The sequence below is a fragment of the Triticum aestivum genome, chromosome 4B (genome assembly GCF_018294505.1).
Source record: "Triticum aestivum cultivar Chinese Spring chromosome 4B, IWGSC CS RefSeq v2.1, whole genome shotgun sequence".
NCBI classification, from domain to species: domain Eukaryota; kingdom Viridiplantae; phylum Streptophyta; class Magnoliopsida; order Poales; family Poaceae; genus Triticum; species Triticum aestivum.
The window spans coordinates 90,890,219-90,962,307 of record NC_057804.1 but is presented as its reverse complement, the minus strand read 5'-3'; the positions used below and the strand labels follow the sequence as shown (position 1 = coordinate 90,962,307).

General features: G+C 44.0%; 2 long non-coding RNA genes across 2 annotated transcripts; one reads left to right on the top strand and one right to left on the bottom strand.

Moving 5' to 3' along the window:
* Window positions 1–48,867: 48,867 nt before the first annotated feature.
* On the bottom strand, window positions 48,868–51,762 carry LOC123091210 (uncharacterized). The gene is made up of 2 exons (XR_006442966.1): window positions 51,232–51,762; window positions 48,868–49,209 (listed from the first exon to the last, which is right to left on the bottom strand). It is a non-coding gene; the product is annotated as an uncharacterized lncRNA (long non-coding RNA).
* A 117-nt stretch (window positions 51,763–51,879) lies between these two features.
* Window positions 51,880–53,135, top strand: LOC123091209 (uncharacterized). The gene is made up of 2 exons (XR_006442965.1): window positions 51,880–52,744; window positions 52,893–53,135. It is a non-coding gene; the product is annotated as an uncharacterized lncRNA (long non-coding RNA).
* Window positions 53,136–72,089: the final 18,954 nt, after the last annotated feature.

Here is a 72,089-nt window from a genome sequence, read left to right as displayed (position 1 = left end):
TAAACTTGGTTCTTTGTAATGGTTTTGAGATATGACGATTTGATATGTGAGTCATGTTGATGAGTAATTATGCTTTAGTAAGAACATTAGTGTTAAGGTTTGTGATTCCCTATGCAAGCACGAAAGTCAATAGTTATGTAATGAAAATTACATCCTACTTATGGTTCATTATTCGGTGTTAGTTATGCTTAAGCTCGCTTATGAGATTTTTCGTTTCTTGGTTGGACACTTCTCAATCTTTTTGCTAGCCTTCATTTGCACTAAGTATGATCACTACTTGTGCATCCAAAACCCTTTAAACCATTTTTGCCATATGAGTCCACTATACCTACCTATATGCGGTATTTCCATGCCGTTCAAAGCAAATTTTTATGTGCCATCTCTAATTTTCAAAATAAATTTCTCTTTTGTGTGCTCGTAACGCTCGTGAGGCGGTGAGGGGTGGCCGATATTTTCCATGCAAGATGTTTTATTCTCCCGATGAGTGTTTATTCACTTGTCATTGCACGAGAGTACGACAAAGGTATTAAGGATTCCTAGTCCCTAAATGAAAAATGAATTTACTTTATGTTGTCAAATAATAAATTCCTTGGGAAGTGTTGGTTTGGAGGGCACCCATGGATACAGTTAGCCATGGAAAGTGAAAGTATGGTGGAAAAAGGAATAAACTTTATTTTCTATTTGGGAACCGCCTATGATATATCTAGCATGGAAAGTGTTGGTAACTCTAAGTTGTTTTCATTAGTGGGAAAAGTATGCCTGCCAAACTGTTTTTATCTCTCAATTTTCGCTTTGAGCTCTGGCACCTCTACAAATCCCTACTTCCCTCCGCGAAGGGCCTTTCTTTTACTTTATGCAATTTTTATTTTTTTACTTGAGTCTCCATCTTCTCTTATAAAGCACCAACTAAGGGGCACTATGATCGTACTTGAGCATTGGGTATAGCTACTATTCGAGTGTGTTCCATGAACGGATCAATGATTGAGCATAATGGGCTAGGGATAACTTGCTTTAGCGTTGATATTTTGAAAGACATAGTTACTTGTTGATATGCTTGAGTATTATAGTCTTCATGTCAAAACTAGACTATTGCTTTGAACCATATAAAAGTCCAAATGTACATGCTACAAAGAAAAGAATATGTGATGAACATGTTAGGCAGCATTCCACATCAAAATTCTGTTTTTATCATTTACCTACTCGAGGACGAGCTTGAATTAAGCGTGGGGATGCTGATACGTCTCCAACGTATCTATAACTTTTGATTGTTCCATGCTGTTATATTATCATTCTTGGATGTTTTACAATCATTTTATAACATTTTTTGGTACTAACCTATTGACATAGTGCCCAGTGCCAGTTGCTGTTTTCTGCTTATTTTTTGCATTGCATGAAATAAATACCAAACGGAGTCCAAACGCAGTGAAACTTTTTGTGGATTTTTTCTGGAGCAGAAGACACCTGTTGAGCCAAAGAAGTACTAGAGGGGTGCTCCGAGGGGAGCACAACCCACCAGGGCGCACTTGGGGGCCCAGGCGCGCCCAAGTGGGTTGTGCCCACCTTGGTGGCCTCCCGCATCGCCTCTTTGCTCTATAAATACCCCAATATTCCAGAAACCCTAGGGGAGTCAACGACAATCAATTCCAGACGTCGCAAGTTCCATAACCACCAGATCCAATCTAAACACCATCACAGAGGGGTTCATCATCCTCATTGGTGCCTCTCCGATGATGCGTGAGTAGTTCATTGTAGACCCACGGGTCCGTAGTTAGTAGCTAGATGGCTTCCTCTCTCTCTCTCTCTTGATTCTCAATACAATGGTCTCTTGGAGATCCATATGATGTAACTATTTTTACGGTGTGTTTGTTGGGATCCGATGAACTTTGAGTTTATGATCAGATCTATATTTTTATCCATGAACGTTATTTGAGTCTTCTTTGATTTCTTATATGCATGATTGCTTATAGCCTCGTATTTCTTATCCGATATTTGGGTTTTGTTTGGCCAACTTGATCTATTTATCTTGCAATGGGAAGAGGTGCTTTGTGATGGGGTCGATCTTACGGTGCTTGATCCTAGTGACAGAAGGGGAACCGACACGTATGTGTCGTTCCTATTAAGGAAAACAAGATGGGGTCCATTTATACATAAATCGATCTTGTCTACATCATGTCATCGTTCTTATTGCATTACTCTGTTTTTCCATGAACTTAATACACTAGATGCATGCTGGATAGCGGTCGATGTGCGGAGTAATAGTAGTAGATGCAGGCAAGAGTCGGTCTACTAATCTTGGACGTGATGCCTATATAATGATCATTGCCTAGATATCATCATGATTATTTGAAGTTCTATCAATTGCAAGTATTTGTTATTTGTGTGCAGGAGTTGTTTATGTTGTGTTGCCTGGTTCTTCTACTGGTTCGATAACCTTGGTCTCATCACTGAGGGAAATACCTACCGCCGATGTGCCGCATCATCCCTTCCTCTTTGGGGAAATACCGACGTAGTTCTAGCAGACATCAAGCACAATAGGGTAATTAAGTATTTCCCTCAGTTGTAAAAACAAGGTTGTCAATCCAGTAGGAGAACCAAGCAACACTATGTAAACAGCAGCTGCACACAAACAACAAATACTTGCAATCCAACGAGTAAAGGGGTTGTCAATCCCTCAACGGTATTGAGATAGATTAAATTGTATGAGATTTGATAAATAGATCTAACTAAAACACAAAATAAAATAAATAAATAAAAAGTGCAGCAAGGTAATTTTAGATTTAATATGATAGGAAATAGACCCAGGGGACGTAGTTTTCACTAGATGCTTCTCTCAAGAAGATATAATATGGTAGGTAAACAAATTACTGTTGGGAAATGGATAGAAAAACAAAAAATTATGATGATATCCAAGGCAATGATCATGTATATAGGCATCACGTCCAAGATTATTAGACCGACTCCTGCCTGCATCTACTACTATTACTCCACACATTGACCGCTATCCAGGATGCATCTAGTGTATTACGTTAATGGATGGAGTAATGCAATAAGAACAATGACATGATGTAGACAAGATAAACTCACGTATGAATAAACCCCATCTTGTTACCCTTAATAGCAATGATACATGCGTGTCAAGTCTCCTTCTGTCTCTGAGACTGAGCACCACAAGATCGAACCCATCACAAAGCACCTCTTCCCATGGCAAGAAAAATCAATCTAGTTGGCCAAACCAAACCAATAATTCGGAGAAGAAATATGAGGCTATAGTAATCATGCATAAAATAGTTCAGAGAAAACTCAAATAATATTCATGGATAGATCTGATCATAAACTCAGAATCCATCGGATCCCAACAAACACACCGCAAAAAGTCATTACATCAAATAGATCTCCAAGAACATCAAGGAGAACATTGTATTGTAGATCAAAAAGAGAGAAGAAGCCATCTAGCTGCTAGCTACGGACCCGTAGGTATGTGGTAAACTAGTCACGCATCACCGGAGGGGCAGCGAGGATGATGAAGAACCCCTCCGTGATCGTTGCCCCCTCTGACAAAGTGTCAGAAAAGGCCTCTAGATTGGATCTCATAGTTCTGGAACTTGCGGTGGCTGGAAAAGTACCCGTCGGGTTTTTGGGATTTTAGAGTATTTATAGAGGAGGAGGTAGGTCAAGAAGGTTCCCGTGGACCCCACAGACCTCCTCTCATTTGCTCTAGAAGCTTCCAAGGTCTCTTATCACTAGAAAAAAATCTCCAAAAAGTTTGATGGCAATTGGACTCTGTTTGGTATTGATATTCTGCAAAGTAAAAAACAAGCAAAAAACAACAACTGACACTAGGCACTATGTCAATAGGTTAGTCCCTAAAAATGATATAAAGTTGTTAGTAAATGTATATAAAACATCTAAGATTGATGATATAACAACATGGAACGATAAAAAAAATTATAGATACGTTGGAGACGTATCAATCGTCACACGAAATGCCAAACTATGGTACCAATAGAATACAACTCATAACTACGATAGAACTCAATTGATATCAACTAACATGAATATCATGCATAGAATTAGCATACAACACTACCATGCTAATTGTGACTTAGAAACAAAAGGGAAAATCATACTAAGCAAGTAAACATCTAGGTCATCACATTAATCTCTTCAGGCGATGTACTATACTAGCATGAATAACACGATTACCTGCATTTCCTATCTAGTACGTCATACACTTGCAAGCACATAGATAAACAACTTAGGCATCTTACTAGACACAAATTGGTAGACCTGCACTACGCATTCTATACAATCACAACAACATGACCTAGTACTGATAAAGCACGAATTACACAATAAAAGAATGTACGAGATCAACAAACTACTATCATGTAAAATTACAAGTGAAGGCTAACCATATGTATCATCATATAGTGCAAACTAGCGACGATATAACACATGGTAGGCATACAACCAAATCGTGCATTATGCTTTGAGTAAGTACTAACATGACAATCAATTAATCAACATATATGATAATTGCCAAGAGGTAATAAACTGAGTTATATGCCACAAGAGTAAATTATATAAGCAATACAAATATGACCATGACATAAAAACATCCAACCATGTAATCTTGGACAATAAAGATCTTTAACTATGATTAATAACTACACAAAAGGTGCAACTAAAATATCACACGAAACATGTCATGTCACACAACTTAGGGAAGTACAAAAATGATCTTGGACCATGATCTAACAAATAATCTACTACTAATAGTAGGCCTAAAACAAGCAACTCACCACAAGCATGACTATTTTCTAAGTTAACGTACCGATTCAGGACCACTAGTAGTAAAACTAGGTAACACGATTAATGTAAATAAACAACACCTAGAGCACAACATGACTTAAAATCTATGCAATGCACATGTAACAAAGCTAATAATAGTTATATAAAACATATCTAAGATATCGCCATGCTATTTTTAAAAAAATAATCAAAACATGGAATATTCCATAATCACAGAGAGCTTAGAATAATCCTACATAAACCTACACATGGTAATAATTGGCAAAAACTTGTACAGAGGAATTTCATACGCGTACGTACCGCACTATAGAAAAATATCAACATGAAACAACGTGTTAAATAATTTTTAAATAATCATAATGGGTAAAACAATAAATCTAACAAGTTACATGTCACAACAAAAAACTATCAGACGAATCACATGCACTCCTAGGCATATCATGACATAATAAAAATAGCATATACTAACCCAAAGTTCATTGATCTGCAACCTCCCTTGAATTCTATCTAAACGACTATGATAAAATCTATACTGAAATTGGATTGACCAAACTAACAATCTAACTCCATCATGGGGTTACCATGGACATAAAAACGTTTCACCTATTGATCTCGGGAAATATTTGATGAACCAAACCAATAGAAGCATGAACATGCCAATGAAAATATTTGATATATGTCCATGGTGGCATTGGCCTGGCTAACTATAGAGATAGGCCAAAACATATTGTCTACGAGATGCTACGAGTGATGTTTAGAAGACGTGATGGGGAATGTCGGTGTCAAAACCGGCGGATCTCGGGTAGGGGGTCCCGAACTGTGCGTCTAGGCGGATGGTAACAGGAGACAAGGGACACGATGTTTTTACCCAGGTTCGAGCCCTCTCGATGGAGGTAAAACCCTACTCCTGCTTGATTAATATTGATGATATGGGTAGTACAAGAGTGGATCTACCACGAGATCAGAGAGGCTAAACACTAGAAGCTAGCCTATGGTATGATTGTTCTTCGTCCTACGGACTAAAACTCTCCGGTTTATATAGACACCAGAGAGGGCTAGGGTTACACAGAGTCGGTTACAATGGGAGGAGATCTTCATATCATATCGCCAAGCTTGCCTTCCATGCCAAGGAAAGTCCCATCCGGACATGGGATGGAGTCTTCAATCTTGTATCTTCATAGTCCGGGAGTCCGGCCATCCGGACACCCCCTAATCCAGGACTCCCTCAGTAGCCCCTGAACCAGGCTTCAATGATGAGGAGTCCGGCGTGCAAGTTGCCTTCGGCATTGCAAGGCGGGTTCCTCCCCCGAATACTTCATAGAAGATGTTGAACACCAGGATAGTGTCCGGCTCTGCAAAATAAGTTCCACATGCCACCATAGAGAGAATAACATTTGCACCAATCTAATCTGCTGACGTATTCCGCAGCATGACATCACGCCACGGCCAAGCTTTTATTCATTTTACCGTTCCACCTCAGCGTGTTTAGCGAGGTGGTTTCCTTGGCATGTCTTGTCAAAGCAGAGATCGTGTCCCCTTATTCCGGGATTTTCATCAATACGGGCGTGGGTAACCCAACCGCGCCATTAACCGCGGCGCTTGGGAGATAAGCGAGTTTTATTAGGCCGGTGGGGGTTCGTAGTTTTGGCCGCCCATATAAGGGGATAAGAATCCGCCCTTTCCATTCACGCCTTCTTCCTCCTTCCCTTATTCATCCCTGAGCGCTCGAGCTCCAACGCCCAAGCCTGCACTTCCCACCTCAACCTTCTCCGATCATGTCCGGAGCGGGAGGTAGATGGATGGCCTCCTCCGTCACGGAGGGGCAAATCAAAAAGCTGAGGAAGGCCGGATACCTGTCTGACGACATCGCGCACCGGCTTCCAGATGAGGGGCAACTCATCCCCACCCCCAGGCCTCATGAGAGGGTTGTTTTCCTTCCCCATTTCCTCCGCGGACTAGGTTTTCCTCTTCACCCGTTTGTCCGGGGGCTCATGTTCTACTACGGCCTGGACTTCCACGATCTGGCCCCGAACTTCATCCTCAATATCTCGGCATTCATCGTCGTGTGCGAGGCCTTCCTCCGCATCCAGCCTCACTTTGGCCTATGGCTAAAGATCTTCAGCGTCAAGCCGAAGGTCGTGGGTGGCCGCCAAGCGGAGTGCGGAGGCGCCATGGTGGGCAAGATACCCAACATTACATGGCTCGAGGGTGCCTTCGTAGAGACCATCAAAGGGTGGCAATCGGGGTGGTTCTACATCACCGAGCCGCGTGACCCTGAATGGGCAGCGGCCCCCGAATTCCAATCTGGCATTCCCACACGGCTCACGTCTTGGAAAGAGACGGGCCTGTTGTGGGGTAACTCGGCAGAAGTGACCAGGCTTCAAACCTGCATCAAAGACCTGATCAGCAGGAAGGTTAAACTTGTCATCGTAGTCCAAGTCATGCTCTTCCGCCGGATCTCCTGTGTCAACGACGGGCTTTCAACTTGTGGGAGTTCGACCCGGCCCAGCACCAGACTCTGTCCCGGCTCTTTGACACAAAGCACGAGGATGTATGGAAGGTGCTATTCAAGAGCTCCGAGGTCTCCCCTCCCGTCACCGAGGATCGCGGATTCTGCGCCAAGTGCCAAGCCAGCGCGGTGAGCTAATTTTCCCATTATGGGGTATGTTTTCCATAGATTTGATTCTATGCGGGATCTAAACCCCCATCCCTTTAACAGGACTGGCAGAAGAAGGCCGGACAGATCAACTGTCCGGCCCCTTTGCCCGAAGACCCAGCGGACGCTCGTTTAACGAAGCTGCTGGTTCCGGCACCTCACGTGGTGCCAGAGAAGAATGCCAAGAAGAAGGCCACGGGGACTCGAAAGAGCTCCCGGCACCTGGTGGTGTCGGATTCATCGCCCGACAACCCCGACGCACCCTCCGCCTCGGAAGACGAGGAGGAGGAAGAAGAAGAAGAAGCCTCTCCCCCTCCAACGGGGGGAGGAAAGAAAAGGAAGGCCGCCCCTACTGGGGAGGCCGGAGGGTCCAAGAAGGGGAAGACCCTTCTTCCGGACTACTCCTCCGATGTCGAAGATGGCGGGGAGGAATGGCCATCCAGGGTCAAGCCCCTGGCAAAATCGTAAGTGTCTGGTTACCCGAATGACTCATGGCGCTCCTCTATTATTCGATAGCTTCTGACGCCGAATTTTAATTATGCAGTCCACCCAGAGCTCAGCTCGGCGATTCGTCGAGCGGCTCCCTGAATTCGTCGGATGTGAATAGCGCTTCACTTCCAACGGCCTCCTCCCCGCTCCCTGCGGACGACGCCGAGGTGGAGTCCCAAAAGGGACCGAACCAGGAGGAGGTGGTCCTGGAGGCGCCCCAAGGCGACCTCCCGGACTCCAGGCCCAAAGGGGGTAAAGCCCCGGAGGGGTCTAAGTCCGGCCCCGGGACGGACACTGCTCTAGAACCACCAGCGGTTCCAGAGTCCGACAGGCGGCGCCTTCATAAGAAGGGCAAGCCTACGCCGCCGGCGACCTCCGTCCATCCGGAGGCGCCGGACAATTTGCTGGAGGCGCTAAACGGCGCCTCCATCGACGAGGAACACCGCACTGTTATGAGTGTGGTGATTCAAAAGGTTCAGTCCACCAAGAGCGGGCTGACAGAAGCCTGTACAAGTCTGTTAACAGGCTTTGAGGTATGTGTTCAAAACATATAAAAATGTTACCGCATAGACAGTAGCCCCTGATGCTCGGTTGGGCATTCAGAAAGAAAAGCCGAGCTGACGATCTAAAAAGATATACGCAGGAGTCTAATAAAAATATGTCGATATGGGAATGCAGGCTGCGCTGCTGACCTCTGCCGCACTGACTGCAGAGGTTAATGCATTGAAGGGAAGCCTTGAGCGGTCCGAGAACGAGCTCGACCATGCCAGGAAGCAGCTCGAGGACAAGGAGGGTATGTAATACCGCATGTAAATTTATATAGAAATACTTGGTTGCAAATAATGACAGGACCAACTTAAATGTTGCAGGGGCCACGGCTGAGGTGGCGACCCTGAAGGAGGCGGTCTCCAAGGCCGAAAACAAGGCGGCCCTGGAGCGCGCCGAGCGAGAGAAGCAGGAGGTCGGGTAGCGGAGGTGTGGCAAGAGCTCCAGGCTCTCGTGGAAAAACACGAGAGTTTGGAGCGTGACTCAAAGACTCGAGAGTCCGAGCTCGCCTTGGCTCTTGAGAGTGCCAAAAACGCTAAGGCCGAAGCCCGGAAAGCCCTCCAGGAGATCGAGGCGATGAAGAAAATAGCGGCGGGTAAGGCATTCTTTATGCAAAGCAAGAATATAAAAGTTAATTATCTGCTACTTACCCGGATCCGGAGCTCTCCAGGAGCGTTCGCCGATCTACCCCGTAGTGTGTCTGATGCCGCCGCATACTACCGAGTCGAAGAGGGGAGCTCGACGGAAAAAGTGTTCTGGTCTCAGTATGCTGAGGCCGAACATCCGGTGCCCCTGAGCGACCAGCTGAAGCAGCTGGTCGAGCTCCACAAGGTGGCCGAACAGGCCATGAAGGGTCTCATAGCTCGGCTGTGGCCTGGAGAAGCCATGCCTGGGAGCTACTTCGGTCTGGTGCGGCGGCTGGTGGACGCATGTCCATGGATTGAGGTCGTCAAGCGCTCCGTCTGTATCGAAGGTGCCCGCCGGGCCCTTGCCCATGCTAAAGTGCACTGGGGCAAGCTGGACGCTGAGAAGCTTCTGACGGACGCGCCACCGCCGGGCAAGGAGTATCGCACGCCCAAGATGTATTATAAGGGCGTCCTGAAGGGTGCTCGCCGTATAGCGGACGAATGCTCCAAATATGTAATTTTTTAGTAGGCTCGCATCTGTTATCATGTACGCTGAAAACTTTGTTTATATGCGTTAAGCAACGCTTGTTAATTTAAAATATTACCTTCTGTGCGGCCGTTTATCAAATCTGAGAGATGCAAGTCGTCGGCTTCGAGCCCCATGCCACGAGTGCTGGGGTGTTCGGGATAAACCTGAGCGCTCTTGTTCCCATTCTTGGGTCCATCTAGGGAGGCGCTCAGCACAACGAACCAGGCCGTCGAACTTATAATGCTTTATCACTCTCACTTAGCCATAGAATTCTATAATTTTAAATTTCGGCGAAGCCCCTAGTATTCGGAAGACCGAGTTCGGGGCGCTATCCACGCCTAGGCCGGATAAGTCCGGTTCCTCGCTCTAAGCGGCATAAGTCTTTAAGGACTCAAAAAACCTCGCGAACAGCGACCGGTCTCTCGCGCTAGCATGACGGTCAGCTTTAGCTTTCTCTACTGAGGTGTTAACCCAGCTCAACTGGGGCACAATCGTAGTAGTTCTCCTAGCGCTACCTTAGCCAACATTGCGGAACGTAAGGTACCAAAACATGGGAGCCGGGCAAACCCAACTATTGACCAAAGACATGATTCGGAGCCGATGCATATAGTGCTATAAGTTCGGGGTGCCGCACTCATGAGAGTGTTCGGTCTTCTCACACCATGTTATGGGGTGCTTAAGCCCCTGGTGTATTGGCCGTACCAAAGTGTATGGCTGCATAATGTCATGACTGAACATATATATAAAAAGGGAATATAATAATAGATAGAAGCTGTGTATTGTTTATTATTAAGGGGCTACTATGAAAGCAGAACGATACAAATAGTGCGATAAGCAAGAGATTGGATTATTTGACATGCCCCCCCCCCCCAGGGGCAAGCTGCGGGTTTTGTAAGTAAAAACAGGTATTTAACTCGTTATAGAAGCCACCTGGACATCCGACGCAGCTTGTCCTCACCCTGGCTGTTGCATCGTGTGTTCGGCGAGTGTATTGCCGGACAGGCCTTCTGAGTAGTTGGGTCCTGAAAGTATATAAAAAAAGGAAAATGGCCGAATAGGGAGCCCCTAAGTGCGTTTGAGCCGCATTCTGGGAGTGCCATAGTTGTGCCCCTCCCCTTATGCCCATGGTATTTTCAAAGCATAATTATGTACGCGTGGTACCGATAGCATCATCTGACGAGGGCTGGGGTTGGGGCCGCACTGCTATGCTTGCTCGGATCGTGCCAGCCGGCTCTGTTGTAGGTTGCTTCGGGCGCGCTTGATGTTGTCCGGACGTTTAATACCCGGATTGGAGAGCTGCCTTGAAAGGCTGCTCTGTACTTCCGCCGCCAGGGCCACTGTGTGCTCCTCCGTTTGGAGAGAGCGTTCGGTGTTTCCATTTATCGTGATGACTCCGCGAGGGCCTGGCATCTTGAGCTTGAGATATGCGTAGTGCGGCACCGCATTGAACTTTGCAAATGCGGTTCGTCCGAGTAGGGCGTGATAGCCACTGCGGAATGGGACTATGTCGAAGATTAACTCTTCGCTTTGGAAATTATCCAGGGATCCGAAGACCACTTCGAGTGTAACTGAGCCTGTACAGCTGGCTTCTACACCCGGTATGACACCTTTAAAGGTTTGTCTTTGTGGGTTTGATCCTTGAGGGATCTATACCCATTTTTCACACTGTATCCTGATAAAGCAGGTTCAGGCTGCTGCCGCCATCCATGAGGACTCTGGTGAGGTGAAATCCATCAATGATTGGGTCTAGGACCAATGCGGCGAATCCGCCGTGACGGATGCTAGTGGGGTGGTCCCTTCGATCAAATGTGATCGGGCAGGAGGACCATGGGTTGAACTTTGGGGCGACTGGCTCCAACGCATAGATGCCCTTGAGAGCACGCTTCCGCTCCCTTTTGGGGATGTGGGTTGCATATATCATGTTCACCGTCCGCACTTGCGGGGGGGAATCCCTTCTGTCCTCTGTTGTTCGGCGGTCGGGGCTCCTCCTCGTCATCGCTACGCAGCCCCTTGTCTCTGGTTTCGGCACTTAACTTCCCTGCCTGCTTGAACACCCAACAATCCCTGTTGGTGTGGTTGGCTGGTTGTTCGGGGGTGCCATGTATCTGGCACGAGCGGTCGAGTATCCGGTCTAAGTTGGATGGGCCTAGAGGGTTTCTTTTGAATGGCTTCTTCCGCTGACCAGGTTTAGAGCCTCTGAATCTGGCGTTGACTGCCGTATCCTCAGTATTGTTGCCGTTAATGTGGCGCTTGTGTTTGTTGCGACGTGACCGGCCATTGTTGTCCTTGGTATCCGAATTACCAGGGCTCTTGGTTATGTTATTGCTACGAGCCAGCCAGCTGTCTTCGCCCGCGCAGAAGCGGGTCATGAGTGTCATGAGGGCTGCCATAGATTTCGGCTTTTCCTGTCCTAGGTGCCGGGCAAGCCATTCGTCTCAGATGTTGTGCCTGAAGGCAGCAAGGGCCTCGGCGTCCGGACAGTCGACTATTTGATTTTTCTTTGTTAGGAACCGTGTCCAGAATTGCCTGGCCGATTCCTATGGCTGCTGGATTATGTGGCTTAGGTCATCGGCGTCTGGTGGTTGCACATAAGTGCCCTGGAAGTTGTCCAGGAATGCGGGTTCCATGTCCTCCCAGCAACTAATTGACTCTGCTGGCAGGCTGTTAAGCCAATGTCGAGCTAGTCCTTTAAGCTTGAGCGGGAGGTATTTGATGGCATGTAGATCATCACCACGGGCCATGTGGATATGAAGGAGATAATCCTCGATCCAAACCGCCGGATCTGTTGTGCCATCGTATGATTCTATGTACACGGGTTTAAAACCCTCAGGGATTTGATGATCCATTACTTCGTCTGTGAAGCATAGTGGGTGTGCGGCGCCCCTGTATTGGGCTATATCACGACGTAGCTCTGATGAGCTTGGTCTGTTGTATTCGGCCTGGCCGTACTTATCTTGTCCGGCGTGACGGCTAGCGTCACGTGAAGCGGGGCGCCCATGCGATCCGTAGATCGATCTTGCTTGCCTTGCCTTGTCCTCCAATATGTCTAGCAGGTCGGTTGCGTCTCCCCGTACTGTGGTATGTTTTGAGCGGTGCCGGGGTGCGTCTTGGGTCGAGGGCCTGAAGGCCTCTCTGTCGCGGCCACGGGGTGGCTGATCGGGCGCATCATACGCTAGTGATGTAGGTTTAGTTGCTTCCTCCTCAAGTTGGGGTAGCAGCCTGCGCTTTGGGTAGCTCTTGGAGGGGCGCTCGAGTTTATACTCTTCGGCCGCCAGGACTTCGGTCCATCTGTCGGCTAGCAAGTCTTGGTCAGCTCTAAGCTGCTGTTGTTTTTTCTTGAGGCTGCTTGCCATGGCCATAAGCCTGCGTTTGAAACGCTCTTGTTCGACGGGATCCTCTGGCACGACGAATTCGTCGTCGTCGAGGCTTGCCTCGTCCTCGGAGGGAGGCATATAGTTGTCGTCCTCAACCTCTCTGTCGGCCGCTCTCTCATGAGGGTTGGCTCCTTCGTCCTCCTGCACTGAGTTCTGCTGGAGGGGGTTATCTTCGGCACTATCCGGCGTGTTGTTATCTCCGGTGCCGGAATCGCCGTTTTTGCTTTGGCGGGACTTAGAGCGGTGCCGCTGATGTCGGCGCTTGGGTTGCTTCTTGGAGGGGTCATCCTCCGTTTTTTCCTCGCCATCCCCTGCTTTGGGGGTGTCCACCATGTATATGTCGTATGACGAGGTGGCTTTCCAGCTCCCTATAGGTGTTGGTTCCTGGTCGTCCCCTTCATCGGCATTCATACCGTCGATGTCTTCGGAGTCAAAGTCGAGCATGTCGGTTAAATCGTCGACAGTTGCTACGAAGTGGGTGGTGGGTGGGCCTCGAATTTCTTCGTCGTTCGTATCCCAACCATGCTAACCGTAGTTCGGCCAGGGCTCTCCTGACAAAGAGAGAGACTTTAGTGAATTCAGGATATCGCCAAAGGGCGAGTGCTGAAAGACGTCCGCTGCGGTGAACTCCATGTTCAGAGCCCAATTGGGTTCGATCGGACGGGGTGCGGAAGATTCGGAGTCCGGAATGGGGTCCGGCATCTTGGAGTCATGGGCCTTGCAAAGGACTAGGTTGGTATTCGGCTCTATCACCGTAGTGATTGCGGCTCCTGGGGTGGCGTCCAACCGTCCATCCTTGACTAGCGCAGTCAGCTCCGAGCTAATGGTCAGAGCGGGCACCTGAGCGACGCTTTGGGCGCTGTCCGGCGGCAGAGCTATATCATGCCCATCGTAACAGTGCGGCGTGCTCGGCCGTGGCTCAAATCCGTCGAAGACCAAGTCCCTGCGGATGTCGGCCGTGTAGTTTAAACTTCCGAACCTAACCTGATGGCCAGGGGCGTAGCTTTCGATCTGCTCCATATGGCCAAGCGAGTTGGCCCGCAGTGCGAAGCCGCCGAATATGAAGATCTGTCCGGGGAGAAAAGTCTCACCCTGGACCGCGTCGTGATTGATGATCGAAGAAGCCATCGGGCCTAAAGGCGACGACACAGAGGAACTCTTAATGAAAGCACCAATGTCGGTGTCAAAACTGGCGGATCTCGGGTATGGGGTCCCGAACTGTGCGTCTAGGCGGATGGTAACAGGAGACAAGGGACACGATGTTTTTACCCAGGTTCGGGCCCTCTCGATGGAGGTAAAACCCTACTCCTGCTTGATTAATATTGATGATATGGGTAGTACAAGAGTGGATCTACCACGAGATCAGAGAGGCTAAACCCTAGAAGCTAGCCTATGGTATGATTGTTGTTCTTCCTACGGACTAAAACTCTCCGGTTTATATAGACACCGGAGAGGGCTAGGGTTACACAGAGTCGGTTACAATGGGAGGAGATCTTCATATCGTATCGCCAAGCTTGCCTTCCACGCCAAGTAAAGTCCCATCCGGACACGGGACGGAGTCTTCAATCTTGTATCTTCATAGTCCAGGAGTCCGGCCAAAGGTCATAGTCCGGCCATCCGGACACCCCCTAATCCAGGACTCCCTCAGGGAATGAAGCACGAAAATCAAAAAAATTCCTACGAACACCCAAGATCTAATCTAGGAGATGTATAAAAATGAGAGGGGAGTGGTGTCTACATACCCTTGTAGACCAAAATAGTTAACGATCTAAAGATCGTGGTTGGCGTAGTCGTACTCGCGTCGCGATCCAATCCGATCTAGTGCCGAATGGACGACACCTCCGAGTTTAGCACATGTACGGCTCGGTGAAGTCCTCTCCTTCTTGATCCAGCAAGGGAGGGAGAGGAGGTAGATGAGATCTGAACCAACACGATAGCGTGGTGGTGGTGGTGGCAGCAGAACTCTGGCAGGGCTTCGCTAAGCACCGACAGAACGTGGAGGAGGAGTAACGGGAGGGAGACGGGGCAAGCATGAAAGGGATAGCTGCTCCCTGCACCTCCCCACTATATATAGGGGTGAGGGAGGGGCATGGCAGTCCTAGCCCCCTCCCAAGGCAGGGGAGGCGGCCAAGGGGGGAGGAGTGCCCTCCAAGCCAAGTGGAGGCCCTCCCCCTTATGGTTTCCCCTCCCCCATGCGCATGGGCCTTGTAGGGGATGGTACCCCTGGTACATTAAGGCCAGAGAACCCCCTACATCCCGTGCTACTGTATGGGACGTGGTGAAACCCTCCGAGGACTTCCGGACCCCTCTGGAACCTTCCGGCGGCTTCCCGATACAATAGCAAAAAAATGGACTTTTTCCCAGAACCCCGACAACAATTTTCCATATATAAATCTTTACCTCTGGACCATTCTGGAGATCCTCATGATAGATCCCATCCTGGACTCTAAACAACCTTTGGATTTTCCACTATTAATATCTCAATACTATCCTAGCGCTAACGAACGTTAAGTGTGCGACCCTACGGGTTCGAGAATCATGTAGACATGACCGAGACTCCTCTTCGGTCAATAACCAATAGCAGAACTTGGATGCCCATATTGGTTACATATTCAACAAAGAGCTTCAGCGGTTGAACCACGATGTCAAGGATTCAGACAATCCCGTATGCAACTCCCTTTGTCCGGCAATATGTTACTTGCCGAGTTTGATCGTCAATATCTCTATACCTAAATCAATCTCGGTACCGACAAGTCTCTTTACTCATTCCATAATACAAGAAGCTTCTTATGAAGTTGTATTACCGAAAGGGCCCAGAGATATCTCTCCATCACACGGAGCGACAAATCCCAGTCTCGATCCATGCAACCCAACAGACACCTTCAGAGATACCCCTAGAGATCCTTTATGATCACCCAGTTATGAAGTGATGTTTGATAGCACACAAGGCATTCCTCCGGTATCCGGGAGTGGCATGATCTAATGGTCGAAGGAACATATACTTGACATGAAGAAAGCTATATTAGATAACTAAAGGATCTGATGCTAAGCTTACTATTGGGTATGTCCATCACATCATTCTCCTAATGATGTGATCACGTTATCAAATGACAACTCATGTCCATGGTTAGGAAACCTTAACCATCTTTGATCAACGAGCTAGTCTAGTATAGAGACTTACTAGGGACACGGTGTAGTTTATGTATTCACACATGCATTTAAGTTTCCAGTCAATACAATTCTAGCATGAATAATAAACATTTACCATGAACGAGAAATATGATAATAACCATTTTATTGTTACCTCTAGGGAATATTTCCAGTAGTCTCCCACTTGCACCAGAGTCAGTAATCTAGTTCACATAGCCATGTGATTAACACCCAATGAGTTCTGGGGTTTGATCATGTTTTGCTTGTGAGAGAATTTTTAGTCAATGGGTCTGCAACATTCATATATGTATGTACTTTGCAAATATCTATATCTACAATGCTCTATATGGAGATACTCTAGCTAACTGCTCCCACATTCAATACATATCCTGATTGAAACTAAGAGTCATCTGGATCGGTGTCAAAGCTTGCATTTACGTAACCCTTTACGATGAACTCTTTATCACCTCCATAACCAAGAAGTATTTCCGCAGTCCTCTTTAGGTACCTAAAGATATTCTTGACCATTGTCTAGTGATCTACTCCTAGATCACTTTGGTACCTCCCTGCTAGACTTATGGCAAGGCACACATTAGGTCTGGTACACAGTATGACATATATTATAGAGCCTATCGCCAAGGCATAGGGAATGACCTTCATCCTTTCTCTTTCTTCCGCCGTGGTCAAGCTTTGAGTCTTACTCAACTTCACACCCTATAATATAGGCAAGAACTCCTTATTTGACTGATCCATTTTGAAATCCTTCAAAATCCTGACAAGGTATGTGCTCTATGAAAGTCTTATTAGGCGTCTTCATCTATCTCTATAGATCTTAATGCCCAATATGTAAGCAGTTTTACCCAGGTCTTCCTATGAATAACTCCTTTCAAACAACCCTTTATGCTTTCCAGAAATTCTACATCATTTCCAATCAACAATATGTCATACACATATACTTATCAGAAATGCTATAGAGCTCCCACTCACTTTCTTGTAAATACAAGCTTGTCCATAAGTTTGTATAAAACCATAAGCTTTGATCACCTCATCAAAGCGTATATTCCAACTCTGAGATGTTTGCACCAGTTCATAGATGGACCTCTGGAGCTTGCATACTTTGTTAGCATCCTTAGGATCGACAAAACCTTCTGGTTGCATCATATACAACTCTTCCTTAAGTAAACCGTTAAGGAATACTGCTTGATGTCCATCTGCCAGATTTCATAATCACAGTATGCAGCAATTGCTAACATAATTCTAACAGACTTAAGCATCTCTACGGGTGAGAAAGTCTCATCGTAGCGAACTCCTTGAATTTTTCAAAAACCTTTTGTGACAAGTCGAGCTTTATAGACATTGACATTACCATCAGCGTCTATCTTCTTCCTAAATATCCATTTATTCTTAATGGCTTGCTGGTCAACAGGAAAGTCCACCAAAGTCCATACTTTGATCTCATACATGGATCCTATCTCGGATTTCATGGAATCCAGGCTCATCATTGCTTCTTCAGAGTTTGTAGGTTCGCTGTTGTCTAACAAAATGACTTCCAGGACAGGATTACCATACCACTCTGGTGCGGAACGTGTCCTGGTCGACGTACAAAGTTTGGCAACAATTTGATCTAAAGTTTCATGATCATCATCATTAGCTTCCTCTCTGGTTGGTGTAGGCATCATGGGAACTTCTTTCTATGATGTGCTACTCTCCCGTTCGAGAGAAGGTGCAATTACCTCATCAAGTTCTACTTTTCTCCCTGTCGGTATGAAAACCGACGGATCCCGGGTAGGGGGTCCCGAACTATGGATCTTGGATCAATGGGGAACAAGGGACGTGGGACACGATATTTACCCAGGTTCGGGCCCTCTCTAAGAGGTAATACCCTACGTCTTGCTTGATTATATTGCTTGTGTATATGGGGATTACAGGTTGATCTACCACGAGATCAGATGAGCTAAACCCTAAACTAGTAGGATGGTGATTGTTGTCTACCCACTACAAACTAAGTCCCATGGTTTATATAGACACCAGGGGTATTAGGGTTATACATGGTCAGTTACAACAGGGGAACAAGCATGCCGAATCTTCTATCTTGACTTGGAGTACACACCAAGGCACAAAATGTCTCTCGTCCGGACAGAATTCCGCCCCATAGTTTGGTCCACCAGTAGCCATAGTGCGGCCCAGCTGTCCGGCCCATGTGAGATAGACTGGCATCTCGAGGACCCCCTAGTCCAGGACTCCCTCAGTAGCCCCGAACTAGCCTCCAACACCGGGTTCTTGTAACTTCCACATCTGCAGTCTCCGGCTTGTAGGCGAGTTCCTCCTACGTAGTTGAAATAATCTTTTCCAGACGATCCTTTTAGAGGGTATCTGGCTCACACACACAGTCGCACCATATCTGGCGTTCGGACTATAGATTTTACTTAACCTTGAAGGCCAACCGTTCAAACATACGTAGTACCTTCAACTGACAGCTTTCGACGAAGGGCCACGGCCGGCCATAAACATGAGAACTCGATGCGCAGCTCGAGGGAGCTCCTTCAATGTCACGTCCCATCGAGGTGGAGACCATGTCCCACTTTTTAAGGGATTTGATCAATGATTCCCAGTATCCCACTCACGCATAATGTCACGAGTATATTGTGAGGTGGCAAGGCCAGCGGTGCGTTTAAAGGACTTTTGGTATTTGGCGGCTTGTGTTCGCGTTAGTATTTCCCCGAAGAGGAAGGGATGATGCAGCACAACTATGGTAGGTGTTTCCCTCAATTATGAAACCAAGGTTATTGGACCAGTAGGAGAACCAAGCAACACTATGTAAGTGGTACCTGCACACAAAGAACAAATACTTGTAACCCGACGCGTGTTGCGGGAAACCACGGCCACCTATGGGACCAAGGGTCCCTTGCTAGTTCAGTAGGGGGGATGTCATGTTGCACAAAGAGCAAGAGAGTGTGGGGAAGCATGGCAGAAATCACACTAGCAATTTTACCCAGGTTCGGGCCGCCGCGAGGCATAAAATCCTACTCCTGCTTTGGTGGATTGATGGTGGAAGAATTGTGGTGGAGCGCAGTACACTTGCCCGATAGGGGCGACAGCGGCTACACGCATACGAGTGTGTGGGCATCCAACCTCCTAACCCCTTTCTAGGGTTGCCATGGGCCTCCTTTTATAGATTAAGGGGTCACCACAATGGCAAATTAGTCTTTATGCACTGATAAGATAGCAAATAGTGGTATCATACCTAACTCTGCAGGTTGACAAAGCGCATTAAATGCGCTGCTCAACGTCACATTGTTGTTTGCACGGCAAGCGTTGCCGGGCTATTTTGCCAGCTTCATGCCTACTTGCTTGACACGTCGCAGGACGGGTGTCATCTATAGGTATTTCCTGTAGAAAGAGGCTGCAATGTGGCGAATGGCTGCCACTTAATCACTTTGCGGCTTGACACCGCACTGATTGACGACGTGGGTCGTGGCGGAGTGGTTGGTGAGGTGGTTTTTGCCTCCGTGAGTCCTGGAAGGCCCTGCCGGGACGTCTTGGATGTTCTCTTCCGGGGGCGACCCCGCCCTCGCTGAGCTCGTCTGCCCGACAAGGGAGGTTTTTCTCCTGGTGGTATCTTGCTTCTCTGGCTTGACCTTGGTCCTCTTGATCTGCACATTGGTCCTTCGAAGATCTTGATCTCCAGTACTATGGCATGGTATGGTGCCATAATCTAGTTCCCGTGCATGTGCACAGTCTGGGCAACAGAGCCAGGGTTTGTTGCACCGATAGAAGCCCCCGGGACTGCCCTGCTTGCACTACCGAGCATCGTTGGGGTAGGGCCCAACAAGTGCACAAGCAGGGGTGCCGAAGAGGCTAGTCTCTTGAGGTCTTCTTTGCTTATTCATTAATCTTGAGCCTAGGCCAGTTTCCGGTTTTCTCGCGCGTCGTGCGCAACGTTACGGGGAAACTCATATCGTGGCCCACAGGACGCCCACGCCCCACAATCATGGGACAGAAACTGCCATCCCACTTGCCCCCTGCTTCGAGCGCTCCCGCCACGTGTACTCCATGCATTAGGAGGGGTAGGTGGTGGATGCGGAGAGCACGGGTGCGAGTGCCATGGTAGAAAATCAGGCACCACTGGTTGGAGCAGTGGGTCGGTCCTGATTCCCTGAGCCACTCGATGGGCAGGGAGGCCGTATTGGCGGAGCGGGGCGGCCACCCCCTGAGCGAGAGGCCAGACCCCTGCCTCATCCTTCTATAAGAGGGGGTAGGAGTGGTGCATCTTCATATGCACCTTCTTCTTCTTCTCCCTCTATGATCTTTCTTCACTCACCATGGCGAGAGGACGAGCGTGCGGTGGTATTCCAGCGGCGGTGATGAGGGCTTCTGCTCGACAGCGTATCCCCTCCCCTCTGGACCCCGTGGTTTCGGAAACCGCTGTGAGAGGCACAGGAAGGGGGTGAGGTCGTGGTCGCCGCGGCATTCGAGGAAGAGGAGGAACGGGCGGCGCTTTGGTCGTGCCCCCACCGGTGGCTCCTCCCCCGATGGAAGGCCACGTCGGAGATCAGCCTCGAGAGTTCATCATCGGGCTATACAAACCTCCATGCGGCCACCTCCGGCTCCCTACTCCATTCGCACGGGAAATGGAGCTTGAGCTTCCATGCGCTCTGAGGCTGCACATGAGGGGTTGTGGGAATGGTGGCATGTGGGTTGATGTCGACTTCCCCGCTCCTCATGTCATGTATCTCTCTCGCGGATGGAAGACCTTTTCCCGAGCCCATAGCTTGTCGGAGGGGCATGTTCTCCAATTTAAATTAATGGAGAGCGGCCTGCTCTTCACCAAGATCTTCGGGTGCTCGGTAATTCGCTTAGGGTGCTGTGCGGAGAGCTCAACCGATGACAAAAGCTCCTCCTCGAGCGACAATGACAAGGAGGACCATGACAGCGATGACGACACCGGCGACGACAACTCCGACTCCAGCTGAATACCGCCTGCACCATCTCCATCACATGGCAGCACCATCATCTGCCCCTACGTTTTCTTACCGGCAAGGTGATTGCCGTAAAGTTGGATGCAGAGGTGGTGATGTTGCTCCTTGGCTTCTTCCAGCTGGACCCTGGCAGGCTTCCTCTCGGGAAGCAACTCTGTTAGCCCTGTCGCATTCCGCTGGCCCTGTTGGCGGTGGTGGGGAGGTTGTCTCCGCCATGCTCTCCATTGTCGCCTTCGTTGGTGCCCTCCCTTCCCTGCCTGGCTACCCTTCCTGGAGCCCGATGGGGGCTGGCTGGGCTCCCACCCAGGCGCTCCTTTTGCCCTCCTTGCCTTCATCTGCCGAGCCTGGCGGGAGAGGGACAAGAAAGGCATCACGGGGCACTTATCTTTTTCCAATCTTAAACTTGTAGGCACTTGCCAAATTTTAATTCGAATAATGTAATCTCTCGAGTCCATGTTTGTGTTCTATAAGGCTTGTACTTGTATGATCAGCATATTAATGAAAAAGATGAGCCTTGCTGGGAACTCATGCATGTGTATGTCCATGCAAAGGTTGGATGATGCCTCTTTAGTTTAAATAAACAAGTTTTCCCCGGCAGGCTATCCTATCGGTACCCTTTTTATTTTATTGCCGGGGACCGGAGTCTACCGGGCTAAACATAAAGGGACCAGCCCCCTGCCAACCCCTTTTCATCAAAGGTCACTGTGACGATGCACCCAGGCCGAAGCAATGTTCGAGCCAAAGGTGGGAGCACCTAGGCTTCAAAGAGCGTCGAGGTTTTCTTATGCACAAGTTTCAGCTTACAGAGCACTGATGGACAAGAGGTAGAACTTATCTGTTTGGCTTGCCGGGGATCGCAGTGCTGGTCCATCTCCCCAACTCCTTGTAGAAGCCAGGTTCACAATAGGAACCTGCATCTTCATGTAGATGAGAATGATGCAGGATGCGATCCTATCTATATGCACATGCAAATGCTCCTGAAATGCTTATGCAATGCTCTTGGAATACTCATGCATGCATGCAACTTGGTCTGGGCCCCCCAGCGCTTCATTTATTTCTCTGTTGCTCAGGGTCTTTGCCTGGCTTTGTACAAGGGGTTACATGCAGCTGAGGCAAGGCCTGTACAAAGGGATGGCTGTCGGGCAGGGCCCGACAGCCGCGCCTTACGGATAGAACTTGTGGAGATGCTCAATATTCCATGACTTTTGCAATTGAATGCCATCTCCGGTCTCCAGATGGGCTACGCCAGGTCTGGTGACTCATACTACCCGGTAAGGGCCTTCCCACTTTGGAGTCAACTTGTTTGTACCATTGGCGGACTGAACACACCTAAGGATAAGGTCGCCTTCCTCAAAACACCGAGCATGAACCCTGCGGCTATGATAGCGACGCAAGGCTTGCTAATAGCATGCATCACTCGTAGTAGCCCGGAGATGGTTCTCCTCGAGTAGCACAACATCGTCACACCGGTGCTGATCTTGCGCTACTTCATCATAGGCAAGCACTCGAGGCGGCCCGTAAATGAGTTTCGTGGGGATAACTGCTTCTACCCCATAGACCAGGTTCAATCCGATAATAGTGATACCTCAAAGTTAAAACCTAATTCATCACAAGAAGATAGAGGGGGAGAAACACCATATGATTCAACTATAGTAACAAAGATTGTGGTACATCAAGATTGTGCCATATCAAGAACACGAGAGAGAGAGAGAGAGATCAAACACATAGCTACTGGTACATACCCTCAGCCCCGAGGGTGAACTACTCCCTCCTCATCATGGAGACCGCCTGGATGATGAAGATGGCCTCCGATTATGGTTACCCCCTCTGACAAAGTGCCGGAGCAGGCTCCCGATTGGTTTTTTGTGGCTACAGAGGCTTGCGGCGGCGGAATTCCCGATCTAGGTTTCTTTCTGGGGGGGTTTTGGTATTTATAGGAATTTTTGACGTCAGGAACAAGTCAGGGTGTTCCACGAGGCAGCGACAATGCAGGGGCGCGCCCTCCACCCTTGTGGATGCCTCGTAGCTCCTCTGGTCCATCTCTGATACTCAGTGGGCTTCTTTTGGTCCATAAAAAATTGTCGTAAAGTTTCAGCTCTTTGGACTTCTTTTGATATTCCTTTTCTGTAAAGCTCAAAAACAAGGAAAAACAGAAACTGGCACTGGGCTCTAGGCTCAAAAGTTAGTCCCAACAATAATATAAAATAACATATTAATGCATATAAAACATCCAAAACAGATAATATAATAGCATGGAACAATCACAAATTATAGATACGTTGGAGACGTATCAAGCATCCCCAAGCTTAATTCCTGCTCGTCCTCGAGTAGGTAAATGATAAAAACAGAAATTTTTGATGTGGAATTCTAACTATCATATTTATCCAAGTAATCTTCTTTATTGTGGCATGAATATTCAGATCCATAAGATTCAAAACAAAAGTTTAATATTGACATAAAAACAATAATACTTCAAGCATACTAACAAAGCAATCATGTCTTCTCAAAATAACATGGCCAAAGAAAGTTATCCCTACAAAATCATATAGTCTGGCTATGCTCCATCTTCATCACACAAAGTATTTAAATCATGCACAACCCCGATGACAAGCCAAGCAATTGTTTCATACTTTTGATGTTCTCAAACCTTTTGAACTTTCACGCAATACATGAGCGTGAGCCATGGATATAGCACTATAGGTGGAATAGAATATGGTGGTTGTGCAAAAGACAAAAGGAAGGAGATAGTCTCACATCAACTCGGTGTATCAACGGGCTATGGACATGCCCATCAATAGATATCAATGTGAGTGAGTAGGGATTGCCATGCAACGGATGCACTAGAGCTATAAGTTTATGAAAGCTCAAAAAGAAACTAAGTGGGTGTGCATCCAACTTGCTTGCTCACGAAGACCTAGGGAAATTTGAGGAAGCCCATCATTGGAATATACAAGCCAAGTTATATAATGAAAAATTCCCACTAGTATATGATAGTGACAACATAGGAGACTCTCTATCATGAAGATAATGGTGCCACTTTGAAGCACAAGTCTGGACAATGGATAGTAACATTGCCCCTTCTCTCTTTTCTCTCATTTTTTCTTTTTTTTTCTTTTTTCGTCCAGAGTCTCATCCCGACTTATGGGGGAATCATAGTCTCCATCATCCTTTCCTCACATGGGGCAATGCTCTAATAATGATAATCATCACACTTTTATTTACTTACAACTCAAGAATTACAACTCGATACTAGAACAAGATATGACTCTATATGAATGCCTCCGGCGGTGTACCGGGATGTGCAATGACTCAAGAACGACATGTATAAAAAAATATCAATGGTGGCTTTGCGACAAATACGATGTCAACTACATGATCATGCAAAGCAATATGACAATGATGGAGCATGTCATAATAATCGGAACGGTGGATGTTGCATGGCAATATATCTCGGAATGGCTATGGATATGCCATAATAGGTAGGTATGGTGGCTGTTTTGAGGAAGGTAAAAGGTGGGTGTCAGGCACGAGCGAAAGTTGTGCGGTACTAGAGAGCTAGCAATCGTGGAAGGGTGAGAGTGCGTATAATCCATGGACTCAACATTAGTCATATAGAACTCACATACTTATTGCAAAAATCTATTAGTCATTGAAACAAAGTACTATGTGCATGCTCCTAGGGGGATAGATTGGTAGGAAAAGACCATCGCTCGTCCCCGACCGCCACTCATAAGTAAGACAATCAATAAATAAGTCATGCTCCGACTTCGTTACATAACAATTCACCATACGTGCATGCTAAGGGAATCACAAACTTTAACACAAGTATTTCTACAATCCACAATTACTCACTAGCATGACTCTAATATCACCATCTTTATATCTCAAAACAATCATAAGGAATCAAACTTCTCATAGTATTCAATGCACTTTATATGGAAGTTTTTATTATATCCTTTTGGATGCCCATCATATTAGAAATAAATTCATAACCAAAGCAAATTACCATGCTATTTAGAGAGACTCTCAAAATAATATAAGTGAAGCATGAGACCAAATGACAAACTACTTCAAAAGATATAAGTGAAGATCAATGAGTAGTCGAATAATTATGTAACTATGTGAAGACACTCTAACATTTAAGAATTTCAGATCTTGGCATATTATTCAAACAGCAAGCAAATCCTAATCTTTACCTAATAATAAAGCAAATTGGGTTTATTTCGTCCATCATGGCATTTTTTCTGAAAAGTCCCTCTATTTCAGAGAATTCAACCCGCAGTCCTATTTTAAGTTAAAACGAAGCGTTATTTTTGTATTTTACACAAAAGTCCCTGTCTTTTCATAAAATCAACCCGCCACCCGGATTTAAGTCACACCCGAACCGTTATATACATTTTTGAAACCCCCCCCCCTGATGTTTCAGGTAATTTACCCGCGGATAATATTTAAGTCAAACAAATGCTTTTTAAAATCATCCATATCTTTTAAACCGTAACTCCGATTTGAACATGTTATATATGAAATTTGATTAGAAAAATATGTAGAATATGAATATGAGATTATTTTCAGCTGTTAAGTATTTTTAAATATTATTTTGGAATATATTTAAGTCAAATAAATGATTTTCTAAATTATCCGTATCTTTTAAACCTTAACTTCGATTTTAACATATTATATATGAAACTTTATTAGAAAAATATATGGAATCTAAATATGATGTTAGTTTTACCTGTTAAATATTTTTAAAATATCGTTTTAGGAGCAAACTTATAATTTATAGCGTAAGATCTGTTTTCCTTTCGTACCGGCGGCGACCCGGATTGCAAATAAACACCCCACTATAGCAATATAGGGAAAAGAAAACATCGATAACTACACATGCATACCTCTGAAAAATGTAGCAGGGGAAAACAACAGATTTCTCATCGCGAGAGTGAGAGAAAGAGAGAGGGGGAGGGAGAGGGAGGAGAGAGGGGGAGAGAGATGCCTTAGGATTAAACATATTCAAACACGTTTTTTTTGGTTTTGTGTGAACACCGAGGCCATCGCCGGCGAGGGTGAGAAGGAGGCTAAGTGGCAACACAAATATGATGCCTCGCAAAAATAAAGGAGATGGACCAATTGTGGTCCTGGGTGATGGTTGTTGGGTTAAGAGTGTGTTTTATGTTTTCTCTCCCGTTGCAACGCACGGGCTATTTTGCTAGTAAAATCAAATGACTCTCCAAGCAAAACACATATCATGTGGTGAATAAAAATATAGCTCCAAGTAAGGTTACCGATGAACGAAGACGCAAGAGGGGATGCCATCCGGGGCATCCCCAAGCTTAGGCTCTTGGTTGTCCTTGAATATTACCTTGGGGTGCCTTGGGCATCCCCAAGCTTAGAATCTTGCCACTCCTTATTCCGTAGTCCATCAAAACTTCACTCAAAACTTGAAAACTTCACAGCACAAAACTCAACAGAAAACTCGTAAGCTCCGTTAGTATAATAAAGCAAATCGCCACTTGGGTACTGTTGTGAACTCATTCTAAATTTATATTGGTGTTATATCTATTGTATTCCAACTTCTCCATGGTTCATACCCTCCGATACTACCCGTAGATTCAACAAAATAAGCAAACAACACAATGAAAATATAATCTATCAAAAACAGAACCGTCTGTAGGAATCTGGAAACTTCGTATGCTTCCATAACTCCAAAAATTCTGAAAAATTAGGATAATCTAGGAAATTTGTATATCAATATTTTTCAAAATGAATCAGGATTTTATCACGCTTCTGTAAAAAACAAAAGTTATTTTACTGGGCGCAAAAGTTTCTATTTTTCAGCAAGATCAAATCAACTATCACCATAAGCTATCCCAAAGGCCTTACTTGGCACTTTATTAAAACGAAAGCTATAAAATATGGTTAATACAGTAGCCTAACCATGTTAACAAATAAAAACAGTAGGGGTAAATATTGGGTTATCTCCCAACAAGCGCTTTTCTTTAATTCCTTTCTAGCTAGGCATGATGATTTCAATGATGCACTCATAAAAGATAAGAAGTGAAACATAATGAGAGCATCATGAAGCATATGACTAGCACATTTAAGTCTAACCCACTTCCTATGCACAGGGCTTTTGTGAGCAAACAACTTATGGGAACAAGAATCAACTTGCATAGGAAGGTAAAGCAAGCAAAACTTCAAGATTTTCAACATGTAGAGAGGAAACTTGATATTATTGAGATACATAGAAGCATATGTTCCTCTCTCATAATAATTTTCAGTAGTATCATGAATGAATTCAACAATATAACCATCACATAAAGCATTATTTTCATGATGCACAAGCATAAATTTTATACTACTCTCCACATAAGCAAATTTATTCTCATCAATAGTAGTGGGAGCAAAGTCAACAAAATAACTATCATGTGAGGCATAATCCAATTGAAAATTAAAATCATGATGACAAGTTTCATAGTTATCATTATTCCTTATAGCATACATGTCATCACCATAATCATCATAGATAGCAACTATGTTCTCATAATCAATTGGAACCTCTTCCGAAATAGTGGATTCATCACTAAATAAAGTCATGACCTCTCAAAAGCCACTTTCATCAACATAATTATCATAAATAGGAGGTATGCTATCATCATAATAAATTTGCACATCAAAACTTGGGGGACAAAAAATATCATCTTCATCAAACATAGCGTCCCCAAGCTTATGGCTTTGCATATCATTAGCATCATGGATATTCAAAGAATGCATACTAACAACATTGCAATCATGCTCATCATTCAAAGATTTTATGCCAAACATTTTATGAACTTCTTCTAACACTTGAGCACAATTTTCCTTTCCATCCTTTTCACGAAAAACATTAAAAGGAGGAAGCATATGAGGCAACCTCAATTCCATTTTTTTGCAGTTTTCTTTTATAGACCAAACTAGTGATAAAACAAGAAATTAAAAGATTCAATTGCAAGATCTAAAGATATACCTTCAAGCACTCACCTCCCCGGCAACGGCGCAAGAAAAGAGCTTGATGTCTACTATGCAACCTTCTTCTTGTAGACTCATGTTGTGCCTCCAAGCACAGAGTTTTGTAGGACAGTAGCAAATTTCCCTCAAGTGGATGACCTAAGGTTTATCAATCCATGGGAGGTGTAGGATGAAGATGGTCTCTCTCAAACAACCCTGCAACCAAATAACTAAGAGTCTCTTGTGTCCCCAACACACCCAATACAATGGTAAATTGTATAGGTGCATTAGTTCGGCAAAGAGATGGTGATACAAGTGTAATATGGATGGTAGATATAGGTTTTTGTAATCTAAAAATTAAAAAACAGCAAGGTAACAAGTGGTAAATGTGAGCAAAAATGGTATTGCAATGCTTGAAAATAAGGCCTAGGTTTCGTACTTTCACCAGTGCAAGTTCTCTCAACAATGATAACATAATTAAATCATATGGCAATCCCTCAACGTGCGACAAAAGTCGCTCCAAAGTTCCTATCGCGGAGAACATAAGATGAAATTGTTTGTAGGGTATGAAACCACCTCAAAGTTATTCTTTCCGATCAATCCATTGAGATATTCCTATAAGTGTCACAAACAACCCTAGAGTTCGTAGTAAAATAACATCATATGACACACATCAATCAACCCTAATGTCACCTAGATACTCCAATGTCACCACAAGTATATGTGGGTCAATTATACGATATGCATCAAACAACTTCAGATTCATAATATTCAATCCAACACAAAGAACCTAAAAGAGTGCCCCAAGATTCCTACCGAATAAACAAGGACGAAAATATGCATCAACCCCTATGCATAGATTACCCCAGTGTCACCTCAGGAATCCGCGAGTTGAGTGCCAAAACATACATCAAGTGAATCAATAGAACACCCCATTGTCACCACGGGTATCCCACGAAGGACATACATCAAGTGTTCTCAAATACATAATAGTATTCAATCCGATAATGGTGAAGCCTCAAGGTTAAAACTCAATTCATCACAAGAAGATAGAGGGGGAGAAACACCATATGATTCAACTATAGTAACAAAGCTCGCGGTACATCAAGATCGTGCCATATCAAGAACACGAGCGAGAGAGAGAGAGAGAGAGAGAGAGAGAGAGAGAGAGAGAGATCAAACACATAGCTACTGGTACATACCCTCAACCCCGAGAGTGAACTACTCCCTCCTCGTCATGGAGACCACCAGGATGATTAAGATGGCCTTCGGTGATGGTTACCCCCTCCGGCAGGGTGCCAGAATGGGCTCTCGATTGGTTTTTCGTGGCTATAGAGGCTTGCGGAGGCGGAACTCCCGATCTAGATTTCTTCCTGGGGGTTTTAGTATTTATAGGAATTTTTGGCATAGGGAACAAGTCAGGGGGGTCCACGAGGCAGCGGCAAGGCAGGGGGAGCGCCCTCCACCCTTGTGGATGCCTCATGGCTCCTCTGGTCCATCTCTGATACTCCGTGGGCTTCTTCTGGTCCATAAAAAAATGTCGTAAAGTTTCAGCTCGTTTGGACTCCGTTTGATATTCCTTTTGTGTAGAACTCAAAAAGAAGGAAAAACATAAACTGGCACTGGGTTCTGGGTTAATAAGTTAGTCCCAAAAATAATATAAAATAGCATATTAATGCATATAAAATATCCAAAACAGATAATATAATAGCATGGAACAATTAAAAATTATAGATACGTTGGAGACGTATCACGCGCCCCTGCGGCTTGTCGTTGCTTCGTGGGTCTTCTGACTTCATCTCCAAGTCTCGTAGGTGTCTTCTACTCCAAGAAAAATCATCGCGAAAGTTTTATTCCATTTGGACTCCGTTTGATATTCCTTTTCTGCGAAACTCAAAAACAAGGAAAAAATAGAAACTGGCACTGGGCTCTAGGTTAATAGGTTAGTCCAAAAATAATATTAAATAGCATATTAATGCATATAAAACATCCAGAACAGATAATATAATAGCATGGAACAATTAAAAATTATAGATACGTTGGAGACATATCACACTTGCGTAGGATTTGTTTTTGTTCATGCTCAGGTACACAATGTCTAATAACACCATCTGCTCCTTTATAAAGTTGTGGGTCTTCCCAGAAGTAATTCTTAAATCATAGAAAAACTTTTTCTTTTGTTGGTATGTGAAACTAGGTGATATAAATTTAGAAACAATATAATTAGCATAATCAGCATACCATGGAGCACTATGAGAAGCATTTATGATAGCTAATTATTCATTAGGAAATCTATTATCAATAGGTAGTGGGTCATCAAGAACGTTTTCTAATCTAGACAAGTTATCTGCTACGGGGTTCTCGGCACCTTTTCTATCAATAATATGCAAATCAAATTCTTTTAGGAAGAGAACTCATCTAATAAGTCTAAGTTTGACATCTTTCTTTTCCATAAGATATTTAATAGTAGTATGATCGGTATGAAAAATTACTTTGGAATCAACAATATAAGATCTGAACTTATCACAAGCAAACACAACTGCTAAAAATTCTTTTTTTTAGTGGTAGCATAATTTCTTTGAACACTGTCTAGAGTTTTACTAGCATAATGGGTAACAATCAATTTCTTATCAACTCTTTGTCCTAGAACAGTATCAACGACATAATCACTAGTATCGCACATAATTTTAAATTGTAGGTTCCAATCAGGTGGTTGAACAATAGGTGCAAAAATTAAGGTTTTCTTAAGTATTCCAAATGCTTCACGGATTTGAAAAAAAAGATTCATCTCTTTTTGAAAAAGTTCACAAATTTGAAATGAGTTTTATCAATTTTCAAAAAACTTCATTGATTTTGAAAAACAAGGTCAGATATTAGAAAAAAGATAAGGAATTTAAAAAAATCATGGATTTTGAAAATTGGGAATTTGAAAAGATTTTATTTATTTTGAAGAAAGGTCTCCAGATGGCAAAAAAAAGGCCTTTAACCGGCACCTGAAGCACCAAATAGTAATGTCGGCCACACCTTTTCTGAGCTTAGGGAAAAAAGAAGTTAATGGGCCAGGCCATATCGAACAAGGGGTGTGCGCTGGATGGCAAAAACGTGGTGTTTCCTATATGGTGCCTTAACTTCCCTTTATAGGCAAGCTCGCCAACCGGCACACACCCCACCCTCAGCCATGGGCCGCCCCATTTACACACTTTTCTTCTGCTAAAATTCTAAAAAACGCGCAGCTCATGATTCAAACTCGAGACGCTATGCATAGAGCAAACAGTGGCAACTACCGGGACACCTTATATCTTGTGACGTTTATACTTCTTTCATATTCTTCAATAATTCACAAAAACGCTACGGTTTCCCCTTTTCAGTTTTTGTTTTGGTCGATTTTCACTGGTCTTTTCTATTCCTCTTTCTTTTCCCATTTTATTATCTTTTTTAAAGTTCATGATTTCTTTCATAAAAGTTGTGAATTGTTCGTAAATTCACTAACTTTTTCAAATTTGATGAACTTTTTTCAAATCAATGAACTTTTTAAAAGTTGATGACCTTTTTTAAAATCATTAAACTTTTTCAAAATTGATGAACTTCTTTCCACAATCGATAGTTTTTTCAATTCGATGAACCTTTTTTTTCAAAATGGTTGAACTTTTTCAAATTTGATGAAGTTTTTTCCATAATGGATGAACGTTTTCAAACTCGATAATTTTTTTAGAAAATTTAAAAAAATTCAAGTTCGTGGTTTTTCCTATATATTTTAGAATTCTTATTCAAGTTTTTTAGATGATTTATTCTCAGCATATAATATATGTTATATGCAGTACTAAAAGGATCAAATAGTCTTATTTTCTTGTATTAGACATCAAGGCGTTCACGCTGGGGCGTTCTCCTCCCGAACGAGTTGTTCGATCGATGCACCTCTCGTCCCGAACAAAGCATTCGATATAGGGTGCTCCTAGACCGGACGGTCGGGAGTAATCGACGTTCTAAAAGAATAAACGAGTGAAAAGGGGAACGAGCGGGATTCGATCCCTGATCCTCTTTTTTTTTTTGATCCTCTTGGTTAGAGTCAGGTGCTGCTAGTCACTAAGTACTCATCGATTTCGTGTTAGACTACAAGGGCGGGACCTACTTGAACAAAATGACCCGGGTTTACACATGCTTTTCGGGTTCTTTTTTTCGTTGTTCTTTTATATGGTTTTTCTTCGTTTCATTCTCTGTTTTTATTGGTTTTTTATTATTTCTTTGTTTTCTTTGTTTCTTTCTGAGTTTTCAATAGCGTTTTTCTTTTCTTTCCTTTCTCTTGATCTTTATTCAATTATGTTTGTTGCTTTCTTGTTTTTCATCTGTTTTCTTTTCTTCTCCCTCGGGTTTCATAGTTTTCTACATATTTTTGGTATATATCTAATACATTTTTCTAATACGCGCTTAATTTTTTATAAATACTTTCAGAAAATTAAATACATGATCAACAATTTTTACACATCTAATAATTTTTTAATGCTTGATTACATTTTTAAAATTCGTATTCAACATTTTTCTCAAATGTTTTATTAACATTTTATGTACATGACAAAAAAATTGTCATTTTTAATACATGATAAATATTTTTTATATATACATTTAACATTTTTAAATGCTTGATTAATATTGATCAAATACTTGTTCAACATTTTCAAATTCTTGATTTCCATTTTTTATATACATGATCAAGTTCTTTTTTTTTAATAAATGGTCAACATTTTTATATAGAGATTTACAAAAAAATGCTTGATTAACACTTTTCAAATACTTGTTCAACATATTTTCAAATGCTTGATTAACATTTTTATATACATTATGAAAAATCAACATTTTTGTAATACATGGTCAACATTTTTTATATACAGATTTAACATTGTTTAAATACTCAATTTACATTTTTTAAATAATTGATCAACATTTTTCAAATGCTTGATTAGCATTTTTGAAAGAACAGTTTAACATTTTTTAATATATGTCCAATATTTTCTCTATACACATTTAACATTTTTCAATACGAATTTAACATGTTTTGGGTACATGGTCAACATATTTTCTATACACTTTTAAATTTAATACAAGTTTAACATTTTTCGAACACTTGGTCAATGTTGTTTTCAAATTTCTTAGATTAACAACTTATAAATACATGATCTACATTTTTTCTATACGCATTTCACCTTGTTTATTTTGTATAGATGAGGAACATTATTTCTATACACATTAAACATTTTTTAAATGCTTGATTAACAATTTTTGAAATGTTTTATGTATATTATTTTTTGTAATATAGAAATCTGGTATTATAAATAAAGTGAAAGACAACCAAAAAACGAAAACACAAAACCTAAAAAATGAGAATATCGCCTGTGGCCAGCGGCTCGATGGGCGAGTCCAATATGGAGCTCGTCTTCAGATATACTTGCTCTTGTCTCGCTGAAGGCGAGGCATATGAGCGCCCGGGACACAATGATCAAGCGACGCAAGAGAACATATTTTGCACAGATTTTGTAGATCTTTTGTGGTGGACAACTTTATTATTAATAATAGATGAAACATAGTACTGACTAATTCTCACATATACGGGAATTAACAAATCCATTCGTTGAAATTTATTACAGTCGCAGTGGCAAAGCTTGACAAAGCTGGCTTGGGGGGCGCAAAACATCAAATCTGAATATTATAGAGGAAAAACACAGTACTATTCTTCACAAATGTGCACAACTTGGGAAGGGGGGCACGCCCCCCCCCCCCCCCCCCCCCGAGTTGCACTAAGCTCCGCCACTATACAGTCGTGCGAACCGGAGGGCAGAGGAGTTCAGACTTCACTAGTGCAGAGAAACATTCAGACTTCACTGGAGGAGAGTGTGAGTGTTTTTGTGTACCAACTTGGCCCACTCTCGAGACGAGAACTACCTACTGGTGGGCTCTATATATCCTAATGGCGTGCAGCGATGGGGGCTGGCAGCGCTAGCAAAGATACTGACATGATGCAGCTTAGAGGAGACAAATTCTTGATCAAGCTCGGTCCAATGCCTAGCGCATGAGTGCAGAACATTATATCAGGAAAATTCATAACTGCGAATTCTTGATCCAGAAACAAACGAACAGAAAAGGGAACCACTATCTGGTAGAGGAATAATGGACGAGATTCCTTGTTACTTATCTGTCAGCGTCCCGATTCCAATATCAGAGCTTCCCAACAGGGCACATAGTGGCTAGCAAATTATTGTACTAAGAATGTACATTGGAGCAGCTCAGCTGGTTGTATACAAGCAACTGCTTTCATACTAATAAGGAACTCTTCGTTCCATACCTGCGGTCATTTGATTGGTGATATTTCTCACCTGTCTATTGTAGTGTTCTAGGAGCATAATTGAAAAAGGTCTTTCGCTCGAGTGCATCATGCTTTGTTTTGTGACTTCTATATTATCTAATGAGGATGTACTTAAACCATTTTATTTTTGATTCTAAATATAGGCACCATGGTGGATCCATAGATTTTCCAAGATACCGATTTTGATTTCTACCTGTGAACTATCCTGGCATTCAGGTTCACTTTCCCTACATTTCACTTATTTATTTTTCTACATTTTTTAGGGAATGGTATGCTTACTGATCCAAATTCCTTGCACTGAACACATCACCCCACTCATTATCATAGTTAGTGGATGAGAACACATCTACGACTGATGGTGGTCATAAAACTCAGCCAAATTTTGTTTCCAAGTCATGTTCTACTGGTACATTTCAGCTGCCAAATTATTTGTTAATTCCTTTTGCGCTATCTATGAGTGTGGCTACAGTTTCTTAGTTGTAGATAAATTTACACTTTTGATGAATCTCTACACTGGATCTTTCAACATTATAAATTTATAGTTTTGATAAACCTCTACACTGGATCTTTCCACATGATTGTCCATTAATCTGATGCAGTGGCAAAGCTTGACAAAGCTGGCTGGGGGCGCAAAACATCAAATCTGAATTTTGTAGAGGGAAAAACACAGTACTATTCTTCACAAATGTGCACAACTTGGGAGGGGGGCACGGCCCCCCTGAGTTGCACTAAGTGTTGGGGAACGTAGTAATTTCAAAAAAAATCCTACGCACATGCAAGATCGTGGTGATGCATAGCAACGAGAGGGGAGAGTGTGTCCACGTACCCTCGTAGACCGAAAGCGGAAGCGTTAGAACAATGCGGTTGATGTAGTCGTACGTTTCACGGCCCGACCGATCAAGCACCGAAACTACGACACCTCTGAGTTCTAGCACACGTTCAGCTCGATGACGTCCCTCGAACTCCGATCCAGCCGAGTGTCGAGGGAGAGTTCTGTCAGCACGACGATGTGGTGACGATATTGATGTTCTACCGTCGTAGGGCTTCGCCAAAGCACCGCTATGATATTATCGAGGTCGACTATGGTGAAGGGGGGCACCGCACACGGCTAAGAGATCCAAGGGATCAATTGTTGTGTCTATGGAGTGCCCCCTGCCCCCGTATATAAAGGAGCAAGGGGGGAGGCGGCCGGCCTAGGAGGGGGCGCGCCAAGGGGGGTCCTACTCCCACCGGGAGTAGGACTCCTCCTTCCCTTGTTGGAGTAGGAGAGAAGGAAAGAGGAGGAGAGGGAGAAGGAAAAGGGGGATGCACCCCTTGTCCAATTCGGACAAGAGGGGGGGCGCAGGCCTCCTTCCTTTTGGCCTCCCTCCTCTATTCCCGTATGGCCCAATAAGGCTCATATACTCCCCGGAGAATTCCCGTAACTCTTCGGTACTCCAAAAAATACCTGAATCACTCGGAACCTTTCCGAAGTCCGAATATAGTCGTCCAATATATCGATCTTTATGTCTCGATCATTTCGAGACTCCTCGTCATGTCCCTGATCTCATCCGGGACTCCGAACTCCTTCGGTACATCAAAACTCATAAACTCATAATATAACTGTCATCAAAACCTTAAACGTGCGGACCCTACGGTTTCGAGAACTATGTAGACATGACCGAGACACGTCTCCGGTCAATAACCAATAGCGGAACCTGGATGCTCATATTGGCTCCCACATATTCTACGAAGATCTTTATTGGTCAGACCACATAACAACATACGTTGTTCCCTTTGTCATCGGTATGTTACTTGCCCGAGATTCGATCGTCGGTATCTCAATACCTAGTTCAATCTCCTTACCGGCAAGTCTCTTTACTCGTTACATAATGCATCATTCCGTAACTAACTCATTGGCTACATTGCTTGCAAGGCTTATAGTAATGTGCATTACCGAGAGGGCTCAGAGATACCTCTCCGACAATCGGAGTGACAAATCCTAATCTCGAAATACGCCAACCCAACATGTACCATCGGAGACACCTGTAGAGCTCCTTTATAATCACTCACTTACGTTGTGACGTTTGGTAGCACACAAAGTGTTCCTCCGGTAAAAGGGAGTTGCATAATATCATAGTCATAGGAACATGTATAAGTCATGAATAAAGCAATAGCAACATACTAAACGATCAAGTGCTAAGCTAAAGGAATGGGTCAAGTCAATCACATCATTCTTCTAATGTTGTGATCACGTTAATCAAATGACAACTCATGTCTATGGTTAGGAAACTTAACCATCTTTGATTAACGAGCTAGTCAAGTAGAGGCATACTAGTGACACTATGTTTGTTTATGTATTCACACATGTATTATGTTTCCGGTTAATACAATTCTAGCATGAATAATAAACATTTATCATGAAATAAGGAAATAAATAATAACTTTATTATTGCCTCTAGGGCATATTTTCTTCAGTCTCCCACTTGCACTAGAGTCAATAATCTAGTTTACATCGCCATGTGATTTAACACCAATATTCACATCTGTATGTGATTAATACCATAGTTCACATCGTCATGTGATCAACACCCAAAGGGTTTACTAGAGTCAACAATTTAGTTCACATCGCTATGTGATTAACACCCAAAGAGTACTAAGGTATGATCATGTTTTGCTTGTGAGAGAAGTTTAGTCGACGGGTCTGTCATATTCAGAGCCGTATGTATTTTGCAAATATTTTATGTCCACAATGCTCTGTACGGAGCTACTCTAGCTAATTGCTCCCACTTTCAATATGTATACAGATTGAGACTTAGAGTCATCTGGATTGGTTTAAAAGCTTGCATCGTTGTAACTTTTTATGACGAGCTCTTTTATCACTTCCATTATCGAGAAATATTTCCTTAGTCCTCACTAAGGATATTCTTGACCGCCGTCCAGTGATCTACTCTTAGATCAAAATTGTACTCCCTTGCCAAACTCAGAGCAAGGTATACAATAGGTCTGGTACACAACATAGCATACTTTATAGAACCTTTGACTGAGGCATAGGGAATGACTTTTCATTCTCTTTCTATTTTCTGCCATAGTCGGGTTTTGAGTCTTACTCAACTTCACACCTTGCAACACAGACAAGAACTCCTTTGACTGTTTCGTTTTGAACTATTTCAAAATCTTGTCAAGGTATGTACTCATTGAAAATCTTATCAAGCGTCTTGATCTATCTCAATAGATCTTGATGCTTAATATGTAAGTAGCTTTAATGGGGTCTTTCTTTGAAGAAATCCTTTTAAACACTCCTTTATGCTTTCTAGAAAATTCTATATCATTTTTGATCAACAATATGTCACTCACATATATTTATTAGAAAGGCTGTAGTGCTTCCACTAATTTTCTTGTAAATACAGGCTTCACCGCAAGTCCGTATAAAACCATATGCTTTGATCAACTCATCAAATCATATATTCCAACTCCGAGATGCTTGCACCAGTCCATAGATGGATCGCTGGAGCTTGCACATTTTGTTTGCACCTTTAGGATTGACAAAATCTTCTGGTTGCATCATATACAACGCTTCATTAATAAATCCATTAAGGAATGCAGTTTTGACATCCATTTGTCAGATTTCAAAAAATGTGGCAATTGCTAACATGATTCAGACAGACTGTTAAGCATCGATACGAGTGAGGAAATCTCATTGTATTCAACACCTTGAACTTGTCGAAAATACTTTTGCGAGAAGTCGAGCTTTGTAGATAGTAACACTACTATCAGCGTCTGTCTTCCTCTTGAAGATCCATTTATTTTCTATGGCTTGCCGATCATCGGGCAAGTCAATCAAAGTCCACACTTTGTTCTCATACATGGATCCCATCTTAGATTTCATGGCCTCAAGCCATTTCGCGGAATCTGGGCTCATCTTCTCTTCCTCATAGTTCGTAGGTTTATCATGGTCTAGTAACATGACTTCCAGAATAGGATTACCGTACCACACTGGTGCAGACCATACTCTAAAAAACCAACGAGGTTTTGTAGTAACTTGATCTGAAGTTTCATGATCATCATCATTAGCTTCCTCTCTAATTGGCGTAGGAATCACTGGAACTGATTTCTGTGATGAACTACTTTCCAATTCGGGAGAAGGTACAATAACCTTATCAAGCTCTACTTTCCTCCCACTCACTTCTTTCGAGAGAAACTCCTTCTCTAGAAAGGATCCATTCTTAGCAACGAATGTTTTGCCTTCGGATCTGTGATAGAAGGTGTACCCAACAGTTTCCTTTGGGTATTCTATGAAGACGCCCTTCTTCGATTTGTGTTCGAGCTTATCAGGTTGAAACATTTTTCACATTAGCATCGCAACTCCAAATTTTAAGAAACGACAGCTTAGGTTTATTGCTAAACCATAGTTCATACGGTGTCGTCTCAACGGATTTAGATGGTGCCCCCTTTTTTTAAAGTGAATGCAGCTGTCTCTAATGCATAACCCCAAAACTATAGTGGTAAATCGGTAAGATCATAGATCGCACCATATCCAATAAAGTGCGGTTACGACGTTCGGTCACACCATTATGCTGTGGTGTTCCATGTGGCGTGAGCTGTGAAACTATTCCACATTGTTTTAAATGAAGGCCAAACTCGTAACTCAAATATTCTTCTCTACGATCAGATCATAGAAACTTTATTTTCTTGTTACGATGATTTTTCCACTTCACTCTGAAATTCTTTGAACTTTTCAACTATTTTAGACTTATGTTTCATCAAGTAGATATACGCATATCTGCTCAAATCATCTGTGAAGGTCAGAAAATAACGATACTTGCCACGAGCATCAACACTCATTGGATCGCATACATCGGTATGTATTATTTCCAACAAGTCAGTAGCTCGTTCCATTGTTCCGGAGAACGGAGTTTTAGTCATCTTGTCCAAAAGGCACGGTTCACAAGCATTAAATGATTCATAACCAAGTGATTCCAAAAGTCCATCTTTATGGAGTTTCTTCATGCGCTTTATACCGATATGACCCAAACGGCAGTGCCACAAATAAGTTGCACTATTATTATCAACTTTGCATCTTTTGGCATCAATATTATGAATATGTGTATTACTACAATCGAGATCCAACAAACTATTTTCATTGGGTGTATGACCATCGAAGGTTTTATTCATGTAAACAGAATAACAATTATTCTTTAACTTTAAATGAATAACCGTATCGCAATAAACATGATCAAATATATTCATGCTCAACGCAAACGCCAAATAACATTTATTTAGATTTAACACTAATCCCGAAAGTATAGGGAGTGTGCGATGATGATCATATCAATCTTGGAACCACTTCCAATACACATCGTCACTTCACCCTCAGCTAGTCTCTGTTTATTCTATAACTCCTGTTTCGAGACACTAATTTTTAGCAACCAAACAAGTATCAAATACTTAGGGGCTACTATAAACACTAGTAAGGTACACATCAATAACCTGTATATCAAATATACCCTTGTTCACTCTGCCATCCTTCTTATCCACCAAATATTCAGGGTATTTCCGTTTCCAGTGACCATTTCCTTTGCAGTGTAAGCACTCAGTTTCAGGCTTTGGTTCAGCTTTGGGCTTCTTCGCGGGAGTGACAACTTGCTTGCCATTCTACTTGAAGTTCCCTTTCTTCCCCTTTGCCCTTTTTTGAAACTAGTGGTCTTGTCAATCATCAACACTTGATGCTCTTTCTTGATTTCTACCTTCGTCGATTTCAACATCACGAAGAGCTCGGGAATCGTTTTCGTCATCCCTTGCATACTATAGTTCATCACAAAGTTCTACTAACTTGGTGATGGTGACTAGAGAACTCTATCAATCACTATCTTATCTGGAAGATTAACTCCCACTTGATTCAAGCGATTGTAGTACCCAGACAATCTGAGCACATGCTCACTAGTTGAGCGATTCTCCTCCATCTTTTAGCCATATAACTTGTTGGAGACTTCATATCTCTCAACTCGGGTATTTGCTTGAAATATTAACTTCAATTCCTGGAACATCTCATATGGTCCATGACGTTCAAAACGTCTTTGAAGTCCCGATTCTAAGCCGTTAAGCATGGTGCACTAAACTATCAAGTAGTCATCATATTGAGCTAGTCAGACGTTCATAATATCTGCATCTGCTCCTGCAATAGGTCTATCACCTAGCGGTGCATTAAGGACATAATTCTTCTATGCAGCAATGAGGATAATCCTCAGATCACGGATCCAATCTGCATCATTGCTACTAACATCTTTCAACACAATTTTCTCTAGGAACATATCAAAATAAACATATGAAAGCAACAACGCAAGCTATTGATCTACAACAAAATTTGCAAAATACTACCGGGACTAAGTTGATGATAAATTTAAGTTCAATTAATCATGTTACTTAAGAACTCCCACTTAGACAGTCATCTAAGTGATCACGTGATCCAAATCAACTAAACCATGTCCGATCATCACGTGAGATTGAGTAGTTTTCAATGGTGAACATCACTATGTTGATCATATCTACTATATGATTCACGCTCGACCTTTCGGTCTCCGTGTTCCGAGGCCATATCTGTATATGCTAGGCTTGTCAAGTTTAACCTGAGTATTCCGCGTGTGCAACTGTTTTGCACCCGTTGTATTTGAACGTAGATCCTATCACACCCGATCATCACGTGGTGTCTTAGCACGAAGAACTTTCGCGACGGTGCATACTTAGGGAGAACACTTCTTGATAATTAGTGAGAGATCATCTTAAAATGATACCGTCAAACAAAGCAAGATAAGATGCATAAAGGATAAACATCACATGCAATCAATATAAGTGATATGATATGGCCATCATCATCTTGTGCTTGTGATCTCCATCTCCGAAGCACCGTCGTGATCACCATCGTCACCGGCGCGACACTTTGATCTCCATCGTAGCATCGTTGTCGTTACGCCATCTATTGATTCTACGACTATTGCTACCGCTTAGTGAGAAAGTAAAGCAATTACAGGGCGTTTGCATTTCATACAATAAAGCGACAACCATATGGCTCCTGCCAGTTGACGATAACTTCGGTTACAAAACATGATCATCTCATACAATAAAATATAGCATCACGTCTTGACCATATCACATCACAACATGCCTTGCAAAAACAAGTTAGACGTCCTCTACTTTGTTGTTGCAAATTTTACATGGCTGCTACGGGCTGAGCAAGAACCGTTCTTACCTACGCATCAAAACCACAACGATAGTTTGTCAAGTTAGTGTTGTTTTAACCTTCGCAAGGACCGGGCGTAGCCACACTCGGTTCAACTAAAGTTGGAGAAACTGACACCCGCTAGTCACCTGTGTGCCAAGCACGGCAGTAAAACCAGTCTCGCGTAAGTGTACGCGTAATGTCGGTCCGGGCCGCTTCATCTAACAATACCACCGAACCAAAGTATGACATGCTGGTAAGCAATATGACTTGTATCGCCCACAACTCACTTGTGTTCTACTCGTACATATATCATCTACCCATAAAACCAGGCTCGAATGCCACTGTTGGGGAACGTAGTAATTTAAAAAAAATCATACGCACACGCAAGATCATGGTGATGCATAGCAACGAGAGGGGAGAGTGTGTTCATGTACCCTCGTAGACCGAAAGCGGAAGCGTTAGAACAACGCGGTTGATGTAGTCGTACGTCTTCACGGCCCGACCGATCAAGCACCGAACCTACGGCACCTCCGAGTTCTAGCACGCGTTCAGCTTGATGACGTCCCTCGAACTCCGATCCAGCCGAGTGTCGAGGGAGAGTTCCGTTAGCACGACGGCATGGTGACGATCTTGATGTTCTACCGTCGCAGGGCTTCGCCTAAGCACCACTACGATATTATCGAGGTGGACTATGGTGAAGGGGGGCACCGCACACGGCTAAGAGATCCAAGGGATCAATTATTGTGTCTATGGGGTGCCCCCTGCCCCCGTATATAAAGGAGCAAGGGGGGAGGCGGCCGGCCTAGGAGGGGGCGCGCCAAGGAGGGAGTCCTACTCCCACCGGGAGTAGGACTCCTCCTTCCCTTGTTGGAGTAGGAGAGAAGGAAAGAGGAGGAGAGGGAGAAGGAAAAGGGGGTCGCACCCCTTGTCCATATCGGACCAGGGGGGAGGCGCAGGCCTCCTTCCTTTTGGCCTCTCTCCTCTATTCCCGTATGGCCCAATAAGGCCCATATACTCCCCGGTGAATTCCCGTAACTCTCTGGTACTCCGAAAAATATCCGAATCACTCGAAACCTTTCCGAAGTCCGAATATAGTCGTCCAATATATCTATCTTTACATCTCGATCATTTCGAGACTCCTCGTCATGTCCCTGATCTCATCCGGGACTCCGAAAATCTTCGGTACTTCAAAACTCATAAACTCATAATATAACTATCATCGAAACCTTAAGCGTGCGGACCCTACGGGTTCGAGAACTATGTAGACATGACCGAGACACGTCTCCGGTCAATAACCAATAGCGGAACCTGGATGCTCATATTGGCTCCCACACATTCTACGAAGATCTTTACCGGTCAGACTGCATAACAACATACGTTGTTCCCTTTGTCATCGGTATGTTACTTGCCCGAGATTCGATCGTCGGTATCTCAATACCTAGTTCAATCTCGTTACCAGCAAGTCTCTTTACTCGTTACGTAATTCATCATTCCGTAACTAACTCATTAGCTACATTGCTTGCAAGGCTTATAGTGATGTGCATTACCGAGAGGGCCCAGAGATACCTCTCCGACAATCGGAGTGACAAATCCTAATCTCAAAATACGCCAACCCTACATGTACCTTCGGAGACACCTGTAGAGCTCCTTTATAATCACCCAGTTATGTTGTGAAGTTTGGTAGCACACAAAGTGTTCCTCTGGTAAACGGGAGTTGCATAATCTCATAGTCATAGGAACATGTATAAGTCATGAAGAAAGCAATAGCAACATACTAAATGATCAAGTGCTAAGCTAACGGAATGGGTCAAGTCAATCACATCATTCTTCTAATGATGTGATCACGTTAATCAAATGACAACTCATGTCTATGGTTAGGAAACTTAACCATCTTGGATTAACGAGCTAGTCAAGTAGAGGCATACTAGTGACACCATATTTGTCTATGTATTCACACATGTATTATGTTTCCGGTTAATACAATTCTAGCATGAATAATAAACATTTATCATGAAATAAGGAAATAAATAATAACTTTATTATTGCCTCTAGGGCATATTTCCTTCACTAAGCTCCGCCACTGTACAGTCGTGTGAACCGAAGGCAGAGGAGTTCAAACTTCACGGGTGCAGAGAAACATTCAGACTTCACTAGAGGAGAGTGTGAGTGTTTTTATATACCAACCTGGCCCGCTCTGGAGACAAGATACCGACTAGTGGGCTCTATATATCCTAGTGGCGTGTAGCGATGGAGGCTGGCAGCACTGGCGAAGATACTGACATGAGGCAGCTTAGAGGTGACGAATTCTTGATCAAGCTTAGCCCAATGCCCAGCGCGTGAGTGGAGAACATTATATCAGGAAAAATCGTAACTGCACATTCTTGATCCAGAAACAAACGAATAGAAAAGGGAACCACTATTCTAGTAGAGGAATAATAGACGAGAATCCTTGTTACTTATCTGTCAGTGTCCCAATTCCAACATCAGAGCTTCCCAGCAAGGCACATAGTGGCAAGCAGATTATTATACTAAGAATGTACATTGGAGCAGCTCAGCTGGTTGTATACAAACAACTGCTTTCATACTAATAAGGAACTCTTCGTTCCATATCTATGGTCATTTGATTGGTGATATTTCTCACCTGTCTCTTGTAGTGGTCTAGAAGCATCATTGAAAAAGGTCTTTCGCTCGAGTGCATCATGCTTTGTTTTGTGACGTCTATATTATCTAATGAGGACATCCTTAAACTATTTTATTTTTGATTCTAAATATAGGCACCATGGTGGATCCACAGATTTTCCAAGATACCAATTTTGATTTCTACTTGTGAACTATCCTGGCATTTACGTTCACTTTCCCTATCTAATTGTTGCATTTCACTTATTTATTTTTACTACATTCTGTGAGGGAATGTTATGCTTACTGATCCAGATTCCTTGCACTGAACACATCACCCCACTCATTATCATAGTTAATGGATGAGAACACATTTACGGATGATGGTGGTCATAAAACTCAGCCAAATTTTGTTTCCAAGTCGTGTTCTACTGGTATATTTCAGCTGTAAACCTATTTGTTAATTCCTTTCGCGCTATCTATGAGTGTGGCTGTGGTTTCTTAGTTGTAGATAAAATTATACTTTTGATGAATCTCTACACTGGATCTCTCAACATCATATATTTATAGCTTTGATAAACCTCTACACTAGATCTTTCCACATGATTGTCGATTAATCCAATGAAGTGGCAAAGCTTGACAAAGCTGGCTGGGGGCACAAAACATAAAATCTGAATTTTGTAGAGGGAAAAACACAGTACTATTCCTCACAAATATGCACAACTTGGGAGGGGGGCACGGCCCACCTGAGTTGCAGTAAGCTCCACCACTGTACAGTCGTGTGAACCAGAGGGCAAAGGAGTTCAGACTTCACGGGTGCAGAGAAACATTCAGACTTCACTGGAGGAGAGTGTGAGTGTTTTTGTATACCAACTTGGCCCGCTCTGGAGACAAGATACCGACTAGTGGGCTCTATATATCCTAGTGGCGTGTAGCGATGGAGGCTGGCAGCGCTGGCAAAGATACTGACATGAGGCAGCTTAGAGGTGACGAATTCCTGATCAAGCTTAGCCCAATGCCCAGCGCGTGAGTGGAGAACGTTATATCAGGAAAAATCGTAACTGCACATTCTTGATCCCGAAACAAATGAAACAGAAAAGGGAACCACTATTCTAGTAGAGGAATAATAGACGAGAATCCTTGTTACTTATCTGTCAGCGTCCCAATTCCAACATCAGAGCTTCCCAGCAAGGCACATAGTGGCAAGCAGATTATTGTACTAAGAATGTACATTGAAGCAGCTCAGCCGGTTGTATACAAGCAACTGCTTTCATACTAATAAGGAACTCTTTGTTCCATATCTGTAGTCATTTGATTGGTGATATTTCTCACCTGTCTCTTGTAGTGGTCTAGAAGCATCATTGAAAAAGGTCTTTCGCTTGAGTGCATCATGCTTTGTTTTGTGACGTCTATATTATCTAATGAGGACGTCCTTAAACTATTTTATTTTTGATTCTAAATATAGGCACCATGGTGGATCCACAGATTTTCCAAGATACGATTTTGATTTCTACTTGTGAACTATCCTGGCATTTAGGTTCACTTTCCCTATCTAATTGTTGCATTTCACTTATTTATTTTTACTACATTCTGTGAGGGATTGGTATGCTTATTGATCCAGATTCCTTGCACTGAACACATCGCCCCACTCATTATCATAGTTAGTGGATGAGAACACATTTACGGCTGATGGTGGTCATAAAACTCAGCCAAATTTTGTTTTCAAGTCATGTTCTAATGGTATATTTCAGCTGTCAAATTATTTGTTAATTCCTTTCACGCTATCTATGAGTGTGGCTGTGGTTTCTTAGTTTTAGATAAATTTATACTTTTGATGAATCTCTACACTGGATCTTTCAACATCATATATTTATAGCTTTTATAAACCTCTACAATGGATCTTTCCACATGATTGTCGATTAATCCGATGAAGTGGCAACGCTTGACAAAGCTGGCTGGTGGGCGGGAAACATAAAATCTGAATTTTGTAGAGGGCAATACACAGTACTTTTCTTCGCAAATATGCACAACTTGGGAGGGGGGCACGGCCCCCCTGAGTTGCAGTAAGCTCCGCCATTGTACAGTCATGTGAACCAAAGGGCAGAGCAGTTCAGACTTCACGGGTGCAGAGAAATATTCAGACTTCACTAGAGGAGAGTGTGAGTGTTTTGTATACCAACCTGGCCCGCTCTAGAGACGAGAACTGTCGACTAGTGGGCTCTATATATCCTAGTGGCGTGTAGCGATGGAGGCTGGCAGCGCTGGCAAAGATACTGACATGAGGCAGCTTAGAGGTGACGAATTCTTGATCAAGCTCAGCCCAATGCCTAGCGCGTGAGTGGAGAACATTATATCAGTAAAAATCATAACTGCGCATTCTTGATCCAGAAACAAACGAACAGAAAAGGGAACCACTATTCTAGTAGAGGAAGAATAGACGAGAATCCTTGTTACTTATCTGTCAGCGTCCCAATTCCAACATCAGATCTTCCCAGCAAGGCACATAGTGGCAAGCATATTATTGTACTAAGAATGTACATTGGAGCAGCTCAGCTGGTTGTATAAAAGGTCCTCTTCTAGTCGTGTATGCTTCTCCTCTCTGTATGCCTTGTAGTAAAAAATATAAGAATGTTTGTAGTAAAAAATATAAGCATACCCAAACCTCCATACAAGAACAAGGTTTGTACGCTTCTCTTTTCCTAAAATGTGTGCATTACTAACATGTCTGCTTCTCTTCTCTTCTCCAAAAATGTGTGCTTCTCTTCTCCAATTTTTTTCGCCATGTAACCATTTGGTAAATCAATTAGGCAGATGCAGCAATACTAACATGCGTGCATTACTTGCTGCAGCATATTTGATTCAATCATGACAATTTTAGTAACTCTTTCCAACGGCGGAGCTATGTTGGGGCCGAGGGGGGCCGTGCCCCCCCCAGCTTTGGAGAAAATCCTGCAGAATTTTTTTTGAAGGGCCAAGATGAGGTGAAAATTAGCCTTTTGCCCCCCCCCCCCCAGCTCTTTGCCATTTACGTTTCGCCCCCCCCCCCCCCCCCCCCCCCCCCCCCAATGGTTTTGGTCTAGCTCCGCCACTGACTCTTTCCATGTGTTGATAAATTTATAATGTTATGAACCCTTTTTAAAAGAACACATCTCCTAAATTTTGCCATGTGCCCATGGCAGATTCCTAAATTTCCATCTTTTAAACGTACAGATCTCCTAAAGTTTTCATGTTCTCTTTTAAACGTATATATATATATATAGTTACCCCACATGTCTCATATACTACCACGTGGTACTATATATATTATTTTATTATTTTAAATATGTTCATATACTATATCTAAGATATTTCAAAACAAGTTATATGAAAAAATTGCATATGAGCCTATAGTTTTTGTTATATTTGTAAAATACGTACATATTTATATGTAAAAATGAGCATACTCAAAAAATGGTACATACTACCTAAAAATTAGTATATATACTACCTAAGTTGCGTTTTGTTATATATATACTAATTTTTACGTTGTATATACCTTGTTTTGAGTATGTCATTTTTTACGTACAAATATATACGTATTTCACAAGTATAACAAAAATTATGGGCTCATATGCAATTTTTTCATTTAACTTGCTTTCAAATATCTTAGATATAGTATATGAATATATTTAAAATAATAAATAAGTATATATAGTGGCACTTGGTAGTATATGAGACATATGGGGTAACTACCACCGGGTGGTACGATGGATTTTCCCTATATATATATGTATATATACACACACACACACACACACACACACACACATATATATAGGGTCGCGCTATTCGTCACCCTGGGTGAGGAATTCTTATTCCTCACCTCATCCCACCCCACGGCCAAAACTTTAGCAGGTAAGAAATAAGTTACTTGAGGTAAGATTAAACCAGGAGGAGGGAAACTGATCTTCCACCGCAAACAATGGTGGGTGAGGTAATCTTACGCTACTAAAATACAAATGATGGTCTTGTAATTTTACACAATGTGTAGGGAGGCATTACTGACATTTTTTTATAGAATAACACTGCGCCCCAGAACCATTGCCGTAAGAAACAATAGACTTGCAAGGTAATTTACCTCGGCATGCAGCACATAATAATTCTGCACGGGCTACATCGCATGACCCTTTCCTTTTCGTGTCAGGTCGATTTCTTTAAATATCTTCTTCCACTCCCAGAGTAAGAACGAGACAGATTGTGGCCGAGACTCCTCTTTGCAACTGCTTCAGATCAAGGCTAATGCATACTAAGTTTTTCTCTTTCCGTTTCGCCATCTATTTTTATCACTTGCTCACGAGGCACCATTGATTTGACCGTTGATGTAGTGGAAATATTATTTGGGGTATCTGCAATTGCATCCTCAACCATTTGAAAGTTTTTTATTGAGTTTTGACTGGAATTTCAAGCGGTAGAATGGCCTCAGAATTACATTCCTGAAAAGTCCGTATTTGTATCATATGAACACAACATTGCTTCTTTTTTTTTCAAGGAAACACCTATTCTTTAAAAGAATAATGTTATCTCAAAGGGATTCTTGCCAAACTTCATTAAAATACACTGAAGAATTTACAGTATCGGTTCTAAGAAACACAAAACTGGAATTTACAGGGTCAGCTCGCAAGAAAACATAGATGGGACTCTATACATGGCCTCCAAGAGCAAGCTGATAGCCTCACTACCGACATAAATACACGATTAAACCTCATTTCTTTACAGGGTCAGCCCGGAGAAAATAGCAGGAACGCGATTCAGAAAGAAGACAAGCAGCCTGCAGCTCTCCAGGGTTAAACCTCATCAATTATAGCCTCAAACACCATGTCAGCAAAACTCTGTTCTGTCAAAGATCCTGACACCGTGTTCTGTTCAAATTTGCCAATGTATTAATATCACCATAATATTAGCCTGCTATTATCAGGGTACCTGAGCTACCTAAAATGTAAATAAATCTCTCATATATGTAAGAATTTTTGGCTGAACCAAATACTCCATCCGTCCGGAATTACTTTGTCATCAAAATGGATGAAAATGAATGTATTTTGAACTAAAATACATCTAGATACATTCATTTCAATGACAAGTATTTTTGGACGGAGGGAGTACAAATCTTCTCTCATGAGAAGACTGATAAATTAGTTAAATCAAAATTATCATAGAGGACTCAGCCAAATAGGAGAACTGAAGATACAGAGATTATTCACATAAAGCCTATATGCACACGGAAAGAATTATCCTATCTCAAAATTATCTGCATCCAGAACATGGTTAATCAACCAATTACAGCTTGTATTACAGAATGAAATATAGCAAATTTAACATGCATACTCTCCTAGAACTAATTATTACATCTACTACTTGTCATAATAGATTTGACGATAAAGGGTTTCCCCCCGCTTTATATTATAAAGCATCCATCTACTACTTGTGAATAGATTTGGATCAGTAGGATAACCAATCAAGGTACTCAAGATGTTGCACATCAACATCAGATGGAATAGTTGCCTCTGGAAGTCACTCATTGCAATTAAAATAGGAACAAAACATTATGCCTGGAACAAACTCAAGGAAAGGATCTCGAAGCAAAATCAAAATTTCTTTACTCATTAATTTTAGTCTACACAAGACAATCAAGCCGAAACACTGTCTTTTTCTATCTTTTTCTATTAGCCTTTCATTAGCATGTCTACATGAACCAACAAGCAACACATCTGACACAAGACTGCTAGTGATTGGTTGCAAAAGAATGTAAAGCATGATTCAGAAGCAAATTAACCTTTTTTTATTACAACCTCAATTCTATAGCATGGAACAGTGGCATGCTCTGCCACGCCCCACTAGGGTTGGCGAGTCACCTTCTCTTTGCATGCCCGTTGGCGGCTGATTTCGGGGCCGCGTTGAGTAAGGTGCTTTCAGTGACCTCAATGTCAATGTTATATTAAGGTGCACAAAACAGGCCTAATTTTTTTAGTGCAAGGATAGCTTATATTAGGCATAGCCAATCGCAGTATTACATTCACGAAGTAAATGTACAGATAGGGACTGCAGAACCCTGTCATCTTATTCAGTTATCCTACCGAAATACTTCAAGGAGTCTGGAGCTTTCTTGTCACTGACCCACTAGTATTCGTTAAAACATGAAAGACAAACGAAGTTAATTTAATTGGATCATGGTACATTCGCAAAAAAGACAAACACCATACCAAATCACAGTGTAGTAGGTACTTTTTTACAACTTGCACAACAGTGAAATTGCAGGCTAATTCTTGGCACGCCGGTAACATGAAAATTTAGCACAGAATCAAGCACAAGTTTCCATAATTTTATCCACGGTATCGACACCAAAGATAACTTAGTCTGCTGGGATTGGATGAAAACTCAGAAGTAAATAAACAATGCCACGTGTTCTGCTAGTAAAATGCTATATGAATATCAAAACTGCAATCAACTGAAGCTGAACTATTAAGGCAACTACAATGGTTAATTCTTCCATTGTCCCAATCCGGAGAGGCTAGCTATGATGACAACCACGAGAAACAAGTACCACTACAGACGTTGGTATCCCAAAGATTGTTGTAAGTTGTAACAGTAGCCTTAGAGCTTACACAACGGACACTCTACATTTGGCATCTCTAAATCTTCATATACTGCAAGATAAACAACAGTGAAACTCCACATCTACAGGCCTAACTACCACCAGGAATCTTCCACAAGATTCGCTAGTCACAGCTATGAACAATCACTACCCCCAACAATCAAGGCAAGAAGAGCAAGATCAAATTTTCTAGAGGACCAAGGCGACCCGACCATACCAGCAGGCACATCGACAGGCGTGGGGACTGGGGAGTGTAATCACTATGCGAGTTGGCCGGTTGACGCACACGCACCTGTGGTTCTTGATGGTGTCGTAGGTAATGGCGTACTATACTGCATCTGGACGACGGATCAGACGCGCGTCCTTGGTGGCGAGGCAGTTGTGCGCGGTGGCAAGCATGGACTACTAGGCGTGGACGACGTCAGAGAGCAAGCGGATCCGCTCGACTGCTGCCCCGCCGTGTTCTTGGTGGTGACGATGCGCAGGTGTGCTCTGCCGCTCCAACTGGTGCCGCACTACTCAGTACTCACCATGATATCGTCCGAGTCCGCTGGGTGGAGTAGCGTCGTCGTGGCCGACGGAGAGGAGGAAGCGGCCATGGTCGATGCAAGGCCACGACCACCACCACCCGCAGATCCGCCGCACGCACCACCCGCCGCGTCGCTCGAACCGCTTGCAGTCACACCACCAAATTAGGGGGAAAAAGGGATAGCAGCCAAAAAAGTCGAGATTGACCGGCTACTACCAGCGGGGCGTGTTTTTTTTTTTTTTGTGAATTGGAAGGGTCATGCGTTTCCTAGGGGGAGGGGGCGGTGCAATCCTGGCTCGGTGGATGGGCTGCGGTGAGGAATTACTTATTCCTCACCCTAGGTTATAAATAGAGTTTCTATATATAGGGTGGGTCTATTATGATAACATTCTTAAGAGTCTTATTCTGCACATTACTTTTTTATTCTACTAACACCACCACCACTCGTCCCCACACCCACGATACCTTCCCACCAAACCCCACCTGCCTCCTCCTCTCGCGCACCCCACCCTCATCTACCACGATTCCCCTCCCCTTGATCCACCTTCTGCCCCGCCGTAAACCTCTCCCACCAATCCCCACCTCCTTCCTCCTCCGGCGCACCAACCCTGCGCCCACCCGCCCGACGCGGCCTCCTCATCGGCGCAGCCTTCCTCCCCCCAGTGCTGCCTTCCTCTACCCGCCCCGCGGCCTTCTCCCAGGCGCCGCCGCGCACCCAGCCATGCGTCACCAGGGGAGCGACCCAGCGCCGCCCCGCGTGTACCTGCCCTCGCCGCCACCCTGGGTCAAATCCGCCTCCACGGCGGCCGGATCCGAGCTCGCTGGTCCCCGCTGCATGGCCCGCCCCTCCCCATGGTCCTCAACCTCTCTCTGCGTGGACTGCTCCGGATCCGGCGTGATCCGCGCTGTACCGAACTTCCACCACCGGATCCCATTCCCCTTCTTCCCTCGGGCCTGCCCCAACACCCGAAGACTCCACCACCGGCGAGCGCGGGCCTTCCTCCCACTGCTTCCTCCCTCCTCTCTGGTGGCTGGCCTCCCCAACACAAGATCTCGCCCATCGTCGTGCCATGGCTCCAGCACCTCCCTCATCCGCATTGTACCCCACTGCTTGCAGTTCATTTTGATTTTTTTTTGAAGCTCATGGGATTTTGTTTTGCAGTTTACTGTGATATCCATGGCACTGGCTGCACCACACCTTCTCCTGTTGCTTTGTCCGAGGCGAGGCCAGGCTCTGCCGCGTCGGGAGTCAGGGTGTGGCACGGCACACTTGCGCGTGGGTGGTTCTCTTCTTTCCCGATATCATCTCGCTATTCCAGCTCCTGGATGTTTAACTGCAGGAGCTATATTGAAAAATATTTTGCAGTGAAGTTTTAATGCAGTTCATTTTTATTTTGTGTTTTGAAAAAAAAATGGTTATGCAGTGTGCGGTGCTGTGTTGTGCAGTTAACTACTGGGTACTCAAGTGCCAAATTTGGAAGTTCACTTTGCTCTAGAATGTGTCAAAAAAAGGTGATGCAGTTCGTCCGTCCAAGGCATGCGGTTTTCGATTGCATTTTATTTTTGTGGATTATCTCCTACAAGATGTTGAGTACATGATGCAGCTCGTTGTAAAAAGCTATGTGGTTCATTCTATAAGAAACCCGATGAGCAGCTCACTTTGTTCACGTGATAACCAAATAAACTAAAAAAATGATTTTGATAAATCAGTGCAGTACGCTTCACCTCGTCTCATAAAAAAAAGTCATGTACTCCACTTCAATTGCACGCGGTTTAGTTCCCTTGATTGTGAAGTATACTCGTCTCCGGTAGTTTCATGTGTTTTCAAAAAAAAAAAAAGTGTTACCAAAGAGGTTCACTACTCGTCTTGAAGCAGCTCATAAGTCAAATTATGGAGCTCACTTTGTTCTCTCACGTAGTTTGTTATAAAACTCCTTCGTGGTTCGCTTGTTAAACAGAAATCAAAACATCTCAAAAGAAGCTCTCTTCTTATTAGATGTAGTTCACTCGCTCGGTCCTTGCGGTCCACTCGCCCGGTCTACGCGCGTAAAAAGTAAGAAGTACGGGAAAAAGACAACAAAAACTCATGAGGTTCACTTTCGGAAGTGTTGCGGTCCACTCTCGTTAAAAAAAGGTTGAAAAAAAGACAACGAAAACTTGTGCGGGAAAGTTTATGTCCGACAAAAAGAAATCATGAAGTTTACTTGACTGCCTACTGCAGTGTGGTTTTCCGTTTGAAGCGGTGCATTCTTCTATCCGATGAAAGGTCCACTCGCTTGGTCAACGCGCGTAAAAAATTAACAAAGTATGAAAAAAGACAACACGAACTCATGAGGTTCACTTTGGGTAGTGTTACGGTTCATTTCCGGAAGTGTTGTGGTCCACTCTCGTTCGAAAAAAAAAGTTGAAAAAAAGACAACAAAAACTTGTGCGAGAAAGTTTATGTCCGACAAAAAGAAATCATGAAGTTCATTTGACTGTCTGCTGCAGTGCAGTTTTCCGTTTGAAGCAGTGCGTTCTTCTGTCCGATGAAGTACACACGCCGATTTTGGTCTTGCGAAAAAACAGAGTGTCCGCTTTTCGGTAAAATCAAAACCGCTCTTAAACCGTAAGGAATTAGAGAGAGTGTTCTACATGAAAAAGTTGGGTCTCGTCGATATCTTTCCAACGGCTTATGATTGACAAGCAGTTTGTAAAAATTTCATGAAAAACGACCGCTGCCACTCGTCGTCTGCCGCACCATTTTCAAAATTAACTTAAAATCCTAAGGAATTTCAAAAACATTTCAACACATGAAAGTTGCGCCTCATCCATAGCTTTTCAACGGTATATTACACGCCTCGTTTCGACAAACGGTTAAAAAACTGGAGCGAAAACAGTACCAAAAATTTGAATTTTTTTCAAAAATAGAATTCCGCGATTTAGTAAATTTGAAACTGCTCTTAAACCGTAACGAATTAGAGAAAATGATAGATATGAAAAAGATGCGCCTCGACGATATCTTTCCAACGATGTATCATTTGCTTCATTCCGACGAGCGGTTTAGAAGAAACCGCGAAAAAACGCTAACTGCCACTCGTCATAGGCTGCACCATTTTCAAAACTGCTCTTAAACCGTGTGGAATCTCGAAAAGTGTTCAACATGTTGAAGTTGCGCCTAATCCATAGATTTTCAGCGGTATATTACACGCCTCATTCCGATAAATAGTTAAAAAATTAGAGCGAAAACAGTACCGGAAAAATAACGCATGCAGTTTATATCATAATTTGACATGTTTTTAGAGAACAAAATCCCTAAATTTTGCCATGTGTGCATGGCAAATCCATCTTTTACAAAGAACACATCCCTAAATTTGCCAAGTGCCCATTATAAATTCCAAAAATTTCTTCTTTGCGGCCATGGCATTTTTATTGAACTTACAATGGCAAATTTTCAAACATGTCATGGCAAATTTTATTGACATCTATATGTTTGCCACCACAATTTTTTGAAAATGCAAACAAATTTTTAGGAAGCGTGAACTTTTGTAATTCCAAACATTTATGTGAGAATGTGGCTGGGGGTAATCATCCTTTAATTTTTTTTTAAGAATGTGAATTGTAATTAAAAAAGATAAAATATGAATCTTCTTTATATTTTTTTAGAAAAATAAAAACTGAGACATTTTTTGGAAAAACCTAGCCAATTTTAATAAGAGAATATTCTAGTTTCAGTTTTTCTTTATAAAAATACGAATATTTTTTCAAAATCTGGAAACTTTTTACAGTTTTTGAAAAGAATGAATAGATGGTTTTTTTTAACAAAAAATATAACCTTTATTTAGAAAAATTCATACGATTTTTAGAAAACATAAACAGTTTATGAAATCAGGAACAATTTTCAAGGTTCCACCATTATAAAAAATAAATAAAAAGAAAAGACAAAATACAAGATAAACTTGTAAAGAAAAAGTAACAGAAAACCCAGCCAGGAACTTTCTATAAGGTTTCCAAACCCTAAGCCCCAAACCGAGAGAAAACCGGATTCCAATAAGGTTTCCAAACCCATAGAAAACCTGATTGGAAGAAGGTTTTCGGTTATTTTCCGCATGCATGTGTACAGTTTTACTCTCTTTGAATTATTATTTTTGAGGGATCGTACTCTCTTTTAATTGATATATAATGTATGTGGTCTCAAAACAAAAACAGGATCGGTACAACACCTTAACGGGCCGGCCCAGTTAAATCTTCTGCTCGGCAGCTCTTCGCGGAACGACAACTGTTTGGCACACCGAGCTGTAAATATGATTTTTCCTGCTTTCTCTTGCTTCTAGCAATACAGAGTGTTTCATTGCCTTGGATGGTCCCCGACTCAAAATAATGCACGCACACTAGGCATTCGCCAGTGCGTTGCAACCGGGACATACATATTTTAATGGTGCAATATATTTTCTTCATGTGGCCATTTAGAAATTCCCAAAAGTTGCCATGTTTCTAGATAACAAAATTGATAAATTGGCCATATGGAATTTTATGATAGGTAGCATGGAAATTATATTTCTTTTAGACCATTGCAATTTTATTAATTAAACCATGGTAGTTTTTTTGGTAGCATGGCAAATTCATTATACGAGACCATGGAAAATTTATTTATTCGACCATGGTAGTTTTATTTTAGTTAGCATGACAATTTTAATATTTGCACCATGTCAATTTTATCAATTAGAACATGGCAAAAAAAGTCTTACAATTAATATTTTTTTTGTTTTTACCATGGAATATTTGTTGGACTTGCCATGAATATTTATTTAACATGCCATGACAAATTATTATTTTATATACTATGAAAAATTTCACATGGAAAATTTCTGCCTCTCTCGCAAGCTTACACTTTTTTTACAAAGCAAATTTTGCCATGTGAGCACTATATAAATGTTTTATAAATTTGCCACGATTTTCTTTGGAGAACCAGATTTTCTCCTCAGTCTACCTTGTTAAATACACCTAAGTTTTAGATGATCTAGATAAACATTTCTTCTGTTGAAAATGCAATCGTACCATTTTGAATTAATAATGGTAAGTTTTTTAAATTGGAGTATGTCATTTTTTATAAAGTATAACACGTCATTGTTTTGTAAATTGGAGCATGACAACTTTAAATTTATGTTATGTTCCTTTTTTATAGGAAAATAATTTTCTTTGTTAATGGCATTTAACCGCAAACAAAAACATTTAACTGGGCTTATGGGCCAACTGGAGGTCGAATTGGGGCTCCCTGGAGCGAACGCTCGACAGTGGGATTTCCTCCGATGGATGGTACCACCAGAGCTATGTCTCGCCTACTACAAGGCATACTTCTGGCTCGCCTATGGCGCAGGGATACTTGGCCGGCCCAATACTGCAGCAGTACATGTTTTTTCCCTCTCTGGTCTTTATATTGGGTTTTACTGTTTGCAGTGGGTTTCTTCTCTTTACCTATGGTTTCCTTGATTTATTTCAGTTTCTTTTGCTATTTTCTCTGGTTTTCTTCGTTTTTTGTACTATTTTTTTTTCTTCTCTCTCTTTTAAAGCACATGTCTACATTTTCTGCACATTTTTTAATACATCAAGAACATTTTTTTTATACATGGCTAACTTTTTCAAATACATGCTTAACATTTTTCTCCAAATATATGTGTTAATGTCTATTTATTTTTTTCATATACAATGTAATGTTTTCTATACATCTAAAACATACTAATACATGTGTAACATATTTTGAATATATGATTCATATTTTCATAAATATATGTTTCAAATAATTTTTTGAATAGATGTAAAACGTTTTCCCAATACACATTCAAACATTTTGTTAATTATAAGAAAGATTTTTTCTACTATGCAAATATATTTCTTACATTGTATAACATTTTTTGAAATGTCACAAACATATGAACATTTCTTTTGAATGGTACTGAATTTTTTTTGAATCCCAAAAAGTTTTTTTATATTGTATACATTTTTCAGAAATGGCACGTACATTGTGTTGAAACTCGTGAATATTTTGAAATGTCACATACATTTTTTTTGAAAACGCATGAATTTTTTCGTGTAATATTGTTGTTTGATTAATAAAGTCGACATTCTCTACAAAAGAACTTCTTTCACAATACACTTTTTTCTTTTCTTCCAAGTCCAAAGTGACCCCGCACACTTGGGAGCCGGGGCCCTCCATGACCGCGGCTACTCCGCCACGGTGTCCACCTCCGCACCGCTCCGCCATCTCCTATCCATCGCCGCTACGGGGCTCGTCTCTCGGAACCCCTTCCTCGCGCCATGGCAAGGTACAGTTTGCTGACGCCTCATCTGCTTGCCTGGGCAAGTTTACGGTTATCACCTACGTTTGTACACGGTGTCACTGATTCGCGATTTGGTAACCAGTAGTATATCGAATGCTTAGTGGTGCCAATTACCAATGGTTATTAGTTTAAGCTAGCTATTTCTACAACACGCTTGTTGGAACAGTGACACTAGATCATCCTTGCTGATGGTTAATAGTTTCCTCAAATTGGCACTAAATCATGTTGTTAAGGAGACAGAGGACGTTCGTTATGCGGTGGAGAGACATAAGGGGAGATGGAGATAGGGTTTGAGGGGTTTTAATTTTGATGCATAAAACCAAATGAAATGCAAAAAGGCAAAACATATGAGTAATTAGCTCTAAATGCAACGAAGATAATAATAACACAGTAAGCAATTGCAAGGAAAGTTCCATTTTTTGTATAGTCGTTCATATTTTATGGATGGTTAAGGTGATTAGTATACCACCGTAACTCATACTTTTGTTTGTAGAGTATTGATGTCGACTTGCAAATGAACAATTTCAAATGGTAAAATGTATTTATGTATTTTTCTAAAAACATAATTTACCAAGATTGATGTTCTTTGCTGGAAAAGTGTAAGAACATTTCTTCGAAAAAAAAATCTGCTTTGGGGCACAACCGTTCTCAAATGAAGTGACTATGGTTTTGTTTGTAGCGGTTGCGTCTATGCTAGGTTTCTAAAAAAGATCATACAATGCGTCAAACTTGTTTATATGTTTCTCTTTGTTGTGTGACACCTTTTATTTTTGAAGGAAACTGGAGGAAAATGACATACCGGTACAAAAAAATATTCTACCAATCCCGTTACATCAATCTTTACATCTTCTAGTATTAGAATTCATAAAAAAAGTTGTGTCGAGATTTTTTAAAATGTTTTTGTGTCTCTGAGAAAAATCCCACAAATTCACTTGAACAAAGGCATGCAAATTAATCCTCTTATTCTAAAAAATTCCACAAATTGATGTAACTGGATTGGTCGATTTTGTTATGTTTCTAACATTGTTTAGAAATTATACGGTGGATACCAAGTTTCCGTGGAAACCTGTGAAAAACACGCTTCAAATGGTTTGAAATTTCTGGAAAAAATAGTGTGTTGGGGAGGTGACGTTCTACAGACACGTGGAGTTTCAGTTTCAAATTCACTTGGGAATTATAAAAAACAAATTCAGCAACAGAGAGTCAAACATGTGAAATGTGATATATTTATAAGGTTCTTATATTTGAAAATAAATGTTGAATAAACTAGGTGCTAGAACATAACTAACATAATGAAATCAGATGAACTTAAATCATGTTAGCGCGGTTTTGGTTGTGAAATATGTGTTAGCTTGAGGGCACAGAAACAGAATCGCAAACCGCATCTCAAACAACTCGTTGAGAATAATGAAAGACTACTTGTACGTCTCAAACTGTAGGTTTCCTCTCCCGGCTAAAAAATCGTCGCTTTGACGCCATGAGGTGGAGGAGAGAGGATCCTCTTCTGCCCATGTATAGCGGTGGATCTCGAACAAAAGTCCTCCAACTCGATCCAATTTTGCCTCTACCATGCTTGGTGCAGCTTGCCCCCCACCCCCACCCCCCGGTAGCATGTGTATTCGTGGTGATATCATCATCTTATTTGAAAACATCTTCCTTTGAGCCTTTTCGAGTAAGGTCGGCGGCTTGATGTGAAGTTACTAGCGAGGACGTGGTGATTCCCCTCCAATATGATTGACGTGATTGTGAATCGCCATTGACGAGGATATTTCTAGTTTAGTTACGCCTACAACTTCTACACCATCTCAAATTCCCGATACAAAAGGACCAATGACTAGAGCTTGCACACAACGGCTTAATTATGACGTACTTTCATTTCCAAGGACTTCCAATATTGTTCATGAGAATATGATATTGCCTAAATCAAATTTAGTGTATTACTCAGGAATGAAGGAACTAACATGGACCAGAGGGACAGATGCTCGAGTATGATCAAACATGGAGATAGCAGCAGGCAGTACAAGGAGCGAAGACGAAGCTTCAATTGACTATCTGAGAACTTTGAAGCCACCATGATGACACATGAGAGACATGAATGAAATTTACAAGATGACACTTCATAGTTTTGTCCATGGCCATCTATAGGTGTTGCACCACCTTAATTTTGGCCAGGCCTATGTATTTTTAGAATAAAAGACTCCATGGAGTTTTTAGAGTTTCTTTTGATAGAGGAGTCTGATTTAAGGTTGGATTGGACACCCTCCTTGGATGGCCAAATCCCCTTTGGCCCCTCTTTAAATACCCCCCCCCCCCTCCCAGGTCATCGTTTCAGGGTTTACTACTCTTTGCAATAGATAAGAGAATCAACGCGATCTCATGTACTACACATCAGCAAAACCCACTGTGTTAATCGGCGTTGGATTTCTCAATGTTGTCCATTATCGACGTGAGCTACGGTGGTGCAACGACGACTAGTTCAGTCACAACTTCATGAAGAATTATGAGACACATAATCGTAGTCATACTCTCTCCTTTGTTGAGGGTCATTTTTGTGTGTATGTGAATTTTGTTACTCTATATCTGGTTGTATTCAATGTTTTACTGATCTAATATAAACAATATCTAATTAAAAACATAGAAAGCAAATAAATAATGGCTTATATTCCTGGTAGTGCATCAAACTTGTTAATCTATTTTCCCATCTGCTATGTGACAATGTTGTCACGTGATTATGTCATTTAGAAAAAGAAAATATGGAAATCAAGTCAATTGAAAAACAGTAAACCGAGCTACCTACGAGGCACCATAGCTATTCAACTCTTTCAGTCATCCGATCACTTGTTAGACGTCTCAGATCTTCCAATGGTCCCACCAACTGTCGGTAGGTCATTTTCAGCGCACCTTAGACTGTGTGAATGGCCTGCCAACATAAAAATGTTGCTGCTCCAGAAAATAACCTATGCGTCATTTCATTAATTGAGCCCAGAAACAACCCATTGCTCTTGTACATCACCCCCACGTTCTGTTCCCCTTCCACTTTGATGGAGAAAAAAAGAACAATTCATCCTTCTGCGCTTGCTCGTATTCCCTCGACGACGACCTTATGGCGTCCGATTTCATGTTCGCCACCACACCGATTCAACTCTTTCGGCCGTCCGATCACTTGTTAGACGTCTCAGATCTTCCAATGGTCCCACCAACTGTCGCTTGGTCATTTTCACTGCATGTTAGACTGTGTGAACGACCTGTCAACATAAAAGGGTTGCTGCTCCAGAAAGCAACCTATGTGTTATTTCATTAATTGGCCCAGAAACAGCCCAATGCTCTTGTACATCACCCCCATGCTCCCTTCCACTTGGACGGAGAGAAAAAAGAACAATTCATCCTTCTCCGCTTGCTTGTATTCCCTCGACAACGATCTTATGGTGTCCGATTTCTCATGTTTCTTTCATGCTAGGAAGCTCATGGGTATTAAACAACTGATGCAGGCAGTTCGTTGGGGTTTAATATGTTCCGATGAGAGACGGACATGGCTGACTAAAGGCGTGAATATGTCGTCTGGACTAAAGGATCTGTTCCTTTCCCGTGGTGGTAGCTTCCTATACCTTTTCACTTGCTTTTATCAGCTGTCTAATTTAGTGAGTTGTTAACTTTTCTGACTAGTCGTAGGTACTCCGCTGCTCATTTAACACTACTTTCTTATATATGGATATTCATTATTTGTTTGTGTCACATGATGCGATCCCGATTGACTCCAACAGGCTTGGGCATCCAGGAACCCCACCACCTGCTCATGCAAATGCTCAAAACAACCCGGTAAGTCTGTAAGTCACCACCTGGTGAACAAAACGTAGTCTGTCTTCTCAGCGCCGATTAGGATTATATGCAATCGTCTAGCTAGAAAGTAGTGTTAAACCGATGGCGGTAATGCTTCTATGGTGAAAAGGATGAGAAGTCACAGAGTTTTTGAGCTCCAGCTCAAATGATTTTGAGCTCCAGCTCAAATGAGCTTGGGTGAACAATAAATTCCAAAAAATATTAAGAAAAAAAAATCTAGGGCAAACATTGACAAAAGTTTTCAGTGTTTACAATGTTGGGGAACGCAATAATTTCAAAAAAAAAACTCCTACGACCACGCAAGATCTATCTAGGAGATGCATAGCAACGAGAGGGGAGAGTGTGTCCACGTACCCTCGTAGACCGAAAGCGGAAGCATTATGACAACGCGGTTGATGTATTCGTATGTCTTCATGATCCGGCCGATCCTAGCATCGAAGATACAACACCTCTGCGATCTGTAGACGTTCAGCTCGGTGACGTCCCACGAACTCTAGATCTAGCTGAGGTCGAGGGAGAGTTTCATCAACAAGATGGCGTGGTGATGGTGATGATGAAGTTACCGGCGCAGGGCTTCGCCTAAGCACTACGACGGTATGACCGAGGTGGAAATCTGTGGAGGGGGGCACCGCACACGGCTAAAACAATTGTCAACTTGTGTGTTATAGGGTGCCCCCTGCCCCTGTATATAAAGGAGAAAGGGGGAGGCCGCCCGGCCCCTGTAGGCGCGCCCCAAGAGGGGAGTCCTACTAGGACTACTAGTCCTAGTAGGATTCCACCAAGAAGGGAAGAGGGGGAAGGAACGAGAGGGAGAGGGGGGAGGAAAAGGGGGGCACGCCGCCCCCCTTCCTTATCCTATTAGGACTCAAGGGGAGGGGGCGCGGCCTGCCCTAGCCGCCCCTCTCTCTATCCACTAAGGCCCATCGAGGCCCATTAGTTCCCCCGAGGGGTTTCGGTAACCCTCCGGCACTCCAGTTTTATCCGAAACTTCTCCGAAACACTTCCGGTGTCCGAATATAGCCGTACAATATATCAATCTTTATATATTGACCATTTCGAGACTCCTCGTCATGTCCGTGATCACATCCGAGACTCTGAACAATCTTCGGTACATCATATCAGATAAACTCATAATACCAATCGTCATCGAACGTTAAGCGTGCGGACCCTACGGGTTCGAAAACTATGTAGACATGACCAAGTCACGTCTCTGGTCAATAACCAATAGCGGAACCTGGATGCTCATATTGGTTCCTACATATTCTATGAAGATCTTTATTGGTCAAACCGCATAACAAGATACGTTGTTCCCTTTGTCATCAGTATGTTACTTGCCCGAGATTCGATCGTTGGTATCATCATACCTAGCTCAATCTGTTACCGGCAAGTCTTGTTACTCGTTCTGTAATACTTCATCCCGCAACTAACTCATTAGTCACAATGCTTGCAAGGCTTATAGTGATGAGTATTATCGAGAGGGCCCAGAGATACCTCTCCTAAACACGAAGTGACAAATCATAATCTCGATATATGCCAACCCAACAAACACCTTCGGAGACACCTGTAGAGCACCTTTATAATCACCCATTTATGTTGTGACGTTTGGTAGCACAGAAAGTGTTCCTCCAGTATTCGGGAGTTGCATAATCTCATAGTCTGAGGAACTTGTATAAGTCATGAAGGAAGCAGTAGCAATAAAACTGACACGATCATAATGCTAAGCTAACGGATGGGTCATGTCCATCACATCATTCTCCTAATGATGTGACCCCATTCATCAAACATGGTTAGGAAACATAACCATCTTTGATTAACGAGCTAGTCAAGTAGAGGCATACTAGGGACTATAAGTTTTGTCTATGTATTCACACATGTACTAACACTACAAAAAAGACACATTCGTGACATTTTGGGCCGAACGAAAAAAATTTATGTCATACTTATGACACTTCTATGACGATAATTGTGACAAAACCCGATATTATCATAGATGTGGTGGGATCCTACTTCTATGACAAAAAATCATGACAGAAAATGGGCTTTTCATCCTGGGCAGGCCGGAGACGCAGTTGCATGACATTCTTTGGGCCGTCCGTGATGGAAAAAACCATGGTAGAAGCGAGGGCGAGGAAAATATCGGGGTGTTCCCGGTTACGATGGGTGGTCGGGGCCAAGGTTGTCAGAATCGCGATTCTGCTATACGATTCTACGACTTTACGATCCAAACTAACCCCTTTGATTCTACGATTTTACTACATATAATCTACGTTTCTACGATCCTGATAGTGAAGATTCTACGATTTGCGACCCTACCATCGGAGCTCCGATCCGATTCAAAGTCACGATTCTGACAACCTTGGTCGGGGCCGAGCGATGCACGAAGGTTTGCACATTTCGCTCGTACACGCACGCGCGTGGGTGCAAGGCGTTGGGCTCTAACTGAACTCGAGCGAGGCGTTCGCCTATACTGAACCCGAGCGATTGCACTGTAGGCTACGCATTACTAAACCCGAGCAATCGATCGATGGCTGTTAACTGAACCCGATCGAGTGATTCCTTTGCTACTGATGCTAACTGAAGCCGAACGATGCTGCCTCTGGATGAACAATGAGCATTGCTGGGGGGTGGATGAAGAGGACCCTGTGGTGTTGCCTCTGGATGAACAGGACCCCGATTGATCGAGCCGGTTGGGGCTGGATGAACAGGACCCCGTGGAGGGCTAGATGAACAGGACGACCCCGTGGAGGGTTGGATGAACAGTAGATGGTGGAGGGGTGGATGAACAGTAGCCCGTGGAGGGGTGGTTGAATAGGAGCCCATGGAGAGGGGTGGTTGAACAGTAGCCGGTGGAGTAGCGCACGGTGGAGGCTGGATGAACAGGAGCCCGTGGATGAACAGTCGCAGGTGGAGGCTGGAGGAGGTCGACGGTGGATGAACAGTACCCCATGGAGGCTGGAGGAGGTTGATGGTGGAGATGAACAGTATCCCGTGGAGTCCCGTTTTGCGGTACGCCACACCCCTCCCGATGAACAGGAGGCCCGTTTCGACCGTAGCGCTCCAACACAAGCCTATTTCCTTTGTTTTGCGGTACGCCACACCCCTCCCTATCAACAGGACTCCATTTCGACCATAGGATGTCCAACACAAGTCCGTTTCCTCTGTTTTGCGGTATGCCAGACCCCTCCCGATGAACAGGATCCCATTTCGAACGTGGTCGGTCGAACACAAGGTTGTTTCCTCCGTTCTGCGGTACGCCAGGCCTCGTTTCCATCGGCTATTCCGTCCAAGCTGGTTGGCTCCCACACGTTCCATTGCCTCCGCATGAACACGACGCATTCTGTTGCCTCCCGATGAACACGACGCATTTCGTTGCCTCCCCATGAACACGACAACGGCGCAGTTTCTCCGTTCCGACCAAGCCATGTACACTAGTCCTGGTCGTACGTATGCGCAAGTAGGCGTTCGAGACCCCGCCCGTATGTACGTACGTGGCCATATTTTTTCTTTCTTGCACCTGGACCGATGTACTTACGTGTACATGCTACGTGCGCGCCTCTACTACGACACGTGCGCGCCTCTACATCGACCAGTATGTACATACATGTTCGCGACCAGAATGACAACGCTACGTATGCTTCGACCAGGTGGGTCCCGACTGTCACGCACTTCCTTGCATGCGAAGATGTAGCTGGTGGGTCCTAGCAGTCAGGGGGGCGAATCGTTTTTTTTGCCCAGACGCACTTCCTTGCGTGCGAAGATGTAGCTGGTGGGTCCTAGAAGTCGGGGGAAACGTTTTTTTGACGAAATACGATGGCTCGTCCGGTGGGTCCCCGCTGTCAGGTGGAGGAATAGTTATTTGCGCATAATAAGGAGGCACTTCCTTGTGGCTGTTGTGGACCCAGCTGTCAGCCTCTCCATGTATAGTATTCTTCCGATGGAAGTCGCTCGTTGACCACATTGACCATGCCGCACCAAGAGCACCAAGGCGGTGGACGACGGCGAGGCCTAGAAAGGGGACAAAGCAGAGCCAGGGAAGACGCGGCAGTGGATGCCCACGCGGAGAGGAGTACGAGGGTTCACTGGTTCGACTGCGGTGTGAGGCTGCCGTCGCCGCAGAATGACAGGGGGTGTGGGTGAGTGGAGGGATGGCCTGGCTAGCGGTGGGAGTAGTAGGGGGCGGTGAGGCCTCCGCGACAGCACAGCCGGCCACGGTAGGCAGGAGCAGGCGGCACGACCAATGCTGCTTTGGGCGGCTGGAGCAAGAAGACCAGATGTTGAAGAAGCACGACGGCCGTTGGATGAACATCGTACGATCACTGCAGCTAGAATCATTTATATTGACTAAGTTGACAAAGCCCTTGGTACGCGTCAACTTAGTAGGCCCACATGTTAGCTTCTAAAACGGTGCGCCCCAGATGTCAGGGGGAGGAATCATTTTTTGGGCGAGTGAAGCTAGAATATCTGAGATTGAAGAAGAAGCACGGCATCCGTTGGATGGACATCCAACAACCACTGCTGCTAGAACCGTGTGTTGACTATAAGTTGACAAAGCCTTGCATACGCGTCAACTCTCTTTATTTTAGGGGACGCATCAACTTAGTAAGGCCACAAGTGTGTGGCGGAGAACTTATAGCCCATTTGAGATTTGTAAGAATGTGCAGCCCATTTTTGAATTCTAATGGAATTTACTACAGTCCATTTATAGTTTGTTAAAAGTACAACCAATTTCAACCAACCGTTCAAAACAGAATTCAATAAATTTCCCACATTTTGATGGGATCCGAAATATTTTTATCTCGAAATTTCTAGTCAAATTAAATACAATTTCAATATAAATTTATATTACGTAAAAATCCAATGAAACATTGCGCTCACAACAATTAATGAAATTAAAAATTTCAATATCCAAAAATAATATTTTATAAAACAATTACGTGTTTGGTGCATTTTTTATAGTTACTGCCTAGTTTTTATAATTACATCCCATTTATTATTTCTTAAAGCCCATTTTCTTGTTAAGCCTAATGCATCCCTCCTAGGAAAGATTTGCAGCCCAGCGGGCGGAGAATAACAACTTGACCTTTCCTGGGTATTCCTAAAAAAAGTATAGCTGGGCTAGCCATTTTCAGCTTGAAAAAAAATTAATATCTGGATTGGATATCTCGCCTGGGCTAGACGGGCCACAGCCCGCTCAGTTAATATTTGCAGCGATGTTTTCGTTGTTGTTCAGAGGAGAAAAATTAATATCTAGGCTAAACATCGCTCAAGAAAAACTCTATAGTGCTCACACCTCAAAAACACAAATACTGATCAAGCTGCTTGGCCCCAGCTGTCGGCCGCTTCTTGTGCAATTCTCTCCTTTATTGACTACATAGGTTGACAATGGTGTGGGAGGGTGATGTCAGGAAACCAGGAGGAAGCAATTTTTTTTTATAGTTTTATATAATAAGGTGGCACTTGCATACGTCAGGCTATGGCCCTGGTGGGTCCCCACTGTCATCCTCTCCAAGTAAAGTCATCTCCTCGCCCGCGCGCGCTTTCCGCCCAAAACGGTCAGCGCCGCCCGCCCCGCTTCCCGGTGCAGGAGATTGCTCCACCTTCAAACGACACAAGTGTTGTCGTCCGTCTATCTGCCGCCCACATTAATGATACGCAGTTGCCGAGGCGGCTACTCCGGTGCCACACCTCCGTCCCTCCGCCGCCCATCATTGCTATATAAACTGGTGCGCCGGCCATAGCCACAGTCATCCACATCCGTTACCTTTCTCCTGTCCACACCACTACTGCCCACCATGGCTTCCTCGCGCTCTAGCGCTCTTCGGGATGGGCGGACGACGGACCACAAGGAGATGGCAGCCATTGCTGCCGACTGGCTGGCCAGCAGGTAGCCGGAGGACGACGATGTCCCAATGGAGAACATGGTAGTCGACGATCCGGCGCCAACCCCCTCCTCCGTGCCATCCTCGTCGGTGCATTGCACCACGACCATCGGCGAGGCCCATGCCCAATATATGGACACCGTGAGGCAAAAGCATGAGGAGAAGTTTCGGGAGGCGCAGGCCGACGCCATCTACAACCACCATCTCCTCCAGGAGCACCTGCAAGCGGAGGAGCATATCGCCGCAAAGCGGGCGGAGCAGGAGGCGCAGCTTGACTCGTACCGCTCCGCCCGGGACGCCGCCTCGAGCGCTGGCGGTACCGCATGCGGGTGGCGGAGGCTGAAGCCGCCTACAAAGAGGGCGATGAAGTGGGCGAGGTGCAGTTTGGCAAGAGCGAGGACGAGGCAGAGGACAATGCCGGCTCCGACGAGTCCCCACTCTGCTGGTGTCGATGAGGCCCTGCTCCGTTGAGGCCCCGCGGTGCCAACAACGAGATAGAGGACACCGCCGGCTCCGCCGAGGCCTCGCCCCGCCAACAACGAGGCAGAGGACATCGCCGGCTCAGCCGAGGCCCCATCCTACCGGCAACAAGGGGGAGGATTTCCCCCGCTCCGCCGAGGCGCCGCCCATCGGCAACAAGACAGAGGACATCGCCAGCTCCGCCGAGGCCCTGCCCCACTGCCAACGAGGCCACGCCACACAGAAAATGAGGAAGAATAGAACATGGTAGGTCGCCGCCGCTTGGGTCCAAGTAAGGCCACCGCTGCTACCCTCCGGTTGAAGCCAAGCTAGGCGGGTTGACCATTGATGGCCGGTTAGCTTCTTGGCAGCGACGTGGAGTTGGAGAAGGACGCTGCTTCTACTTAACTACTGGTGCAGTTGGCTGACGGACATATGGGCCCAACAGGCATCTGGGCCACATGTCAGTTACGCAACTGCACCTGCAGTTAAGTCACTGAAGCTTCTGTTCCGCTCAACCGGACACAGGTGGGTAGCTTCGGTTAATTAATTATGTCGGATATCGGGTTCCGGCAAAACCCTCAAGGTTCGAACTCTAGGGTGCGCATGAAGATCTTCTCCCTACCGATCCACGCCCCAAAACCTCGTCATGATTCTAAGCTAGCATGATGAACAACACAAGGGACACGAGGTTTATACTGGTTCGGGGCACCGTTGTGGTGTAATACCCTAATCCAGTGTGTGGTGTGGTGGATTGCCTCTGGGGCTGATGATGAACAGTACAGAGGAAGAACAGCCTCGCGAGGGGTGTTCTTGAGCTGGTGTGGTGTTCTACCAGGGAAGGATTCGATCGGGTCTAGACGAGATGATCCTCTCTACTGTGGTGGCTATCTCTATATATAGATGCCCTGGTCCTCTTCCCAAATATTGAGCGGGAAGGGAGCCAACAACGACCATTTTGAAGGGGGACAGCTAGTACAAGCTATCCTGACTAAAGTTGGTCTTTGACTGCCAAAGGCACTGGTGATGACGCCGTCTTGGGCTCCATGGTGATCTCCGTCCTGTCGCTCTGCCGGTCTTGGTCTCGTTGCACCGATATGGAAACCTTTGCCTGATGCCTTGGTACTCCGTGCCTGCGCTTGCCCCCTTTGCACCAAAGAGGAAACGAGGACACTGCGCAGGCTGGCGCCCGCCTGGCGCCTGCCTGGTCTTGATCGTCGTGGCTTGCGTCATGAGCACCTCGCGAGGTACTCCTTGCCTTGATCTCTCCGCCTCCTCGCGAGCCTGCCTGGTGAGGCCGCCCCTGAGGAAGCCTTGTGTCGTCCGCCCCGCGAGGCTTGGCCCCTCGCGAGGGTCTTGAACCTGGGTTGATGAAGACGGGCCATACTGGGCCACTGCTTGAGCCACGCTGCAGGCCGCAGGCAGGCAAGTCTGGGGACCCCCGTTCCCAGAACACCGACAGTAGCCCCCGGGCCCAAGGTGCGCTCGGACTTGGCTTAGCAGCGAAGCCAAAGGGCAAATGCGGAGCACCGCGGGCCACAACAGCCTGCGGCCTTGGTCACCGCATGGAGGTTGATTGGACGTGGGCGTCTCCGCTTCCCCCCCCCCCAATATCCGCCTGGCTAGGCGGCCACGAAGCTTTACACAGTTATTCCCCCCTCGCTGCCCGCGTGCTTCCTATTCCCCTTCCTTCCTCGAACCTCTGTTCCCACTTCCAATCTGACTTGAGCTCTGCCCCCTCCATCACTATGGCACTAACTGGCAAAGAGAAGGGGAAGAAGCCCGCGTCCTCATCCAGCTCATCTCCGGCAATCGAGCCCGCCGTCGGTCGATCGCTGGTGCTCAATCTGGAGGCCTTGGAGAAGATCCGCCCGCACTCGCCTCTAGCTTCAATGAATGCGGAAGGATGATGGTTTGGCCTGCATCCCATGCCTCCATCGACAGGATTGTCACAGAGGTTCGATTCTCTGTCGACACCCTATGGGCTGGCCTAGTTCCTCCTTTCTCCGCCTCTTTAAATGCGGTGCTTTCCCATTATCAAATCCATATGATGCATCTTGATCCTCAATCTGTTACCCTTCTCGCTGTCTTCGCCTTTGTTTGTGAAGCCATGGTGGGCATTGCTCCTTCCATTGCACTCTTGCGCCATTTCTTCTCCCTGCGCCTGACCGACCCATTGCAGTGCTCGGGGTGCGTGAGCTTCCAGGCCATGGCAGAGATGGCCGCCTCGGGGATTGATTTTAGCCTTTCACCTTCCATGAGTGGGTTCCAGACGCGGTAGCTGTATGTGGATGTCGGAGTGCCCAGCACCCTGCTCTCGCATCCGACATTGCTTGCTATCCCCAATCCGGGCTGGGGCCACGAGAGGCTCGTGAGCCCCCGGCTCTCCTTTGTTTGGCACCGACTGGAGAGGTTGAGGGAGCTCGGCGTGACTGCGCCCCAGGTGGTGAAGGAGTTCCTCCAATGTGGCATTGCTCCTCTCCAGCACCACTCCCGGCCGATGTGGGCCCTGACTGGGTGTCAGGATCGCATGAGGCTCCAGGATACGGAGCTGGCGCCTGAAATGCTAAAGAAGGTGTTGGAGGTCTTGACAGGCGACCCCTCGCCGGGCGATATCTGGCACAGGGGCAGGCTCCTGTATTTCTGCTCGGACGGGGCTGAGTTTGCGAGACAGATGCCTCACTTCGACGAATGGGGGTTGCGCCCCGCCGGCCTCGTGGGGCCTCGCAAGAATCCCGTCGCCGTGGCTCCCCTCCCGGTCGTCAACACCGATCTTTCCCCAGGTGCTGGTGCAAGGAGGCAAGCATTGCTTGAAGCTGGAAGCTCTGGTGTCGCGGTGCCGACATCGCACGGGGCTCCCAAGGCATCACCCTCCGCAGCTTATGAAGCCTGCCCTGAGGCGGTTGTTGATGTGGAGACGTGACTTGCGACTCCCGAGGCTGGAGCCCCCGAGGCCTCGGCAGGTCATTAGGAAGCGGTGCTTGATCGCTCCTCACATCTTGGCGCCCCTGAGGTTGGCTGCCAGAGCGCTTCTTCATCCGCGCCTCGCACTGGCCCACACGCTGAGCGCCTGGGTCGGTTCCGCATAGATTTCGACGCTCTCCGCAAGAGGAAAGAGTCTTTGAGTGGCAGCGAGCACCCCTACCGACCGTTGAAGCATAGGAAGTACTTCGCCATAGATGAGTAAGTACCTCATTTTTGTAATTCCTCAATCGCTGGTCCCTTTCCTAACTGTGGCCCTTCAGGATCCCTCCTGCCAAGCCTGCGGAGTGTGCCGAGAAGCAACCTCCTCCGGCCTCGCCTCCATCGTTGGCCTTGAGCGTCCCGAACTTGCGCACTGCTGATGTCTACTACACAACATTCTTCTTGTAGACGTTGTTGGCCCTCCAAGTGCAGAGGTTTGTAGGAGAGTAGCAAATTTCCCTCAAGTGGATGACCTAAGGTTTATCAATCCGTGGGAGGCATAGGATGAAGATGGTCTCTCTCAAACAACCCTGCAACCAAATAACAAAGAGTCTCTTGTGTCCCCAACACACCCAATACAATGGTAAATTGTATAGGTGCACTAGTTCGGCGAAGAGATGGTGATACAAGTGCAATATGTATGGTAGATAAAGGTTTTTGTAATATGAAAATATAAAAACAACAAGGTAACTAATGATAAAAGTGAGCGTAAACGGTATTGCAATGGTAGGAAACAAGGCATAGGGTTCATACTTTCACTAGTGCAAGTTCTCTCAACAATAATAACATAATTGGATCATATAACTACCCCTCAACATGCAACAAAGAGTCACTCCAAAGCCACAAATAGCGGAGAACAAACGAAGAGATTATGGTAGGGTACGAAACCACCTCAAAGTTATCCTTTCTGTTCTATCTATGCAAGAGTCCATAGTAAAATAACACGAAGATATTCTTTTCGTTCAATCTATCATAGAGTCAATACTAGAATAACACCTTAAGACACAAATCAACCAAAACCCTAATGTCACCTAGATACTCCATTGTCACCTCAAGTATCCGTGGGCATGATTATATGATATGCATCACACAATCGCAGATTCATCTATTCAACCAACACAAAGTACTTCAAAGAGTGCCCCAAAGTTTCTACCGGAGAGTCAAG